The sequence below is a fragment of the Mytilus edulis genome, chromosome 10 (genome assembly GCF_963676685.1).
Source record: "Mytilus edulis chromosome 10, xbMytEdul2.2, whole genome shotgun sequence".
Taxonomy (NCBI): domain Eukaryota; kingdom Metazoa; phylum Mollusca; class Bivalvia; order Mytilida; family Mytilidae; genus Mytilus; species Mytilus edulis.
Window position 1 is genome coordinate 49,031,873 of NC_092353.1, and position 72,089 is coordinate 49,103,961.

The window sequence follows — 72,089 nt, forward strand, 5'->3', positions numbered from 1 at the left end:
TTCAGTGGTTGTCGTTTGTTGCTGTATATCATATTGTTTTGTTGATCCAGTCAAAAATTTAAAGGCAAAAACTAAAATATATTTTTATAATGATTTGAGCGGTTGGTGTTTATCCCAAAATACCTCCTCCAGATGCTGGAAAGTTGTAAAAGAAAAAAGGAATATATACATCACTACCCGTAAAGAACACAGGAGATCCATCCTGTTTTTGGTGGCGGTTGTGTTCCGCAGTCTTTAGTTTTCTGTGTTGTGCTTTGTGTACTGGTGTATGTCTTTTCGTCGTTTCTCGTTAGTTTTTTTTTGCAATTGTTTTTTGTTCGACTTCCAAATTGAGTAGTATTAATCTGGTATCTTTCGCCACTCTTTGGGCGTTTAACGTGTAAGGTCAAACGTTTGTGATAAAAGTTATTTGGGTTGCATTTAACAAACCATCTACCTACCCTTTCTTTGTTTATTATATTTGTGTAGTCATATAGTTATTCGTCATTCTTTGAACTATAATTTACAATCTTGTATTTTACAGTTACTCTTTCTTTTAACTATGTTTAAACGAAAAATTTAAGTGCAAGGACTTTGGAATAAGGATAGAAGCTACTATTTCATATTTTTTTTATTATTCTTACGCTATGTATTTCGTTGTTAATTTGTCAGACTATCATTGAGAAAATGTCGACCAAATATTTTTTTTCCATTTGATGAGTTAAGCCTTTTTCAAATGATTTTTATAGTTCGTTCTTATGTTGTACTGTCATACCACTGTCCAAGGTTAGGGGGTGGGATCCCGCTAACATGTTTAACCCCGCCACATTATTTATGTATGTGCCTGTCCCGAATCAGGAGCCTGTAATTCAGTGGTTGTCGTTTGTTTATGTGTTACATATTTGTTTTTCGTTCATTTTTTTATAAGGCCGTTATTTTTCTCGTTTGAATTGTTTTACATTGTCTTATCGGGGCATTTTATAGGGCTTTGCTCATTGTTGAAGGCCGCACGGTGACCTATAGTTGTTAATGTCTGTGTCATTTTGGTCTTCTAATAATAGTTGTCTCATTGGCAATCATACCACATCTACTTTTTTTTTATATAAAGTGATATTCCGTTTCAATCCAACGCTTTGAATGTTTACATGTTTGTATTGAAATTTTGACAATGATGGACGACGAATATATTTAGACCCTAGGAAATAATTAACGTTTTAATTATCTAGTATGTAAATTTTGCTAAAATGAAATCATTATCAATTGTTTATTTATTTTATGTTTTCGATAAAAGTTTGTAGGCAATGTGATAAAAACTGGTTTAATTGACATGTTAACATTCCTTCTAAATTAGTATATTCACATGATGCAACAGCTTTGCAATATTAAGAATACAAGATTTCACCTTCATATTATTTCAACTTTCACTGGAGATATACCAATGTATGTAGCTGAAGCTGAACCTACTCACAGTGTTAAAAGGACAAGTGATTTTAAAAATTCTAATTTAAAGTATGCATAAAAGTATGTATAAAAGACTTTTAAAACCATAAAAAAAATGGTATTTATGACCCACAATATCAATGTCGCCTTAATAGTTCATAAGCGGTCTATTGCTCCAAAAATAATAACACATCTCTAATGTATACGTGGAACTCGTATTCGTTTACAAATTAACCATTATGGTCGAGGTCACGTACCTTCACCCGCGGTAGCCCGCTGACAGGCCGGCCACGTACCTTACGCTACTATCTTACAGCGACGTAACTACGACCTCAATACGGTCATCAAGTTCCCCCCGCGACCAAACAACGCTTTTTTTACGACCATACCGCGTTTATACTACGCTGTTCAAGTTCATAGTACAATTCTTGCATGCTCATGTTGTCCGTATCACTCTCGTCTTACGACCTGACTACGTTCATACTACGACCATCTCGAGTTCTAGCTATGTTCATTGTCATTGTCACATGCAATATTTTAAAAAAGCACATCTAAAAGCTTTCTAGGTTTGGTTTTGTCTGTATGTAATTTGGACTCATGTCAATAATTTCCATCACATGAATCATGCTTGACATATCTGTATCATTCCCACTATGGTTCAATTATATATCGTAATTTCATCTTGATGGATCAGCAATACGTAGTGATTCAGGTTGGATTGGTATATCCAACATCTCTACTGTATCATCATTCGTACTAGAGGCCTCTCTGACTCTACATCTACCCCTACCATCACGTCTACGAGTTCTGAATGTTGGTGCTACATGTATTCCTGTGTTGTTTTTGAGAATTCTACGTATGAATGACAATAAGAAGGAATGAATCAGTGTTTATATAGAACACGATGTTGACGTTATTGTTGAGAGCGTAGTTAGATCGCGATAGGAACGTGGTAAGATCGTAAAATGATCTTGGTAAGCGCGTATTATAATCGCAGAGGAAGCGTGAAAAGATCGTGTTGCAATCGGATAATTCGTGGTATGGTCGTAGTGAGAACTTGATGAGCGTAGTAAGATCGTGATAATCGTAATGAGGCCGCAGATAAAGAGTTGTGAGAGAGTGGTAAAATCGTAGCGTAATCGCCGTACAAACGTACTGGTGACGTAGTAGCTACGTGAAAACAACGAAAATCTACATTGTCATGCCGTACATACTGCAATCTCACCCAAAACTGATTTTTTTAGATCGCGGTGAGCGTTGTGAAATCATGTTCTAGTGTGACTAGAGCAAATTTTGCTGATGTGCTTTGTACATGTGACTTTTCGTGTTTCTTTGGTTCATATTACGTGGCTCTGTGCTTTAAAACATCCCGTGATTTTGTTTTTTAAACTATTAAAAGGGCATTAACTTAATGTTTTATTATGACTTTGAAAATACTTTGAACTACAAAATTATTTTATCTCAATGTGTTGTTAATATCTTTCATTTTTGCTGGTGTGCTTTGCACGTGCTACTTTTTGTGTTTCTCTGTACAGATGACGTAGTTTTGTACTCTTAACATCCCACCATATGTTTTATTGTTCTATTATAATGATATTTTATATCTCTTCCTGTGAGACGTAACATTCCAACATCAAACGCGCGGAAACTCGCCAAGCAGTCATTTTGATTGATTTTGAATACACATATCAGTGGTAATGCATGTGGTTGTATAATTTTATATTTCCTTTTTTGTGCTCTTTTTTTATATATTTGTTTGCTTTGTTCTGATAGAGATTGTGACACTGTATTATGGCTGGATCCCTATTTTGACAATTTTACTTTTTATGTCTATTTTGATGACACATCGTTATAAATACTATGGAATTTGATGCGACAGTCATACAAGTAATAGGTTTAGCGCTATTAAACCAGGTTCAATCTATCAATTTCTACAGTTGAGAATGCCTGTACCAAGTCAGGAATATGACAGTTGTTCATTCGTTTGATGTGTTTTATCATTTGATTTTGCAATTTGATTAGGGACCTTCCGTTTTAAATTTTCTTCGGTGTTCAGTATTTTTGTATTTCTCTTTTTATGTAAAATCACCGCTATAAGAGTTAAATTGTCAAAAAAATAGGTTTCCTCATACTGATTCAATAAATAAATGTTTCTATTTACTTTTGCCTGAAACTAGGGAGATAAATATCAACTTCTGGCTTAAAATATATCACTTCTTGTCTTACATTATACCTTGACACAATGAATCGAAAAATATAGGTTATTATATACTATTGCCTGCAATAAGAGACATTTGGTACTTCCGGTTTAGTGAAGGTCACTTCTGGTTGATACTTTTGAAGGTCATATGTCAACCAACAGTTTGCAAAAAAACAATTGCTTTATTATTTACCAAGTTGAAGTAATAATCAATTAACCTTAAATTAAATCATTTCAAGCAGAAAAAAATACTTTAAGGTGTCAGTTGATTGTTACAGACCAATTGTATCATATCTTAATCACAATAAGGCAAACAGTTTGTAGTAGTTACATAAGTGTCCATATGTATTACAAACAAAGTTATAGTATTGGTTCTTTCAACAAAAACTCTTTCTAATTTATCAAAATCAGTTCTTTTAGCAATGAAAGACGAGCTTTAAAGATGCACTCCCAAGGAAAACAGTGATCAGGGAGATACAAAAAGAAGTATTCCAAGGCGCATTAACTGTTCAATAACATATGCCAAAAATCTAAGCGACATCTTGCGAAACAAAATTGAAAAAAAATAAAAGTAGCCAAGATGAAAATGATAAAAATCAGAAGAATATCAATAGGTCTTTTCACAGAAAAGTGTAAAGACCTTATACTAATAAATAGATCAAATACTAAAGGTCTTTACATAGAAAAGTAGAAGGCCCTTATATAAATCAGTCTATCTTAACGCGGCACAAATAAAGAGTTCAAAGATGATTCGCCATCATCCTTCATGTGAAGACAGAGCAGAAAATTTCCACTGTTGCTTCCAAATGTATTTAAAAAAGTATTTGAGATAAATATTAAATATCATATTATACAAATGAATATTCAAAGTAAGGCAAATCGTTAGACATAAACACTAGTATCTTTTTAGGATAATTTCTAAATTATGGCCTAAATAGATATAAGAAGGTGAAGTGTGAGTGTCAATGAGACAACTCTCCATTGAAGTCACAATTTGAAAGAGTAAACCATGATAGGTCAAAGTACTGTATTCAACACAGAGCCTAGGATCACCCAGGACAGCAAGCTATAAGTGGTCCAGAAAAGACTATTGAAAAATCATGCAAACGGGAAAATGAACGGTCTAATTTATATAACTATTGAGAACCACATCAACAAACGATAATTACTGAACATAAGATTCCTGGACAGGTGCAAACAAATGCAGCGGATTTAAATGTTTTAATAGGTACCACAATTTACCCTTGTCTGAAACAATAGTGTAACATCTAAACATAGAAAGACACACTATAAAATTTCAATTGACTTCTTTGATCAACACATATAGGAACACCAAACAGCGAAATTACTTGCATGCAATATTTACTTCACAAAAACTGGAGTTGATGTTTTTATGGTTCATTTAATCTATTAAATTTTCTACAGTACGCTATACATACTCCATTTCACAAATGAAGTGCGATTCGTCCAAACAGTTGTCATCATTCCATTTGCCAACTTTGCCTGCCCACTGGACAATCTCGCGACAGTTTTCACCATCAGGGTTTGCGACAACTAAATTATCCGGTGTGTTTCCGATGAAATTACTGTAGGTTATGGCTTTTCCACTTGCTAGCCAGATCCATACACCCTCAATTCTTGCATCATTTCCACCTATCCAAAAATCCCCTGTAAACAAATGCAGAAACATCATGTAAGTTTGTATATGGTTTGATTTTTTTTTCAATCAGTTTAAAGCAAATATTTATTTGATAAAAAATATATTATTTCTTAAAATGTCTTATACATGTTTATTGTTCAAAACGTAGGGGAAGAATCATATTTTCAAGTTCGATAGATTTTTTTAGACAAAGCGCAAATATCTTTTATGCCGTGGGTTATAATAAGCAACAACGCACCCTCGTGTCATCTATCAAATAAAATCTGTAGAGTCGACATATTAAATAAATACATCATTGTTGTTGTAAGGTAAGACGACTGAAATTTCTGAGAGTCAATATATTATTATGGTTGAAAAATTGAATAGCTTGTTTGCCTGTCATGTATATGCAACTGGTGTGAAGAACAGCAATACAAAACCTACATTACAAGCAAAGGCAGATGTCATATTTTTTGGGCTATTGGCATGGTTTCACAATCCATTTTAAGTTTAAAAGTCAAATGGTGGCAATTTATATTCATATTAAAATGTTCATCATTTCAGCACTGGTATTTGTTTCTCATTTCTGTTGTTGTGGGTACGGTGATCATGTTGAAAATTCAAACGACAAATTCCTCATTGGCATTCGAAAAATAGCATACATATAAAATTTTACTAGATTGGATTTGATATTCTTTTGGAAAATGCTACATTTATTTGTTTTTCCAAAGGAACAATGTTATATCATTTGCAAGTTTCCATCGAAATTTCTTCACTATACTATGTCAAAAAGTTACATTACAAAAACACTGAACTCCGAGGTAAATTTAAAACACAAGGTTCCTAATCAAATGGCAAAATCAAAATCCTAAACATATCTCACTAATAGTCAACAACTGTCATATTCCTGACTTAGCTTGGTACTGACATATAACATTGTTGATTAAAACTGGTTATACAAATTTTTCACACATTTATCTAGTCTTGCATTATGGATGTTTCTTTTCGAAAATAAACATCAAAATTGTATTGTTTCAATCTGACAATAAAAAAATTAAATAAAAAAATTATTCACATTTTTGCATGACAATGACAGCCATTTTTTAAAAATGTTGATGCCAAATGCAAATCTTGGCATGCCAGATAACATCTACGTACAATTTTGGTAGCTTTGGAGCATTAATAAACTTTCTTTGTTGTTTCTTTGACAACCGTGGCAATTTTGTAAATTTTCTAAACTAGTTCAACATCTATGCATTTTAGATAATGACATTTAAAGAGAAACGAAAGATAATAAAGGTAGATTCAAACTTTTACAACGAAAATATTCAACTGACAACGCCATGGCTAAAAAACGACAAACAGGCAAACAATAGCACACAAATCACAACATAGAAAAAAAGACTAACAACAACAACACAACCAAAAACATTGGGTGATATCGGGTTCACTGGAAGAATAACTGATCCAATTTTACTGTATCAGGTCAAAATTTAGACAAATAATGTCTCTTCAGACCCAAACCAATAGCAAAATGCTACTTGTGTTCAATCCATATGATTCTAAGTTTATTCCAGGAAAATCCACTACGGCTTAGTTCCAAAGTTGTAACTGTAATGGTAGGCAACAATATTGTATAAAATGTCATAATATTTTTGTAAAGAGTATTCATTTTAGTGATCAAAAACCAAAGCTTTTATTTTCCCCATTATTTATGTCACGATTATAACAACCATTAAAACATTCAAGGCCTAACTGCACTTTTTTCGACAAGGATGTCCAATTTCTTCGTTAGCCTTCATATTGGTGGTTGAAATCATAGCAATTAAACTAAGAGAAGATAATAATCTCAAAGGTTTAGAGGTGAAACTAGATGGTAGAAATTGCTCACTAAAAATATGCAGATGATACAACACTATTTTTTAAATTACCAAAAGATGTTAGTTTAGCAATGAATATAATTGAAACTTTTGGCAGTTTATCAGGATTACAACTAAACAGAAATAAAACAGAGGGATTTTGGTTGGGAAAACTTAAATATAGCAGAGACAAATTGGAAAACATAAATTGGAAAAAAGATAATATTAAAAGTCTTGGCTTTTACTTTGATTATAACAATCAAGACTGTCAAAAACTAAACACTGATAAACAGCTAAAAAAATGTGAAAAAATAATATCAAACTGGATGAAAAGAAATTTAACATTAATAGGTAAAATAATAGTAATAAAATCATTAATTCTTCAAATTTAACTTATATTGCATCAAACATGTACATACCAAAGAAAATAATACAAAAGTTTAAAACTCTAGTATATAATTTCATATGGAATGGGAAAAAAGATAAAGTTAAACGCGCAACTCTTTGTACAGACTATCTAGAAGGTGGGTTAAAAATGATCGACATAGACTTGTATCTCAAAGCTCTTCAATTACGTTGGATTTTAAAACTTAAACAAAAGTCTGCTGATAATTGGTCAATCATAACCCAACTTACTTAAATAAATTTGGTAAAAACCTCTTGATATTTCAAATGAACATTAAAAATGTTAATATGTCAGACAAAATAATATTTTAATCCCTTCCAGTGTTCTATCATCAATTGATTAAAACTTGGATTAAAGTTAAGGGAGGACAGAAAAATATATATCAATCATTTCTAGATATAATAAAGCAGTTTTAATTGGGCAACCATAACAAACAAACAAAAGGAAAATACTTATTGTTTACTAAATGGATCGAACATTATATTATGTATGTAAATGACATAATTGATGAAAGAGGTCAGATATCAGAAAATAAAACATTACTTAAATTAAAAGATAAATCGATTGGATAAGAGAAGTAACATTATTAAAGAAAGCTTTTCCAAAACAATGGCAGAATATTTTACAGCAAGAAAGCTCATTTAAAACAAAAGTAAATATAAAGAATACAAAAAATCTGCAAATACTACTCAATCATAATATCTATCCAGAAATGGGTAATTGTTATTTGTATGGAGAGTTGTCTCATTGGCACTCACACCACATCTTCCTATATCTAATAAAGAAATATATTCAATACTTATTTTCCCTTATAAACAAGAAAAACATATAGGTATTCTGAAGTTGGAAAGAATTTTTGAAGAAAATTTAAATATAAAATTTTAAGGCACTCTTAGTTTTATATTTAATTACCTAGATAACAACAAATTTAAAATGTTTAAATGGAAATTACTCAACTTCATCCTTCCATGCAACGACTTATTAGTACAGTGGAGTGTATTAGAAAACAATTCTTGCAATTTTTGCAAAGAAATTGACAACTATAAACATTTTTTATTACAAAGATTGAAATCTTTAAAATTTCAAAAAGGAAATCTACGACATTATAAGATTAAATGCGATAAGAAATATGGAAACCGGGAATATGTTATTAAAGACATCAGCATATTGTAACCTGTAAGTAAAGGTATAACGTTCAAATGAGTATGTTTTTAACAAATAAACACATGCTAACTTCCCTTGGCCTTGTATAAATAATATACCACGAGGTGCCAAAAAAAAAAAACCGCATAGCAAATAACCTTTTGATTTGAATTTAACATAATTGTATAAACTTACCTAGATATGTATTTACATTAGCATAGTCAAGCATGTAAGCTTAGACAAAATAAACCTCCAAATCATAAAAGAATATTAAAGTAATTCCAATACACAGGTAACCTGTGAGAAAGTAAACACACATAATAATCACAAAACGATACGGTGTAGAACCGTAATTTTTCCCGATTTGTAAGCAGACAATTTTTTGTATTAATGAATGAATCAATTTATATTAATGTTATTTAAATTATGTATTATGTTTAATTGTATTATACTAACATTTATATACTATTTTATCATATATTCTCCCGTGATGTATAATAACTGATATACAGGTATACTTAGCATAATATTGTAAGCTAGGTAAATTATTAAACAGCATTTAGTGTAATAAAGATGATTTAATTGTTTTAAAAAAAAATATCTTTAGATGCTGTTCCTCGTTAAATCAAAAAAATATCAAGATTTGTTCATAAATCCCCGAAAAATCGATGGGCCAACTAAAGTGAAATTAAAAATTAAAATGATAGGGTAAAACAAAACAGACGAATTTCATTTTTTCCCTTGGGACATTTCGGATTATTGTCATTATTCCCCTGCGGAAAGTTGACAATACGTTAACTAATAACCTCTTTTCACATTGCCCATATTTTCCCCCAATATGAATTTCAATATAAATTTACATCTTATTGACATCATATATTGCACATATTTTCATATCTTTTTCATATGAAATGATAAATTCCTGGAATGTTAAAATAATCTGTCGTTCGGCTTTGGCTGAATAAAAAAAATGGCATACTCAAATGCAAAAGTATGACGTGAATATCTTACAACGTCTAAAATTGTCACCTAGAAAATTTCATATTCACAAATCGGTTTATAAAATTATTTTTTAAATGAATTTGGAACCAAATAATCAGTCTTTCAAGGGAACTCAAATGAATAACTTTCAAATTTCTCCTTAATATCATGCTGATATAATATGTCGATATTTGATTATCGGCAGGTTTGCTGAAATAGGATATATGTTTGCCTGTTATGAGATAAAAAAAATATAATATTTACAATCAGTGTTTCGCTTTTTGGATAATCCATTTTTTATACGATTTAAAGTGTCTGTTATGAAGTCGTTTTCTGCTCCAGTCTCTACTGATGCTAATTCCGAACGGTACGCTCTACAGCAATCCTGAAAATATTTTGTTTCTTTAAATAGACATTGCGCATCAGATTTATTCGTTCATAGTGTGTTAATTTACGTTTTTTGATTGAGTTAAGCCTTCCAATTGATATTTGTAGTGTTTTTTTCTATGTTGTGATATTATACTATTGTTTCAGAAAAAGGGAGAAGGTTTGGTACCATTAAAACGTTTAATCACGCTGCAAATGTTTGCACCTGTCCTAAGTCAGGAATCTAATGTACAGTAGTTGTCGTTTGTTTATGTAATTTATACGTGCTTCTCGTTTCTCGTTTTTTTATATAGATTAGATCGTTGGTTTTCCCGTTTGAATGGTTTTACACTAGTAGTCTTGGGGCCCTTTATAGATTGTTACTCGGCGTGAGCCAAGGCTCCGTGTTGAAGGCCGTACCTTGACCTATAATGGTTTACTTTTATAAATTGTTATTTGGATGGAGAGTTGTCTTATTGGCACTCATACCACATCTTCCTATATCTATCTTTTTATAAGTTCAGAAATTACTATGTCTATTTCATGTTTTCACCCTTCTATAACTAACTATAATCGTTTGCAATGATTTTTTTGTACCAAGTCTGATGGTAGAAATAGAAAGGCATGGCCACTGTTGATAGTTGTAGACATTTCTTTTTTAATAACAGCACTATAATATAACAAAAATTACCAATTTTTGATGTAATTGTGCATTGAAAAGGAATAAGGTTTAATCAGCAAGGGGGTATGTTCAGCGGCATAATAGCCTCATAATCTATCTTTTTTAAACCACATTGTACGTATCAACATGTCTATGAAAATCTTTTATTTGAGTTATATCTCGACGTTGTTCATAAGAGTCTTTGTGTTTACTTTCACTGAAAATTAAAACAACATGTTTTCAATGTGTAGGAAAATTGAAAAAAAACACGTTATAAATGTTATGCGTCCGATGCGCTTTCCTGAATTTGCCTTCATAAGAACACTTCAAACCGAATATTGTAAAGCCAAGCATATCTATAATTTAAATAAGATATGGTTAAAACTCAGATTAATTCATTAAAAAGTCAGAATTGGATTTCAGTGTGTTTATATCTGATTCCTTGGCTGGGTTGGACTTTCTGACTGCGCAACAGTGTGTAGTATAATTGTAAAGTATGTGGAGCAGTGTGTAGTAGAATTGTAAAGTATTTGGAGCAGTGTGTAGTAGAATTGTAAAATAAGATTGTCTTTGCATCTATTCATGACTAATGGCATTACTGACAAAGTAACAGAAATTTCCAAGCACTAACAAAACATTCGCATGATCCTTATAACTAAATGTTAAAATAAATTTGCCAATAGCTAATAAGAAAAATTAAATTTTTAAAAGAGTACTTTAGTATGCAACTTACCGCTGCATCCAACCATGACTTTATCTATTGCTGAAAAAGTAGCAAGAATTTCCAAAGTGCACTCAGCCTCTTTGACATTCTGACTGTACATCAGGTATTATAACTGTAAAAAGAATACACAATGAATTACTTGCGAATGTAAAGACTCATATGTCATAAATATTATAAATTTGATATCTACATAAAGAGAAATTATATTCACAACTAAATCAGCACATATGTGAATAAAATAATGATATTATTTATTTCATGTAACTTTGATTATTTCGGCGAGACAAAAGTTAAAATGGATGCCAAATGCATGTGATAAAAGTCAAATATATACCCCCAATCAATTTCTTAAATAAAATTTAAACGGAAGGTCGTATAACAAATGGCCACATTAGAAGGCCAAACACATCAAGCAAATGGAAAACAACTGTCATATTCAAGACCTGTGCCATGCATTTCCTAATGTAGAAAATGGTGAATTAAACCTGGTTAGCTAGTCAAAACTCTCACATATATGACAGTCGCTTAAAATTATATTTTAGTTACAATAATTTGCGATTAAAACAAACAGACATACTAGTCACGAACCCTTTTATACAATGTCGCTTAGATATTTGGTTGATATCGAATTTCTTGGCAATCAGTGTCAACAAAACATCCATTGTTTCATCTATAAAAACTTATAATAGTATTATTAAATTGACCTTGGCCAGCGAAAACATTAGTTAGAGAAGTTTCGGTAATTTGAAGTCCAACTCGGGTTGACTTAAAAATAAAGATTATGTGGAAATAATTTAAAAAAACAAACTTTATCAGAATGATTTTCCAGACATATTTTACGATAAAGATAGAAGGAAAGTTTTAATACAGAAGTTAATGAAGAAAATGGACAAAAATTTGTATTCACTGGCTTTAAAATGTACTATGGAAAGCAAACTTCAAGCTTTCCAATATAAATGTTTATGGAGAGAACATCATCAATATATCTGAATTTGAAATTTATTTATCTGGCTTTTTTTGGCTTTTCTGTTTGAACAAGAGTCTGAAAAAAACCCAACTAATGTGAAAACAAAAATAAAACGACAAGATGAGGCGCACAGTTTGTTCCCATTGGTATGCTGACAATTGTTGAAAAATTCTACCTCTAAATGCATCAAATATGTTCTCAATAAGAAAGTCCAGCATTCTGATCACTTGTTCCTTGGTATGTTCAACGATTATAAACAGACTGTAAACGACGAAACAAAACAGACGTTTACTCTTAAATTGGAATTAAAGGCATATGAACAAATACTAAATATATTTTTATTTTATAAAAATGCCTATAACACTTGAAAAACAAAACCTCAGTATTAGTTATTAAGTATAAAGTTCATTGAAAAGTTGAAAATTATATGCCATTATTAAACTTTGATAAACAATTCGTGTGTTTTTCTTCGCATGCTATTATGCACTCATCATTAATAATTGGTGATAATTGGACAACCTATGTAATCCAATATTTGTCTTTAAACGTAAAAAAAAATATATGCAATTCATACCAAATAAAATAGCTACAACATATTGTAGAAAAGCCATGCTTGTACCTATGGTCTATGCAATGAAACAAATAACTATAGATAAGATAAACACTTTATTAGAACATGAGAAAATGTACATGTGTGAGTTCAACATAAATATAGAAATGAGACGGAACATTTGAGAAAAGTTCAGACATGACTTCTTGTTTCTTTTAATAACGTCAAATAAAATTATCTCTAATTTTCTTATTTCCTTGATGCTTTTCTTATATATCTGAATAAGTATTTCCTTGTTAAAAGTTTTTCGCTAACATGTTCTTATGCCTTGAAGGTTAAATACAAGTCACAGGACATAAAGTCACAAATTTGGTAGGACAAAAAGTCACAAATAATATGTTCACAATTGTTTGAATATATAAGAGAAATATCTTGAAATATTTACTTTTTAATACCTATATTCATATTAAAGGTTAGGAAATGTGTCATTATACTTGTAAAAATGAAGATTTATTTAATTTTAATCATGCAAAAGAAAGATGTCTTAGCACCATAAAGCCATTTAAGTGCCAAGCCACTTTGACATTTTGTTTTTATAACAGTTATTTGATTTACTTTGATATTTTTTTTGATAAATTTTGTTTCAAAAGTTAGATTTTATACAATTGTTCAAGAAAAATGCAAACATATTTTTTTAGAAATGAGCGTTTTTTATTCAAAGAAAATAGTCAGAAAGAATGAAATGTGACTTTTTGTCCTTTGACTTTTTGTCCGTGATTTTTTGTCTGTGACTTTTTGTCCTGTGACTTTCTGTTCTACATTCTAAGAAAACTGTTTCGTTTGATTAGATTTAAGAAGGTACATATCTGTTTAGACACTCATTTTTTATACGGAAATCTATAAAACATTTTGTTTATTATATTTAATGAAATTACTGTTAAAAACATCACTAAACATGAACATATAAATAAAAGCTGCCCATTTAATAGACATAAATGGTAAACAATAAAAGGTCATAGGAAATAATCTGTCTACAATAATTAATAGCTCTTCAAAATAGTCGAAGAACACTAGAAAAGAAAGTTCAGTGAAAATGGACATCATACTAAATTCCAAAACATATAAATGAAATAAAATTAAAAAAAAAAAAAACATACATACACGACTCAGAAACAAAAGCCAGAGGCTCCTGATTTAGGACAGGCACACAAATACCATGGGGTTAATAGGTATAGGAAGATGTGGTATTTTTTTAGCTGTTTATCAGTGTTCAATTTTTAACATTTTTCATTAGTTTTGTAAGTTTTTGTAAATTTTTACAAAATAATTTCCTCTGTTACTAATGGGCAAAGTTAATTATTTAATGAATGCCTACTATTTGATATGAATTTATTGAACAATAAAATTAATTTTAGACTCTTCACATTGAATAATCTGCGTAGCGGATTAAGTAAAATACGAAAGTCAAAAATTTATGTTATGGTTCAATAACTTCAAATAAATTATTGCCATTTATTATAAATAAATTTCTATCAAAAGTAAGGCTCAAAGAACTTTTTATATTATTTATATTAACAATAACAACGAACAAAATGACCTGGGATTCAGTAAGACTAATATATATATAAGATAGCTGCATAGTTTGATGAAAATCCAAGTTGATTTGAAAAAGTTATGAAAAAAATTAAAGTGTACTATCTCTATTTTGTCCGAATTGCAAATCCTAGCTTTTTTTACCAAGATTATTTTAATTCTTAAATTTTACAGCACTACAACAAATAACAAAATGACCTGAGATTCAGTAAGCTTAATATATATCTAAGATAGCTGCATAGTTTGATGAAAATCCAAGTTGATTTGAAAAAGTTATGAAAAAAATTAAAGTGTACTTTATATAAAAAAGAAGATGTGGTATGATTGACAATGAGACAACTATCCACAAAAGACCAAAATGACACAGACTTTAACAACTAAAGGTCACCGTACGGCCTTCAACAATGAGCAAAGCCCATACCGCATAGTCAGCTATAAAAGGCCCCGATAAGACAATGTAAAACAATTCAAACGAGAAAACTAACGGCCTTATTTATGTAAAAAAAAATGAACGAAACACAAATATGTAACACATAAACAAACGACAACCACTGAATTACAGGCTCCTGACTTGGGACAGGCACATACATTAATAATGTGGCGGGGTTAAACATGTTAGCGGGATCCAAACCCTCCCCCTAACCTGGGACAGTGGTATAATAGTACAACATAACAACGAACTGTAAAAATCAGTTGAAAAAGTCTTAACTCATCAGATCTCTATTTTATCCTAATTGCAAATCCTAGCTTTTTTTACCAAGATTAATTCAATTCTTAAATTTTACAGCACTACAACAAAAAACAAAATGACCTGGGATTCAGTAAGAATAATATATATCATAATAACGAATACTGCTACGTTGAACTATAGGAAAACTTCAAACAACTTTTTTTTCTCAAACTAACCCCTTAAGTAATACCTAATCATGCTTTTCTCGAAAATCATAAAGGCATATACCCGTTAAACTTGCATTACGGGTATATGCCATCCAATCTAATTGAACATAAACACACGCCATGTACTTGATAGAAACACACACACGTGTTTATAGTAAACATGACCGTTACAACGTCATGTTACCAATAACTTTAATAAATATATCACTAGCTTTGGTTTCCTATACTTGTCTGCTTCATGTTCAATTTTAGTAACGAATACTGTAAGTTTAACTCGCTAAGTGCAAATCATGCCTTTTATGCCTTTTAACAGAAGAATGAAACCATTTATTCGACATGATAATAGCTGACAACATATAACTGATGTTATTTCAAAGAATAATTTATATTCAGTGTTTTCTGTAAAGTGTACCATTCGGAACTCGCACTAGTGGAGACTCGTGCAGAAAATAGATTCATAATAGCCAGATATATTACATATTTCAGCCAACCTATCGATAATTCGGCAAGCATGTCTATGATTCAATATATATTAAACTGAAAAATGACAAGATTTTAAGCAGACATTTTAACATTTAAGTCATATGAATCTAGCTTACACCAGTCCAGTAGTCAACACCAAAATGAATATCAATAACATGAATAATGTGGTCATTTTTATAAATTTTCTGTTTACAAAACTTTTAATTTTTAGAAAAACTAAGGATTTGCTTATCCCAGGAATAGATTACCAAAGCCGTATTTGGCACAACTTTTTGGAATTTTTTATTCTCAATGCTGTTCAATTTTGTACTTGTTTTGCTTTATAAATATTTTGATATGAGCGTCACTGATGAGTCTTATGTAGACGAAAAGCGCGTCTGGCATACTAAATTATAATCCTGGTACCTTATATAACTATTTACATAATAATCCTTGGTTTCAAAAATTATATAACAAACACCTTTTGATATTCCATAATATGTAGTTTGCAGGTGGAAAATGTAAACAAGAATGATTTTGCCACGGTAACTTGGAAATAATTTAACATGTGTGCCTATGATAAAACAAATTAAAGTAGCTTCTGTTTTAATTCACCAACTTCTGTTTTGTCTGTTCGAAAATAGGTCGTGTTTTATATTATGGCATTCTTCTCAGTTCTACATATTTCAAATGATCTTCGATATAAAAATACAAAGATTCTTATTATAGCCCAATGCAAAACATATTGATCGACCAATAACCTGTAGGAAGCAAAAATAGCAAATAGTTAACAAAGGTACCAGGCTTAAAATTAGAAACGCCAGAGTGCGTTTCGTCTACATAAGACTCATCAGTGACGCTCAGATCAAAATAGTTATAAAGCCATAAAGATCTCCAATGCAAATTAAAACGGAAAGTCCTTTATCAAATGGCAAAATCAAAAATTCAAAAACATCAAACTAATAGAAACCAAACTAAAGTCATATTCCTATCTGGGTACATGAATAACCTCATTTAGAAAATGATCGATTAAACTTCTGGTAGTATTGCTAGCTTATCTTTTCACTTGTATGACAGAAGATACAATTATTTTTCGTTTAGTGAATATGCATATAACGGTTTACTTTTGTATTTTGTGACTTTGATGGAGTGTTGTTTCATTGTCACTCATACCACATCTTCTGATATATATTTGTCATTTTAATAAAGAATTTATTTTCATTAAAATCATTAATGTTTTTAAAATGACTTCCTGGAGCATATTCCATAAGACAGAAGGAATCGGAGCACATTTGTTTTTGCAAAAGATTGTTCGTATTGCTCTGTTTTTTAGTCTCTTACATGAGTCATAGCGCTTGATACCCTATATTCCTGACGCATAATCCATAACTGACCGTCTTGTCATATATCTTTAATTGTAATTCGAAGTACGCATTTCCCATATGCAAGAATTTGCATGTTACCGATCCTATTGATTTGTAAGCTTTTACTGACAGCTCATTATTAGAAACCTTAACGTCGATGTTTTCGGATAGAGTAAGGACTGCACATTTTTGTCAATATAATGACATTGTTTGCGCCTGTCCTTACAAGGAAAATGTTGACTAGCTATGAAACTAGGTTAATGCACATTTTCTACACAAGAAAATATCTGTGCTAAGTAAGGAATATGACAGTTGATTCCAATGCGTTTAATCTGGTTTAGCATTTGATTTTTGACTTTCTGTTTTGACTTTTTCTATTATCTTTTAATGTTTCCCATATCTATTGTGTTAGGATATATTTGACTATTCAAGTTGTAATATTGTAGTAATTTAAATCATTGTTTAACCTAACTGAAGTAGATGGTACCAAATTTGTATTCACCTATCCTAAGTCAGGAGCTTGTTGTTCGGTGCTTGTAGTTTGGTATTGTGGTTCATAATTGTTTATTATTTCTCATATTTTACATAGATGAGCCCGTTGAGTTTTCCCTGTCATTTTTATACATTGTGACTTGGACAAAGAATTATCTAATAGGCACTCATACCTCATTTATTTATTCATATTTTGTTTAAGTAAACTGATATTTATAGTACGTTCTTATCTTGTAATGTCCTGGGTGAGGGGAGTGTAACTGCACCAAAAATTAGTTTAACCCCGCCCAATTATGTATGGGCCTATCCAAAGTCAGGAGCCTCTAATTCAGTGGTTGTCGTTTGTTGTTGTATATAATATTTGTTTTGTTGATCCAGTCAAAACATTTAAAGGCAAAAACTAAAAAATATTTTTTTTTATGATCTATTGGTGTTTATCCCAAAATACCTCCTCCAGATGTTGGAAATCTGTAAAAAGAAAAAAAAAGAAATGTACACGTCACTTCCCTTAAAGAACACATGTTTTTGGTAGAGGTTGTGTTCTTCAGTCTTCAGTTTTCTGTGTTGTGTTTTGTGTACTGGTGTGTACTGGTGTGTGTCTTCTCGTCGTTTCTCGTTGGGTTTTTTTTGCAATTGTTTTGTTATTTCATTTTCATCTCAGGGGGGAAAAAGTCCTATAAGTCCACAAAAACGGGTGAGCTGATATTGTTATGTATGATTTATATAACTTATTAAATTTTCTACAGGTATAAAACCAATAATTCGTAGCCCCATTGCTTTCCATGTTAAATTCTGCAATTTTAAGCATTGGTGGCTACTTTGATTTAAGTTCAAATATAGTGGCAGTCATTTCTTGTCAAAACTATACCTTATCTTGACTTGTGCTGAAAAATTCAACATACCTTTAAAGGGATATTAGAGCGTACTAGTTCCAGGAAGTTATAAAGTACAAAACAGGTATTTCTGATCTAAATAACAGGGCAAATGAGCCCTCCTTTTATAATTGTATATATTTTTAGATTATTCAAAAGAATCTTTCATCAAGGGTTCCTCAATGATCCCTGGTCCCCAAGCTTTCGTTTGATACCAAACTACCGAAATATTTCGTCTATTGAGAAAAACACAGTTAAAGGTAAAAACTATTTTGTTTATAATATGTATTACTTTCTTGTATGTTCTTTCCGAACGGGGCTGATAGTGGTTCTATACTGCAGTACGCTATACATACTCCATTTCACAGATAAAGTGCGATTCGTCCAAACAGTTGTCATCATTTTATTTGCCCACACTGGTAGCTGTCCACTGGACAATCTCGAGACAGTTTTCTTCATCAGGGTTTGCGACAACTGAATTATCCGGTGTGTTTCCGATGAAATTACTATAGGTTATTGCTTTTCCACTGGCTGCCCAGACCCATACACCCTCAATTACTGCATCTGTTCCACCTATCCAAAAGTCAGCTGTAAAAAATGCGGAAACATCATGGTTTATGTGGTTTGAATTTATTTATCAATCAGTTTAAAGCAAATCAATATTTGATTGAAAATATATTTTTACTTTAAATGTGTAAAACATGTTTTTCATTTAGTATTCAAAACACAGGGGAAGAATTGTATTTTAAAGTTATTTCCCGAAAAAGCGCATCTATCTTATTTGCAGTATGTTATTATCAGCAACCATGCACCCTCATATCATAAATCACATCAAAGTAAGGTTGACATATTTAAAAGAAAATAAAATCATTATTTTAGACGACCTAATTTTCTGAGAGAAAATATATAATATATAACACACAGCTGAGAGGGTGATAGAGCAGCTTATCACCCCGAGAAAACACTGTCAACTGCAGCGGAGCCAAAATCAGATTAATAAATGACATAAACCTTATCATTTTATAACAAATATTTAATTATTAACTAACTTCGTCGACGTTACTATAAGGGGGGAATGAGATTGCTTATATTACAAGGTTGAGTAATAGGCCTGATCCTTGTTTCCCTCATTACCATGAATGGTTAAAACGAGTTCAGTGTTTGATTCCAGAAAAATTAGATTGAGGGAAAATGACTTTATTACACCGACAAACATTCTAGTGATACAATGAAAACAATCAAAATGCATAGATTTGCCGTCAATATCTAAAATCGGCAAAAATTGTCATCTAGCAAATTATATATTGACACATCGGTTTAAAAATTGTTTTGAGCCAAGTAATCATGTTTGCAAGGGCATTCAAATGACTATACATTCAAATGTCTCTGAAGATTTTAATTATCGGCAGTTATGTCGAAATATGTATTTGATTTTTGACAGGTTTACTGAAATATGAAATATGTTTGCCTGGTATGAGAAAATAAAATATAATATTTACGATTAGAGTCTCGCATTTTTTATACGATTTATAGTGTCTGCTATGAAGTCGTTTTCTGCTCCGGTTTCTACTGATGCTAGGTCCGAATGGTACGCTCTACAGAAACTCTGAAAAAATTACGATTCTTTAAATAGACATAGTTTTGATACTGTTGTCAGGTCATTAAAGATTGCATATTTTGGCTTTAATATTTATTCAATTATAGGGTCTTTGCATCGGAACTATACACATTTATTTAAAAACCATTTGTTGGCATGATACGGGTTATGTTCTTCCCATATATTTCATGATGGTATTATACTAAACCCCTAACGGGAGGGATTGTGCCTGACATTCAGATGATGAACATAATCTTTCAATCAGTTTAATTGAGGTCTGGAGCTGGCATGTCAATAACTGGTAGTAGCTTTAGTTATTTATGTATTGTTGTCATTTTGTTTATTTTCTTTTGTTACCTCTTCTGGCATCGAACTCGGACTTCTCTCGAGCTGAATTTTCTTGTGCGTATTGTTATGTGTTTACTTTTCTACATTGGCTAAAGGTATAGGGGGAGGGTTGAGATCTCAAAAAAAACATGTTAACCCCCGCCGCATTTTTGCGCCTGTCCCAAGTCAGGAGCCTCTGGCCTTTGTTAGTCTTGTATGATTTTTAATTTTAGTCTCTTGTGTATAATTTGGAGTTTAGTATGATGTCCATTATCACTGAACTAGTATATATTTGTTATGGGGCCAGCTGAAGGACGCATCTGGGTGCGGGAGTTTCTCGCTGCATTGAAGACCTATTAGTGACCTTCTGCTGTTGTCTAGTCTATGGTCGGGTTGTTGTCTCTTTGACACATTCCCCATTTTCATTTTCAATTTTATCTGTAAATATGATCAGATGTTACTATTATGTCTATTCCATGTTTTCATCTTTCTATTACTAACGCATCGTTTGCAATGATTTTTTTGTACCAAGTATGATGGTAGAAATCAAAAAGTATGACCACTTTTGATATTTAAAGACAAAAAACATTTTTAAAATTATAGGACAAATATAAAATAAATTGAAATACCAATTTTTGATATAATTGAGCATTGAAAAGGAATAAGGTTTAATCATCAAGATGAATATGTTGGGCGGCATGATAGCCTCGTATTCTAATTTATAAAAAAACAATTGTATCAACATGTCTATGACACTCTTCTTTTTAGTTAAATCTCGACGTTGTTCATTCGAGTCTTTGCATTTACTTTCGCTGAAAATTAAAACACCCTGTTTTTAATGTGTAGGAAAAATGAAAACAACACGTTATAAATTTAATGCGTCTGATGTGCTTTCCTGAATGAAAACAACACGTTATAAATTTAATGCGTCTGATGTGCTTTCCTGAATGAAAACAACACGTTATAAATTTAATGCGTCTGATGTGCTTTCCTGAATGAAAACAACACGTTATAAATTTAATGCGTCTGGTGTGCTTTCCTGAATGAAAACAACACGTTATAAATTTAATGCGTCTGATGTGCTTTCCTGAATGAAAACAACACGTTATAAATTTAATGTGTCTGATGTGCTTTCCTGAATGAAAACAACACGTTATAAATTTAATGCGTCTGATGTGCTTTCCTGAATGAAAACAACACGTTATAAATTTAATGCGTCTGATGCGCTTTCCTGAATTTGCCTTCATAAGAGCACTTCAATGTGGTTATGGACTTTCCGATTAGATTTTCCTCTGAGTTTAGTATTTTTGTGATTTTTATTTTTTTCAAACCGAATATCTTAAAGCCAAGCATATCTTTAATATAAACAAGATATGGTTAATACTCAGATTAATTCATTACAAAGTAGGAATTAGATTTCAGTGTGATTATATCTGATTCCTTGGCTGGGTTGGACAATAATTTTGGTCTCGTTCGATTATATTATTTTTCAACGTTTTAATTAGTTTAATATTTAAAAAAAAACATCGAATATCACTGAAGATATATCAAAAGTACCAGGATTATAATTTAGTACGCCAGACTCGCGTTTCGTCTACATAATCAATAATCGGCATTTTCATCAGGTGTAGTAAAATTGCTAAATAAGATTCCTTTGCATCTATTTATGAATTTCCAAGCATTGATAGAATATTAATTCACATGATGCTTATAAGTATCATTAATTTTTCTTTTCAAGTATGCAACTTACCGCTGCATCCAACCTTGACTTATGTCTAGAACTGAAAAAGTAGCAAGAATTTCCAAAGTGCACCCAGCCTCTTTGACATTCTGACTTCGCAGCAGATATTATAACTGTAAAAAGAATACAAAAATGAATATACTGGCAAATGTAAAGACCCATCTCATGATTATTATAAATTTGATATCCAGATGTAAAGAGAAATTATATATACAACTTAATCAGCACATATGTGAATAAAATAATGATATTTTTTTATTTCATGTAACTTTGATTCTTTTCGTCGAGACAAAAGTTAAAATGAATGCCAAATGCATGTGATAAAAGTCAAATATATACCCCCAATCAATTTCTTAAATAAAATTCAAGCGGACGGTCGTATAACAAATGGCCACATTAGAAGGCCAAACACATCAAGCAAATGGAAAACAACTGTCATATTCAAGACCTCTGCCATGCATTTCCTAATGTAGAAAATAGTGAACTAAACTGGTTAGCTAGTCAAAACTCTCACATAAATGACAGTCGCTTAAAATTCTATTTTAGTTACAATAATTTGCGATTAAAACAAACAGACATACTAGTTACGAACCTTCTTATACAATGTCGCTTAGATTTTTGGTTGATATCGAATTTCTTGGCGCACAGTTTGTTCCCATTGGTATGCTGACAATTGTTGAAAAATTCTACCTCTAAATGCATCAAATATGTTCTCAATAAGAAAGTCCAGCATTCTAATCACTTGTTCCTTGATGTGGTATGTTCAACGATTATAAACAGACTGTTAACGACGAAACAAAACAGACGTTTACTCTTAAATTTGAATTAAAGGCATATGAACAAATACTAAATATATTTTTATTTTATACAAATGTCAATAACACTTGAAAAACAAAACCTCAGTATTAGTTATTATGTATAAAGTTCATTGAAAAGTTGAAAATTACATGCCATTATTAAACTTTGATAAACAATTCGTGTGTTTTTCTTCGTATGATATTATGCACTCATCATTAATAATTGGTGATAATTGGACAAAATATGTAATCCAATATTTGTCTTTAAACGTAGAAAAAAATATATGCAATACATACCAAATAAAATAGCTACAACATACTGTAGAAACGCCATGCTTGTACTTATGGTCTATGCAATGAAACAAATAACTATAGATAAGATAAACACTTTATTAGAACATGTAGAAAATGTACATGTGTAAGTTCAACATAAATATAGAAATGAGACGGAACATTTGAGAAAAGTTCAGATATGACTTCTTGTTACTTTTAATAACGTCCAATAAAATTATCTCTAATTTTCTTATTTCCTTGGTGCTTATCTTATATATCTGAATAAGTATTTCCTTGTTAAAAGTGTTTCGTTAAAATGTTCTTATGCCTTGAAGGTTAGTCTGGTGGTTCAGTCAATCAATATTATTAGAACTATGCCATATTCGTTTCTGACAAACATTTTTATTGTTTAAAATGTGTAGTTTCGATGTTATGGCTGAAATATGAATATAATTATAAATATAAATCCTTAGTTTTGAAGAATACATAAATCTGTACCTTGGGCATAGGTTGTTGCTATTTTGTAGGACTTTCATCCGCTAAATAATTTTGAGCTAATATAGTGTCGCAACCAAAATTATCGATTAACTACTCTGTTATTGGCTAAATATGATGAGAACTGCCTATGCAATATTAAGTGTCAACTCGACCAATGCAAAATAACTCGGCCATAAATTATTTTTTTCCGTATCGAAAGAGTTCTGATCCATTCAATACAGGATTTTTGTCGAGTCTGCGAATTTTGACGCAAGACGCTTGCCAGAGGGGTAGTGATCCGGCGTCGGCGGCGAATACGGTGGCGGCGGCGTTAGCTAGCTTCTTAAAAGCTTTATAATTTAGAGGGTGGAAGACCTGGATGTCTTATAATTTAGTACTTGAACACTTACTGTAACGCAACGTAATCTCAATGGTTGTTTTTGTAATTTAGGTAAACAGTACATAGTCGGGACTTTCAAGTGCCAAGAAAATGCTTTAAACTGCGTAATGGAAGTGAAATGTTTCTTTACAATTTGACTCTTTGCTGCGCTCACTCGGCAAATGATTCTTTTTGTGGCTCGCAAATGTTACTTTACGATATAAATGTGTAGAAAAAATGACAATCTATACTTATTTGTCAGAACTTCCACTCTAATGTCAGAATTATTGGAATAACCTCTTGATACTTTGGATTCGATAAATCATTGGGGAGTACATTTAATTACTTGTACTAGTACCCGGCACACACTTTTCTAAGAAGCATGCTCCATATGTTCCGTATATGTTTAAATCTAAAGTTCCATCTGATTTACGTTGATTTATGTTCAACTCACTGAAGTATGATATTTAATGCAGTGTTTATCTTATCTATAGTGATTTGTGTCATTGTAAAGATCATTGGGACAAACATGGCGTTTCTACATTATGTTGTGTTTATTCTGTTTGGTATGTATTTGATTTATATTTTTCTCTTCTATAAAAGACCAATGTTGGACAACGTTGGACAAATATAATCTGTTCCATTATCACTTATGGCAATGGTTAAAGTATAAAATCGTACGACATATCCAACTATCTCGGTCGTCACATGACTTTTAAACTTATGCTGTATATCATTAATAGCCGATTGGTTATCAATTAAAGTGAATGGGTACATATATTAAACGGTCATAACTTTTTTGTTATAATGTCTATTTTATCTCCCAACCCCGCGTTTTACAGTAAACACATTTTTACAATGTTTTAAGTTTTAGTTAGATATATGATTTCGTGCTTCGAAATAAGTTTGAAATTTGAGTTGACATAACTATACTGCCTCCGTTGACTTCTTCGTTAAAACTCGATAAAATTGCAATGGAACATTTTTTTCGAAACTTATTTATTGTTACTTATATCCTCCCAACCCCTAAAAAGATCGACAACATATTCATATAAATGAAATAGAAAACCATATCAGTTTAGGTATCGAACATTTTGCTTCAAAATTTGATTGAATAGTTCATATTTTGGCATTCGTTAGCAATATTTTCAAAATGGCGGCCACTGCTGGAAGGTTATAACGACACAAAAATGCCGGTATCCATTTAAGTATAAATCAAAAAGTATTATTTCAAATATTTATCGGAGTGTGTCTTTTTGTACTTAAGAAATTTCTTTTTTCACATGTTCTTTAATATATTTATTAGAAACATTCTCTTGAACTAAAAATAAAGATTTATATGCATGAACCATGTAGTTTACATTGATAGCTTGGGCCGACATGTGAATATATATTTTTAAAGATTTGTACGATGAAAATCGAAAAAATCTTAGATGCATGTCTTTTCAATGATTGTTTTACCTTAAAGTCGCATAGAATTAAACATTGTTTCTCTCTGTTAAAGGGAATACCTGCTTTTTGTTTTGATAAAATAATTTTCCAACATAGACGATGTTCGACACTTATTTTGCCAATGCAAATGATTTAATAAGATTTAACTGTTTATATTGCAATTACATATGACACGTTATTGTTACTTGTATGATAATCAAAGATATAGCTAGATTGTGGAGATACTAATTAAGTCATCAACGTGACCACAGAAAACAAACATGGAAACATGTTCCAATCACGATGTTTTGACAGACCTATATATATATTTGTATTAATTGTACGATTGTTTATGAAAACATATTATAATAATATTTATATTAACAAAACAAAACCTCGAATGGATGGTAACAAAGATGAAATATCTATAATATTTTTTTAAATCATCACACGAGTAACTAGTACATTTTACATAATCCTAATTAAACCAGTCACATGCAGAGTCATCGAACGTTATTATGACTGGAATAGTTGCATATGAGAAAGGACACGCAAATTGTTTATCAAAGTTACAAAATGGCTTGCAACGTTTATCTTTTCGAAAAAAAACATAATATTATAATTAGTATGAAGATAAAGTAAAAATCACAAAAATACTGAACTCTGAGGAAAATTCAAAACGGAAAGTCCCTAATCAAATGGCAAAATCAAATGATAAAACACATCAAACGAATGGACAACAACTGTAATATTCCTACTTAGGATTTTCTAAGCCTAGGCACAGATCACCTGAGCCGTTTTTGGCACAACTTTTTGGAATTCTGGGTTCTCAATGCTCTTCGAATTTGCATCTGTTTGGCTTTCTAATTTTGTTTACCTGAGCGTCAGTGATAAGTCTTATGTAGACGAAACGCGCGTCTGGTGTATTAAATAATAAGCCTGGTACCTTTGATACCTATTTGACATGGGTTGGCGGTTTTGAAGCGGGGAACTTACAGTTCTCATCAATGCAATTTAGCTACTGGAACTGATCTTGACCGATTTTTCTCCGCTTCAACCCCCCCCCCCCCCAACACTCTGTAGCAAACGTGTTGCGTTCTACACAGAGATCTATTTCAATTTAAGTTTCAAACAAAATTAGCAAAATTTAATAAAAAAATAATTGAAGTTAATGTAATCCTTGTATTTACACATTAACTGATTTAATTGTTAATCTATAATTCAATAACGCGCAGTGCGGGTTACTTTACAGTGTGCAAAACATTTGTTATGTTGGTTCTAATAGACAAAAAAAATTACAAGCATTCCTAATAATTTTATTTTATATTTTCAAGGAGCAATCATGAAAAAAATATTGATGACATCACGGTCACATGGCAAAATTTTTGTATAGAAGCTATTAATCAAAATTATTTCAGCCAACCAGATGATGTGTTAAATTCAACATAAAATTATATATATTCAATTCATGGTATTCCTTAAATTAGTATTTACATTTGTCATAACGTTGTTTTTTTTGTTTTTTTTTTGTAATCATTGAATAGTTTTGATATCTGATGCACAGTCAGAATGTCAAAGAGGCTGGTTTCACTTTGGAAATTCCTGCTACTTTATAAGTAATAGCCATAAGTCATGGGCGAATGCAGCGGTAAGTTGAACCCTTTTTTAAGATGCAATGATAGTTTTTGATGTGGTTCGTATTGCTTATTATTTCGTTTTCTGTTGTTTGTAAGTGTTTTGGACTATTCTTTTTTTACCTGGCGAAGACAGTATACATGTACTATCGACTTATGAGTTATAATCTTCCTTTGACATTTTTTGCCTCTATTTTATACTTAAAATACATTGAAAAACTAAAACATTAAATGACTGTAGAAAATGATTGAACGATGTCGAACGAATGTAAGGATTTACAGGAAAACGCACGAAAGTCGTCAAAACATGAATTCATAAACAAACGATGGTCAGGATTTGTATAATGTCAATATATTCATAAATGAAAGGTAAATAATCAATCTAATTCATCCAAAACTGTCTATATATCATAAAAACAAAGATGTGGTATGCTTGTCAGTGAGACAACTCTCCACAACAGACCAAATGACACAAAAATTTACAACTATAGGTCATCGTGTGGCCTTTGGCCTTTAACAATGAACAGAGACCATACCGCATAGTTAGCCATAAAAGGCCCCGAAATGACAAAGTTTAAACGATTCGAACGAGAAAACTAACGGTCTTATTTTTGGTACAAAAAATGAACGAAAAACGAATATGTAACTCATCAACAAACGACAAACACTGGATTACAGGCTAAGTATGATATTGAATATCGTTTAAAATGTCACCTATTCAATTGTCATTTTTGACGTCAATATGAATTGTGTTTTCAATTAGAGAGCAGCAAACATTTCCCTTTATATAGAAAAAACGACATCATATATTTTAATAACAGAAGAAAGAAGACGTGACATCCACATGATAGTTGCTGAAACTAAAAGCATTTTACATATGTCTATTCAAAGCATCATTATATTTTCAGAGTTTCTGTAGAGCGTATCATTCGGAACTCGCATCAGTAGAGACTGGAGCAGAAAACGACTTCATAACAGATACCATAACACGTATAAAGAATGGATTCACAAAACAGCGAAGACTTGAACGTACATTTTAAACATAATTTTATTTTTTTGTAATATATAAAGTTATGTTTTACTACAATGACGCACAATGTCTAGACAAATAAACACCATTGGTTTATGTATTGTATTTACCGATGGATTCATATTTGACTGTAAGCGAAATAATATCAAAAAGTGATATCACAAAAAATACTGAAATCAAATGAAAATTGGATTTGACCTTCTTTTATAGTTAGCTTAACCTCTCACTTTTATGACAGTCGTATCAAATTCCATTATATTTAAAAACGATATGATTATAAAACAAACAAATAGGTGAAAATGTCAACATAGGGATACAGCAGTAGGCTTTGTGTTATAGTTTAAACATATTTATTCATCATCAATACAAATATATCATCATACAAAATACACAATAATAATAGGATTCGGAAACAAGCAATATATAGCTTATATTAATCCGTTTCCTTGAAATACCAACTCAAGTTAACTATTACATAAATATAGCATGCAATGTTACTATGATATGGAACAAGTATAAACTAAGTAACTATATAACAAAAAAGAAAGGAGAAAAAAAAATCATTTCAAAATAATGAAAATAAAAAAAGTAAAAAAAAGAAAGAAGAAAACTACACCGAAATACTACACACATGTTTAGATGAAATGCAACTTAGTGAGAATAGTGAATAACAATTTAACTTGTAAATCTCTTGCACTTTAGTAGGAATTTTTGTACTTTTCCAAAAATATCTTTATTTTGGTCTAAATTTAGAGCTTATGACCCAAATAAAAGTAAATTCGTGTTTAGTGTGACTGGATAATTAATTGAGAAAATAATGTCATTACGCAATTCGTCATATTTTTTACAATGCAATAAGAAATGAGCTGTAGACTCGATCAAACCACACGAGCAGTTTGAAGAATCTACTAGATTTCGCTTGAACAAATGTTCATTTAGAGAACTACTATTCATCCTTAATCTGGCATGTAATACTTGACCCATTCTTGTTCCAGTGTAGTAAAAATTTGGGCATTTATTATTTGGGTTTTTTATACGACTTTTAAAAATGCTTAAAGACGTAGAATTTCTCGTTTGGTCTGGTAACTTATTCCACAATTTAATAGACGAAGGAAGGAAATAATCGGAGTATAGATTGGTTCTTGTACGAATTTCCGAAGTATTTTGAGTCTGACGAGTGAAATGGTTATGTAAATTAACTATTTGATTTGGTACCAAGTTTTGTAAATAATATGGAGTTTCCTTATTCACCATTTTATAAACATAGTGAGCTTGTGTTTTTCCCTTCTTTCTGAAAGTGTTTCCCAACCCGTTTTCTTATAAAGCATCTGTATCGAAGTTAATTTATTCCCACCTGTTACAATTCTCATAGCTTCAATTTGAACATTTTCCACTTTATTTATCAAGTATTGTGTTTGATTATCCCAAATGACATCCCCGTACTCTAATATTGGTCGAATGTATGAAAAATACATTTTTTCTAAAGTGAACCTATTCAGTACAAAACGCATCTTCCTAAGGATATTTATTCTATTGTATGCACGTTTAACTATATATTCAATGTGAATATTCCATAATCCATTATTTGAAAAAATAATACCTAAATGTTTATGAGTAGAAACTTCTTGAAGATCAGTGTCATTCATTTTTAAGATCGGATGACTAGGTTTTATTGATTTTCTTGAAATAATCATGGTTTCTGTTTTTTGTGAGTTAAAGTTTACAAGCCACTTAGAGGACCACATATGAATTTTTTTCAGATCTCCATTAAGAATTTCAGCAGTATTTTCAGGGGTGTCTACTGTCAAATAAATACTAGTGTCGTCTGCAAATAATTTGATAGTAGCTTTAATATCAGATACTATATCATTAATAAAGATAAGAAAAAGTAGCGGACCTAAAATTGAGCCCTGTGGGACACCTGCATTTATCTGTCTCCATGTTGAATTGCTTCCATTTAAGACCACCCGTTGACTCCTCTCAGATAGATAATCACAAAACCAATTAAGTAAATTTCCAGAAATTCCATATTGTTTAAGTTTTGATAATAGCCCTTTATGCCAAACCCGATCAAAAGCTTTGCTGATGTCACAAAAAACCACCCTAATCTCTTTTCCGTTATCTAAAGCTCTACCAAAGTAGTTAGAAATATCTATAAGTTGATTTATGGCAGAATCGCCTTTTGTAAAACCCGATTGATTAGGGGTGATTATCCTATTTTCAATAAGAAAGTTGTGTACATGTTTATAGACACATCGCTCCATGCACTTTGATAATATACTTAACAGCGAGATTGGTCTGTAATTTTTTACTTCATTACAATTATTACTCTTAAAAACAGGAGTTACATTTGCTTTTTTCCAATCTGCCGGAAATATAGCTTTAGATAAAGATAAATTAAATAGTTTACAAAGTGGAAATTTTAGCTGTGATACAGCCTCTTTTAATAAAATTGGACTTATCAAGTCTGGACCTGAGGCCTTATTTGGATTTAAAATCTTTAAAACATCTTCGACCTCACTATCTTTAAGTGTAATGTCACTTAGTATATAGTCTGGAACAGTTAAGTCAGGAATAACAGCTTCGGTATCATCTATGTTTGTCTGCATGGCAAAAAAGTTATTAAATTCATTCGCTTTATCGATATCATTAAAAATCAAGTTATCATTCTTAAGCAGGGGAGGAATATCCGAGTGAGTAGGTTTGATACCAGAAATTTGGTTACAAGTTTTCCACCAAGTTCTTGCCGATAGGTTACTATTTGACAATTTTTGTATAAGATTATTTTGATATTGTTCGCGAGCTTGTCTTATTGAAGTGGTCACTTTATTTCTATTTTGTCTAAATTTATTCCAATCGGCGGGTCGGTTAAACCGCTTAGCTTTCGAGTGTAAACGGTTTTTCTTTCTTATGAGTTTTCTTAAATCGTTATTTAACCAAGCAGGGTCAGATTTACGAATAGTTACGATTCTATTGGGTATGGAAATTTCAGCTGCATCAAGGATACGATTTGAAATTTCTGAATTAATTTTATCAACATCATTTAGAGCAAATATTCTATCCCAGTTGGTTTTGGTCAATATGCGTCTATATTCATTAAAATCACCTTGCTTATATAACCATATTTTTCTTTTAAAAGACAAACAAGCAGGTTTTTGTGCATTAATAAACCCCATAACTGGACAGTGATATCTTATTTGGTCTAAAAGTGGTGGCCCGACTCCACAATACGGTACAAAATCGGAATTATCAGTTATAATTATGTCAATTAGCGAAGACGATTGTTCCGTAAAATGAGTTGGATCTTCAATAAGTTGTTCTAGACTGTAATTTGTACAAATATTATGTATTTTAGAATTAGCCCCATTTAGCAAGTTATCGTTAAAATCTCCCGTTACAATAATTCGGTCACATTTTACATCATTTACGGCAGACTCAATTGAACTTTCAATTTTTGTCCATATTTCATTATTACTTTTAGGTGGCACGTAGAAGGTTCCGTACAATACATTTTTGTTATTTATTTTTAGCTGAATCCATATAACCTCAACACCGGGCACTTCCAAATCATCACGTCTCTTCGAATGAATATTTTCTTTAACATATACTATTACCCCTCTCCCACTTTTCATGGGACCCCTATCTTTCCTGAATGGTTTCTGGTAGTTTAAAAGTTCAACTGAGTCTGACGAGTTATTACCGTTCAACCAAGTTTCAGTAAATGACAGTATATCAAAATCTTCGTACTCAGCAAGAATCAGATCAAGTTTTGGAAGTAAGCTTTGCACATTTAAATGTAAAAAGGAAATTGAAGTTGAAAACATTTCACGTATACTGTTACTCTCTGATACACTTTCGAAGCTAATATTATGATCGTCATTATCATCAGATAGCGGATGAGGGCCAGGATTAGTTTCTATTCCGCCCATAATAAGAAGTAATTGAAGAAAAAGTAACACAAATATAATTTGAACAACGTTATCCGAAGACTGATCTCTATCCCCTAAACAATGCGATTGACTATCATTTTCGATAAAACCGAAAGGTGAACAATTTTTTATGCATTTGTTTAAAACAGACAATTCAAGAGAAAACCAAATCATTGTGATAACTCTAAAAGTGTTAACCTTTTCTTTTGAAAAATACAACAAGTAGAAAAGATACACCTCATACGTATTACAAAATAGATTATTTGTTTTACCACATATGTTATGTACAAAAAGACCAACTCTCATTCTATATTGATCGATTCCAATACCCATTATGTAACACCAGACTGGTCAACTAAGTAGTGAGAGTGGTCATACAAAAATACAAGAAGATAACAATACAAGTCTACACTGTCTATAAATAAACATTCAATAGAATTCAAAACATTCAAAACAGTTTGCATTTCATCGGTGTACAAAAATAAGCAATAAAAAAAGGAACTTAACTTATATACAAAAATTATGTTCCTGACCAGATCAAGGAACATACAACTGGGACGAGGAGGATTTAAAACAAACTTTTTTTATACTATCATGACTGGAAAATATTTTAATATAAAGGTCATTCGTTTGTGAACTATTGTGAACTGTTTTTTTTTACACAACCGTTAGGTCGTGATTGTACGCATGAATAAATATTTATACGATGTTAACAGTAAAGTTATAATTATTACTCTCTTAGATGTTTGTTAGATGTAACAACATTTTTATACATTTTTGTTGAGAATATAGATTGTAGCGAATTCATATTTAATATTATAAAACAAATAGCAGAATTATCATTTACCGATAACTTTATATTTTTTTTTTGTTATTATAATTTAAATGTTTATACATTTCTATTTGTAAATTTGAAGTTTTAAATATAAATACACAAGGCAAATTTATAAAAGAAAGCAAAAATATAATTTACCCTTTTTGATAGTAGGGTTTCCCTTAGTTTAACGATATACATTTTACGCAAATAACATTATGACACAATTTTTTAGGCATTAGTGTCTATTTTGCGAAGCTACTATCGTCTTACAGTTTGTACATGTGAATGGTATCAGTGTCTAAGATCCATCTTGTCGGTCATCTGAGGTGGCTGATTGATTGATAGAAGAAGATACTGACTGAGCATAAGTACGGTATTTGGGACCCTTGGTACTCTCTTTGTTGTGGTGTCTTTCTTTAGAGTTCATTTCGAGTCTATGCAGGAAGTCAAAGACGCCCGGAATACAAAAATTGGCACAAAACTGATCAAATGAGTCCTGAGTGTTTACTACATGTATTTGTTCTTGGTTGTCCTTCACCATAATTTTGCCATCGTTTGTCCATGTGTCCTTTATAATATGCTCTATTTTTAATTGTCGGACCTTGTAAGCAATGTTGTTTCTTGTTTTAGTTAAGTCCTCGTTTAGTTTAACATACTTCATATCCCGTCTATTTTTCAGTAGCTTTTTGCATCGAAGTATGCGTTTTTTGACTTGAGGATCTTTAAGTCTTACAATAATTTGCCTAGGTGTTTTGGATTGAACATGATTCTCATTTTCACTGCTGTTAATTGTGAGCGGCGCCGAACCAATTCTATGCGATCTTATAATGTCTCCAGGTTGCAGCTCTCTGTCAATCGATTTTATTAAGGTTGTTACCAGCTCGGTAGTTTTGTCCGATGTTTCCGTATTGCCACCATCAGGAATGCCATTGATTCTCATTAAATCACGACGACCATACTGCTCGAGAGAATCAAGATCGTCTCGCAATTTTTGATTTTCATTCGAAAGTGTATTTATCTCTTGTTTATATTGGTCTATGGTTGCTTTGATGGTATAATCAATTTCGGAATGTAGCATATTTTTTAGTTCCAGAGCAATTCTAGTTACATCGGATTGAGATAAAGTACATGTGATTGGCTGAGAGGTAGACTTCGAGGGTGGTAGGTGGTCAAAAGAGCTCAGTCCAGCTTTTATAGGAGCATGCCTTATAACGGACGGATCTACATTTATAGACGGAGATTTTGATGTTTCTGGAGAAGTTTGCGATGACATTATAAACCTATTTGTAGATTCTTGTACTGGTGGTGACGGCTTGCTGTCTCTACGCAGCCTGTGTTTATTAATATCAGGTGTAGACATTGACATTGATAATAGTAGTATTAATCAATGAAAATATTTAATGTTATGTTTACAATGTTTACATTGTTATAAATGACAGGTGACCGTAATTGTTTATGTTTATGTTTATGGTTGAATTACCTCGATAAGAAGAACTCACTGTATATAACGTATACAAACTGCCCACTGGAATACACTAACTTCACATCAGTTCATATCACAAATATCACATTTTGAAGATAGCCAATGTCTTTGTAACGTTCCACGTTACATTAAAGTTCGATATCACACATCCTCCAGAGTAGGGAAAGTGTTTAAATGGTCATAATTTTGTGTTATAATCTTAAACACTATCAAATGTTATTGTAAGCGAAATGATGCAAAATCAAAAACAGACTAACAGTAGAAATATTTCTTATGCTAAGAGATAAATGCCAATTCATATAATACGTATTTCAGAATGTGGTGATAAACTAGATAACTGTTTCAACTACGACGACAATGAATGTGTAGGCAAATATGCACCTTGGGCAAAGATAAATTGTGCTTACAGATGTGGTTATTGTCCAGGTAACAAATAATTATTGCCGATCATTATAACTATGTGATTGGTTTATATATGCTTGTTTGATATTCATTATTAGATTCAATGACTTTATTCTATTTTCTTCTTAAAGGTTTTAAATTGTGAAAAATAAATAAACATTTTTACAGTTTCCAATTTCATCATTATCAAACACAAACATTTAGTTCATGCAATCATCTACTGTTTTAGCTTTTAGTTTATGTCATATTTTAAATACTTGACCCCTATCTTTACAATATATATCTATAATAATAAAATAACGAGGTCGAATTTGTTAGCCGACATTGGGTAAAAACGACAAATCAAAGAATTCAACTTGATATATAGCTAATATAGGACAATGGTGTTGTTTAACAATTACATAATTCCATACCCATTTGTTTTCCACATAATTAATATTGCCAATAATTAACAAGTTCCTGGTCGAATCCAATACCGATACTAATTGTATATACAGTACAGCCTGTGACATTCTCATAATTATGTCCACCCACTTGCATGGTCAACATCCAATGGTGGCCATTTATTGAGGTATTCAATCTTGAGATGTTGGCCATTTATTGGGGTCATAAAACATAGGTTGATGTTTTATCTAATAATGTTACCTGTTGTAATCAGTCAGGGTTGAAGTTTTCAACTTGTATGTTTCTTTAAAATTTACCTGTACAGGTAACTTAGGTTTCTTTAAAATTGACATTTCACCTTTTTTTGAAAATGTAGAATAAGACATTGTTTTAGTCTTTGTTAATTAATATTATTTTTAGTTTTTTCTGTCTTTTGAATTTATTCAAATTTATTTTTTTATTTGTTTTTATTCATTTTTGTATGATTTTGTTTCTTGTTCTTTAAATATCTTGAGTTCTTAGCAAGGATTTGTATATCCTTGTTCTTAGTAAGAATCTTGAGAAGCAAAAAGACAAAAATCTCAAAGATAAAGTTATTGACTAGCATTTGAAAGACAACAGACTTTAATTTAATTTTTTTCATTGTATTTAATTGTTTATTTGCATTATTTAATGAATTATCATTAATAAAAACTAATAATCAAGCAAATGATATGTTTAAAGAAACCATGAAGGAAGTAATTTTTAGCAAGCCTGTTTCTTAACAAATAAAATGATCAGACAATATCAATCCTCTTATAATAAATTTTTATAACATCTATTATTATTCAGGAAAACTACAAATATCATTATACAGTTTTAATAGGAAAAAACTATTTTTGTCTATCTTTTTTTTTTTAAATCTGAAATCAGGAGTTAACATAATGGGCATGTTGAAGAGACTTATTTTCCAAAAAAATATTTAAAGAAAAAAACTGTTTTGCTTTGCCTTTTTGAAACAAATGTGAACTTCTTAAATATGACATTTTCAGTTTGGCTAACATCTGTCAGTTAAAAGCCAAAATTTGACAAAATACACTTATATAGATGGTTACACTTTTATGGTCTATTAATTAAATCATTTTTTCTGTGTACATTTATATTATTGGAAGTGCTGGACTGATAGGATACATATTCTTGGTATACATTTGCAAATATTTCCCTAAACCCAGGCCTTTTAGATAAAGTTAATAATTTCAGGGACTTGAATGAATTAAAACTTTAAAACCCTTGATGAAAAATAAATTTAAAGAAAAATATAAGAACATTTTTGAAAATAGATTTAAGAATAAAAACTTTGGTAAAAACTGTATACTCCATTTACTCAAATGTGTCACATAGAGAGTTAGTGGTCATAATTTAGAAATAGAAAATAGTGGACAATATGAAATTCCTAGAAAATATAGAATATGTAAACTGTGACACTTGCTTGACAATGAAGACCACTCCTTCCTCAATTGTAAAATTAACAAAACAACTTGAGATAATCTATTTGAAAATTGTTTACCTTCTCATAATATTGTCTCTTACCCAAGAACAAAAAGTGAAAGAAATGCTAAACCTTTATTACATGAATATGTTGAAAATATTGGCTCCCTTATAAAATAGTCATTATTAGAACAGAGGGCAGAAACCAAAAAAAAATCCATGTGTTTTAATTTCTTATAGAATTGTTAATTCTTTGCATTATAATTGTTTTTTTGTTTGTTTGTTTTTTTTTGTCACAAACTAAATACCATATGTTTATATGACAATACAAATATTATCAAATTTTGTTGAATTAATGAATATTTTGAATATATTTATTCAATAGAGAAATAAGGAATTGCTTAAATTTTATTTAGAATAAGTTCTAAAGACAATTTTTAATATTTGTAAAACAGTATTGAATGCAGATAAGTCTATCAACTATGATTTAAGTATAAATCATTTTGATTTAAGAAAATTAATTTGAGAAACAACTTTTCAATAGAAAAAGGCAGGCATTGGGAAAGTTTGCATTATATTAGAAGATGATATTCATTTATTCTTCACTTACCATATAGTACATGTAAAAAATAACTTAAATTGATTAAAAAGGTATAATGTCAAAACAAATAGTCATGAGTCAAATTAAAAAAAAAATCAGCTATTTATTCAACTAGTTATATTATTTCATTTTATTTTTTAATTTTCTTGTCATAATCACAGTAATTAAATTTCACAAACACATACATGTATATTTTACCTGAGACACATGACCTGTAAGTTGTATAATTTTAACACTTCAATGCAGTCAAGATTTCCCTTTATCGTTGACTAGTTTTTGAGTAATACCTTGTGTATTGATTAAGCCACAGGGGGTATAATGATGGACATATAGGGCCACCATGGTGGACATAATTTTTAGGGCCACCATGAATAAGATAATGTCACAGGTAGTACTGTACACCTGTTACCTATAACCTTATTTGTACGTTCCGCATCTAACAGACGCACCACAAAACGATGGATTTTGATTTGGTATATACATGATATAAACGGGTCATAATCAAAGGGATGACACTGCTAAATTCAATCACTGTCACATTGTTTCCTATTGTAGTATTTAAATCAGCTTTATAAGATGACAATACGAATACTAAAAATTTAGACTTAAAATAAGGCCTATATGTACAGTTTCCAATTTGTTAGCCGGCATGACGTAAAAACGGCGAATCAAAGAATTCAACTTTATCTTGACTAATATAGGACAATGCTGTTGGTTAAAAACTCCTCCATTCCAGGCCCTTTTGTTTTCCAAATACTTAATATTATTGCATAGAAATATAATATTTCCAACAGAAAGTAACCAAAAATTGGCGTGCAATAAATTATAATATTGCACTAGTGCAATAAAGCTTCAAAATTCATGACGTCATCAACGACAAAATTTTAGTTTAAATCAAGTTTTACTTTCAAATATTATATAACTATACAATAAAAGGGTTATTGCATGAACATTGGGTAATATTGTCCCTCGTAGAACATATATTGCACTCGCAAGCTCGTGCAATAGAAAATTCTACTCGGGAAAATATTCCTTAATATTTATGCAATAACCCTATATTACTAATAATTGGTAAGATTCAGTTTGACGGGTGCAAACAGAAAGATTTTGAAAGCAGAGAAAACTGTCCATCTAATAATCAGCAAGACTTTTTCAGATGACAATACCAATACTAAAAATCCACATAGTTATATATTTTAATTCAGTCACAGGTGTGTTCTAGTATATATATATATAGAGTGAAAGAGAAAGAGAGACAGTTGTCACTGGTTCAGACGTACTTATAAACATAATTATTTCTGTGACTTTATCTTGCATTAATTTGTAGGATCCTTTACAATAGATATTTTAGCTGATCTGTAACAATTCCATCTTCATGCATTATATATCATGTACTGTATTACGACGCTGGATTAAAACTAACGAGGATAGGTAACACCCAGTCGTCAAAAGCTTTATTATATGTGAAGCCCAGGTGGTCGAGTGGTCTAGCGCATTGGATACAGTGCAGGCGATTTAGTGTCACGATATCTCAGTAGCATGAGTTCTAATCACGGCGAGGGAAGAATAAACAAATTGCGAAAGCAAATTGACAGATCTGACATTGTTGAGCTGATGTTTAGCCGAATTACATATACAGAATGTACACAGCTATGTATTACCATCACTCCTGGTGATCCGATAGATAAATCTGTTGTAAAGTTGTCACTGGTTCAGACGTACTTACGAATATAATTATTTCTGTGACTGTATCTTGCATTAATTTGTAGGATCCTTTACAATAGATATTCTATCTGATCTGTAACAATTCCATCTTCATGCCTTATATATTATGTCGTGTATTACGACGCTAGATTAAAACTGACGAGGAAAGGTAACACCCGAACACCGAAAGCTTTATTATATGTGAAGCCCAGGTGGTCGAGTGGTCTAGCGCATTGGATACAGTACAGTTGATTTGGTGTCACGATATCTCAGTAGCATGAGTTCGAATCCCGGGGAGAGAAGAACAAACAATATGCGAAAGCAAATTTACAGATCTAACATTGTTGGGCTGATGTTTTGACGAATTGTATAAATATATATATTTATAGGAAGTAAAAATAGTTGACCATGCATGGATTTTTTGTTTTGTCTTTGATGTCGAACGTAATATTTTTGTTTGTGTTGCAGGAAACTTTCCACCTTGTGAGGACAAAATAGATTACTGTAAACAACTTGTTAGTGATGCCTGTTCCGACAATCAATATAGTGGATTTGTTCGTTTGAATTGTAGAAAGACTTGCAATAAATGCACAGGTGTGTTAGAGAATGAAGAATATATTCTCCACTATTTTTTTTATACCACCTAACAGACAAACTAAAACAAATTTGAGTTTTAAAAGACATTGATTACATTTGGAGGACATGTTAAATACTTGTTGTTCGTGTAATATATACATTCAGTCATCTGCTAGTTTCGAATATATATTAAATGTATTTATTTGTGAAAGCGGGTAAAATCAAAGTACCCAAAATTTTTGAGTTTGATATATATACTATACAAAAAAAATTGCACTTATGTACTTTTGATATAACTCTTTCTTCAATTATATATGCCTGCCATATGCTTTTTGATACAAAATAAGCTCTCATTATGCTGAATTAGAATATTGTTTAGTTCCAGCCTTAACTTTTGTTAACAACAACAGCACACTGGTACCGTCAACAGGTATGTAATTTTGCAATCCATAATTATACCAGTATTAAGTTGTTGAATATTCATAAAAACAATGTAAAGGTTAACGTAATAGTACCAGAGAATATGAAAGGTGAAAGTATTAAGAAGATAACTTCAATCCTTGAAAATTAAATTTCCGATTAACATATTCAGCGTTGTAGCCATGCCTATTATTAACTACAAACAAACAATGTTAATTCATGAACAATTATGTACTAACATAAAGATATAAATAAGATGACTAAACAAAGACAACAATAAATATTTGATGCAAAATTTGTTTTGTTTAACAGTTGTTTGGTTGTTTGGTTGTTCCCATTGAAATTTCTCTCAGTTAACTAGTTGTGCTTGAAATGACTTGTTATTTTTTGTTTAATCGTTCTCGATCTTGTCGGCAATTGTTTACTCTATTTTACTTTCATTTTTGTTTGTTTGAAAGCCCCTTTGTATTTTGTCTTGATTTGTAGCTGATGGATTGAAACGATTGAATATAGGTTATTAATTACAGTCTCTTTCTAAATATATCCCAACTTGTAAACAATTATATTCAAATTCTTCATATAAAAACAAATGGTTTTACCTTATACATGTTATACTTGGTAATATCTATATTCATATTGACATCTATGGGATATCCTGGAGACTATGCTGAAGTGGGGATGAAAAAACATCCCAACAAAATAAATTTCATATGGCGAAATTTATTTATATGCTACCACAACAAGGAATGGTGGGTGTAAGATCTTCAAGAAAGAAAGAAAAATCCTAAAATTTTGTTTTAACTTATTGACTGTAATGTTCGTTTTGTAACTCACTCTTCAACTTTCAAATGTTTCACTGGTGAATGATTTGTTACAAATAAAGGCAACAGTAGTATACCGCTGTTCAAAACTCCTAAATCCATGGACAAAAAATAAATTCGGGGTAACAAACTAAAACTGAGGGAAACGCTTAAGATATAATATGAGAACAGCGACACAACATAAAAATGTAACACACACAGAAACAGACTAAGCATTAGACAAAATCCGATGAGAATAACAAATATAACATCAAAACAAAATACACGAATTTGGGATAGAAAAGTACCGTGACATGTCTTATAGTAATTAATGTGAATTCACACTCAAGCACAAGAGAAAACAAACGACACAACGGAAACACAACGTTAAAATGTAACACACACAGAAACGAACTATAACATAACAATAACCATATTTCAGGATTGTTACAGAACATTTTTAAAGAAAAAAATGGTTGGTGTTTTTGTGGCATGCCAAACCTCGCACTTTAATGGCAATGTTAAATATAACATTAAAATGACAACATATTATTACAGAGTTACAATACAAATAAATAGGAAAACATCGGCAAAATCGGCTTTAGAATTAAATCTGACCTGTATGCTTTATTGTGAAAATGTACTTGGCAAAACTTTTAGGAATTTTAGTCTTCAATGCTCTTCAACTTCGTACTTTATTTGGTCTTTTTAACTTTTTTGGATTCGAGAGTCACTGATGAGTCTTTTGTAGACGAAACGCACGTTTGGCATAAATACAAAATTTGATCCTGGTATCTATGATGAGTTTATTTATCCTTCCAGAATTGAGCCAAACAAAGACAAATGCACTAAATACAGCAGAACAGACTAATGTAACGGGTATTGTATATTACTGTATGTAACAAATTAGTTAAAAAAAAAGTGTCAGTGCATACCTTTAATTTCGTAACAAAGCGCCGAAGATATATATAAAACTTTTTTAAAAATCAAAAAGGAAATAAAAGGGATAAAATCTGCTCAGTTAATGTAGGTTATATATATCAAAAGACCATTTCTGTTATGTGTTTACGTTAAATTATATGGAATGCAAATAACTAAATAGCGTTGATAATTTATCAAATCCATACGATATTTTATGAGAAGAATATATAAAGTTTGATAAATAGTCAATCAAAACAACAGTTTCTTTGTATTATTCGTAATACGAACAAGGTATATATTCAGCCATATTTCAGGATGTGTGGATACAAAGGACAACTGCTGGAACTATGATGACAGCAAATGTTTGGGCATCTATTCACCTTGGGCCAAACTTAACTGCCCTTATAGATGTGGCTATTGTCCTGGTAAGTTCATATTTACAATCTGTATCATGAAGTCCGACCAACTCATAACATTATATTTCTGTTGTTTTATGTGAAATACCATTAAAAAAGATTTACAATTGCTGTTATTGCGTAGCACTTGTAAAAGGAAGGCAACTGCTAAACTAGACAATGCAGCAAATATATACTTGTCTTGCTTTATAATGTTCACCTTTTCAATTATGTAGACTGTTTTTCAGAAATTTATATAAATTTATAAATTATATATCAGTATGTATCATACATATATGACGGTGTGACACCTATTTACTTTCAACACATAATGCTGACTTCACAAAGTTTATTATAATATCTAATCAGATCTTATTTTCAGTTTGTTTGTTTTTTTCAAATGAAAAACAATCTGCCCGAAATGTTGTCAAGAGTGCTTCCTTGCTTGTCAAGAACTGTCTTCATTTTTTTCTTCATTAAGCTGGTTATGTTTCTATTAACTTATAACATTATATTATCTTTGTCCCCTACTGTGTTTTTACTAAAAAAAAAAACCTTATTAGTTCTGTATTTGCACTGTAGTTAACAGAGGATTTGATTTCAACATATCTAGTATTTTTAGTAACTTAGTGGTTTGAATCTTTAAAGCTTCATATTTAGGTAGAAAAACAACCTATGTTTTCTTTTAAAATATAGACGGTAGAAATTTAATTTTTAATCAGAAAAAAATTAGAGACCTTTGTATTGAATTTGCATATGCCAGAACATGTTTACAACCAAATGGTTAAAGCGCCATTAAGGACTTGAAGGAATGACGTGGGGTCATTTAAGATGCTCTGTCATCCTTTTTTTTTTAAATCTTCACGGCAGTCATTTGATTTTAATTTACACGAATTTCTGAATATCGAATGATTATTTTGTTGTTTAATTAATACACTCCTATTATAAGACTTGTTCCTATGTTTTGGTGATTTCCTAACCTGTTGATTAAACTTATTTATTCAACGTATGGTTCTTTTGAGCTCAGCTTATCATTGGTCTAATTTCGATCATTACGTCAAATTGTCTTGCTTTCGTCTGAATTTCTTATTGTGACGTCTTGACAAAAGACGACCACACCTGATGACGTCACATATAGAAAGAACACATGTTTTTAGAAGAAAAATAAGTTTGCCTGCATACTGTATAAAATCATTGGAGAAACTGACTCCACGACCAAAAATCGTGTAATACGATATTTATCCACTCTCGACAAGCATCGTATTTTAAATTTGAAAGCTTAACTGTCTCGAGTGGATAAATATCGTATCACACTTGATACAGTGTAAGAATCCATATGTGTATAGACAAAGATATGAAAAAGACTTATACCATAAGAAGTGTCTCGAGACCACTGTAATATGCGAGATGTAAGCACTCATGACAATATGGGTAACTGATGGACGAGGCATCACAATTATAACTGAACCGAGACAGAATGGCATCCAGTGGTTTTTTACAACTATTCAAATTAATAAATTACAAATGAATTACCTGAATTGCGACATCAAAACAGTCTGATTTTACTATTGTGTAATTCATAGAAAATGTTTTGTTCCTTGCAAACCTTCGTCTCTCTTCAGATAAACCCCCGTGTGTAGACAAAATACCTAATTGTGATGAATATCCAGCTAATGTTTGTACCTATTCTGGTTGGTGTAGGATAAACTGTAGAAAATACTGTAATAAATGTGATGGTATGTATTACATGTCAAGGGATGAAAAATAAATCTGGTGTACGTGCGAGTATATGTAAAATTTAGAGGGACTAGGAAAACATCTGATAAATGTGAAGTTACGTTTAAAATGAAAAGGGGGCGAGGAATACATACATCATGTTAATATGAGGTTATATTGAGAATGGAAATGAGGAATATGTAAAAGAGACAACAACCAGACCAAAGAGCTGATAACAGCCGAAGGCCAGCAATGGGTTTTCAATACGTCAAGAAAATCCCGCACACGGCGACGTGCTCCATAGTGTGTATAACATCTAAAAAGATTACAACAAAAGACAAGACGATAGAGAGGCCACTTATATATATATATAATGTGACGGGTTTTAAAGTGTTGCCGTACGTCAATCCATTCCATAACCTACATGTACTACATTGGTTTAATATTACACCATACATATTAAAGTCAGTGGAATAAGAAACTATTCAAATCGATACATAGCTCACTGTAAAACTAACAAAAACATCAAAGACACAAAGTATATATTTGAAGGTACTTGCAGTTACTTTCAGATAGTTCAAAGCAAATAACAACTAAATCGATAAGCATGTATAAAAAAGATTGAGATATTTATCAGTACACATCCAACATCCAAGAGATTTATTTTAAAGACGTCCTTAACCGTCAAGGAAAAAAATATGACAAATTGCAATACCAAAAACATATACGTGCGAATGATTGTATGATCGTGAATGGACATATGAATGATATAAATTCGTGGATGTTATTGAAGTTATCACATAATACCTTTATATTGAATCTATTTGTTTCGAATACTCATATTTAATACATTCATGCCGCTCAATTAACATGACTATGATTATACCACATTTAATACAATTTATTTTACACACTGGGGTTGTTCTACCTGTTTAACTAATTGATAATTTATGTATTTTGGGACCTTTGTAAAAACGATTTTTTATTTTAAGTTTTCTTCATTTCATACATGAATAACAGATAGATCATTTAAAATTGAAATTGTGTTTTCTCAGTCTAATTTGTATTGTTATAACAATATTTACTACAGTAGTTAACTCTAATAAACGGGGTATACAGAAAAAATTGGCCTTGTTGAATCGTCTAATAATATAATCTCTATTTTATATAGTGCCTTACCATGCTAATATAACAGAGTCACATAAACCATTAACACTCCACACAAAGAGTCCACTCAGACTAAATACCACGTCGCTTCCCATGTTATCTAATGGTGATGGTAAGCATATCAAATTTTATGAATGTAGGTTTATAACTGATATCTTAAATTTTACATAAGAGTGTATAAATTTTAGTTTTGAATGCTGGAGCTATGAGTTGCTTGAAGTGGTAAAGATGAGAAATTGAACAGACAATGTTGTAAAGGTAGTTTTAACACTATTTTTTTAAAATATATAAATCATACCCCCACCCCACTTTGTTTTAAGTTTAGGTCGTTCCCTAAAGAAGAAAAAAATCACTTTGTCGTTACTTTTGTTTATATATCATCCTTTCTTGTGTATAACATGATACACGCATTATATTTATTTACCAATCCAAACGATCTCCAAACAATTCAGTAAATCTACCTATTATCATAAAAATCCCGTTTATCACCGACACAAATGGTTCCTGACTTTGACGCGTTCGAAGCGACGTTAATCGAGCAATATTTGAGAAGGCTACAATTTCGAATTCCTTTCTAGAACTTAGGTGTGTACATGAATATGGTAGTTTATTCTATCAATTATAAAAAAAAGTTTCAGATTTTGAAGAAGAAAAAAAACGAAAGATAAAAAAGCTAAATGCAAAACATCTTTTTAAAATTGATGTTTCAAAAGATACGAGGCTAGGTAAACTTGAAATTAAAAACTACTAAATATAGTGATCATGCTTTTATCAGTTGGCAGTCGTGCGTTCTTTTACATTTGCGTATAAAGATATGATATATTCAAACAGCCATAAAGTAAAAGATCAGTAATACCACAGAGATTATATTGACGCAAAATATCCAGAAAAAAGTATTGAAATTATCCTTGAAATGGTAAATTCTGCGCAGTCTAAACTCCGTGGTACACGGTGTGTCCGATTGGTACGCGTCAACGTCCAAATTCATTAGTATCAGTGTTAAAGGGGTACGAAATATAAATATGAATATACCGGCAGACATAAGCAATTGTAGAATGACAGATGTTTTTAGGTATCTTTGAAGTCATGTCATACATTTAAAAAATAAGTATATTATTGTTTTATTTGTATTAAAATAGTGGGTTCAGTCAACGACAAGGATTAACTAAATGGTTTCATTGTTTCTCTGTTTTTGTTTACATTAAATTTTGTACTTTATTTATATTTTTCATAAATAAATACATAAACTATGGTTGATTAGCCCCTGCCTATCAAATCCCAGTTAAGAGTTAAATTGAACTCGCATGCCTTATTCATATTAGTTGAATTATTTACTGGCAAGCCAATAATACATCAACGATGTTTTTAAGCTAACGTTGACAAAAGTGTACGTAAAATGACTCTTAGAACAGAAATATTATTTGCTGATTCCGCTTTTGATAATTTCCAATCCCCACAAATATCCTGTTTGATTTTTTGTTACAGGCATATTCAATTCGGTCAGTTGAAAACAAAACTACTACAACACAGATGATTTAAGCTTCGCAATTGTGAACTTTCCATTTTATGTAGAATTGCCGATATCGCCTGAAATCGTTGTATATATCTCCAAGTTGACATGATATTTCATGGATTGTATTTACTATCATGATTTTTTTTGAAAGGAAATTGCTTATCATAAGCAAGCTTTTAAACAAAAAGTTTCAAGTGATGTAATCATCCATCCGTAAATTTTACGAATGCCATCAGAATTTTGTTAACAGGGTGAAAAATACTTCATATTAAGATGACCTGTAAGAAAGTTGCGTCATAAAAATTGAAAGTAAACAATTGAAAAAAATAAAATGATATTTTATGTCATACAAATGTGTAACTCGTGTATGAACTTTCTTCACAGAGCAGAGATCATATTTAGTTTCTTATTAAAAAAAAAAATGCACGAAAATTTTTAGTTCGTCCTTGTCTTTCATTTCCTACGCTTTATATTATTGTTGCATTCAAAATTCTTTTTCATAAAACTGAGAAAACAAAAACCATAAAAATAACACGATATTACCCTTATATTGAAGGTTTCTGGATAGGCGGAACAGATGAAGTAATTGAGGGTGTATGGGTTTGGGCAGCTAGTGGAAAACCCTTGACGTACAGCAATTTTTACAAATCTGTCCTAAACATAGACAAAAATGCAAACCCAAATGGTGAAAACTGTCTCGAGATAGTCCAGTGGACAGGAAACGTTGGAAAATGGAACGATAACAACTGTTCAGAAGAATCGCACTTTATTTGTGAAATGGAGTATGTATACCAAACGAAAAAAAAACTTAAACAAATATTTAAAATTTCAAATTTGCCTATTGTTCATATTTTACAAAATATGATATAATACCTGCTGAATGCCTGATGGAATAACTAGAAATTGACCATCAAAGATTGGTTGACATCATGTATACATTATGAAAATTACCACGACTACTTTATCGTTGTGTTAATTTAAGTCAAAATAGTTCATTCTTAATACAATCTAATTAAATATATGTCTTCGTCTTTTAGAGAGTATAATTAAATCACTTCAGACTTATGAGTGGTGATTTAATTCATGACCTTTTCTACAAGAATATGTTTGCTAGAGGCAAACATACATAGTTTTGACTTATAGAACGCAGTTGTAGTGAAATCATTGACCCATATCTAGGGAGAAAAGTTTGTCACTATTATTATCCGACATTACTGTATTCATTTATTTATTTTACGGCGCCTGTTTTGTACTACCTTTGACTACCGCTTAACATTATTTTTCATACTTACCATGCTTACCTTGCATTCATTTCGATGAAAACTTGATGCTGAAGTAAGAATATCTTCATTATCAAATAGAAATCAGAATAAATGGTATGATCGATAATAAGACAAGTCTTCATCAGAGACCAAATGACGTTCAAGTTAACATCTGCAGGCAACCGAACGGAATATTCCCTAAACGATTGAAATCCACTGAGTTTTGACAGGAAGGTGTACAAAGGCTTTTGAAAATGGGATAAAACATGAAACACTGAAGCATCAATTAGGCGATTTAGATATATATCACACATGAAAGGGAAGTAATTTTTTGAAAGAATGAAGTTCTTACGTTTAATAGATTTTTGTTAAGTTTTCTGATGAATGGTTGAAGTAGTAACTTTAAATATAAAGAAGAATTTGACAATTACGTTTTCCTGTGTGCATTAACTTTTGAATTGTCTTTTACACCTTTGCTTTGCAGATGCTAGATAAAACTTCGCGCGATAAAATCTTTTAAAATTTAAATTTAAAGTTAAGAATGTTAAGATTGATTGATTGTTGATTGCTAAATCCGAATCAGCATAAAATAGTTATAATATCGCGGCGAAGGAGAATTAAGATACAGGAAAATTCGAAACAACGGTTTAGGCATTTACGATTCAAGAGTAATTTCCCATTAGTTTTCTTATTTCGTGAGTTTCTAGATAATAATACATATATACTGCGACATGTTGTTGAACACCTTTACATTATGTCATGGAATTACAGGCAAAGGTTTATTTAAATGGTTCTGCCGCTTAGCGTTCAAGAGTGTATCATAGTTTTTCCGTTCCTTTGAAACTTTTTATAGTCAACATGCAGAACATTTGATCTTAACTACTCCTCGGTTTGTAATCAAATATGACGTCAAATTGTCTTGCTTTCATCTGAGTTTAATATCATTCTTTTATCTGAGTTTAATATCATGCTTTCATCTGAGTTTAATATCATGCTTTCAACTGAGTTTGATATCATGCTTTCTTCTGAGTTTAATATCATGCTTTCATCTGAGTTTAATATCATGCTTTCATCTCAGTTTGATATCATGCTTTCATCTGAGTTTAATATCATGCTTTCATCTAAGTTTGATATTATGCTTTCTTCTGAGTTTAAAAGCATGCTTTCATGAAAAAGGTGAATCAGTTTGTTGACGTCAAGAATAATTAGAAAATCCTATTGCAAGAGGCGATAAGATATAAGTATGACGTCATGAACATAGAAACCATCCATATGTTAAAAAAACGAGCACATATGATGAAGCAGAACTGTGGAGGGTATTAGATTAAAAACCATGATAAAGAGTACAATGTCTCTTTTGTATTATCCAATTAAAATCTGCAAACGAACCTTAGAACGCCATTTAGATCGATCCAAAACTAAGCTTTCAATAAACAAGCGAAAAATTATGTAACGAACGCTAGATGTTATACATGAAAAAACAAAGCAGAATATAATATTTTGAATGTTTTTTTTTTTTTACAGATATCCAGCGTCAGTATCAGGCATTTTTGGATAACCTTCGGCCGATAGAATCACAATAAAATATTTGCTATATTACTGCCTGAAAATGGTTCGATGGATAAGTTAGAGTTGGTGTTTAACTTTTAGTTGAAAACATAACAAGCATATTTTGACGTGAACGTGTTGTAATGGAATTAGTATGGACCTTGCTTTTTACAAGATCAAAATGCTGATTTTTCATGTGTTTTTACCCTTAGTAACATGAGATAAGAGGAAAACAACGAAACAACAGAAACAAACTTTAAGATAACAACTGCCATTTTTCTGACTTGGTACAGGAAATTTTAAGAACAAATGGTGGTTTAAACCTGGTTTAGTGGCTACCAAAACCTCGCGCTTTTATGGCATGCCAGCATACCAGGTTACATTCTTATGCCGAACAGTCTTTGCTCTAACAACTACATTCCGCGTACAAAGAGTATTAAAAAAAGCAAATACCGGTTGTTAGTTAAATGTTTGAACAGGTGGTGAGTTAAATTAACGATAGCCTCTCTTCAATGTGAGCTGCAGCATAACAAACTGGAGATTATAAAAACTAAGTTTGACCAATACTAGTAATTAGTGTCATTTAAATCATCCTCCCTGTCAAGTTATGTTGCAATTGTTTTTCTGATTTTGGCAGTGTACAAAAACAATTCTATCAAAAAAACCAAACCACGCTTCTTTTTTTCAAATAGACAATTCTACAAGATCTTTAACCTTTCAGTTTTGCAGGTTGGATTTTTTCGAATAAGCCACTCTTCAAACAATTTAAAAAAGAAAGCATAAATTTGAAATCAAGCGATACTAACGGTGACTGACGCAAAATGTTGACTAAGTAGATTAAAATAAAATAGGCAAAAAGAAAGAAAGAATCAAAACGCAGGACTGAGTAGTGTATGAAATGAACATTGATAGGATATGGAGATGGGTATAGCTTCAGGGAGGAAAATACTTTGTTTGATATCATATAGCAATATTTTTAAAATTCTATTTCTGAAACCGTGCATTTAAAAAAGAAATAAGTTTTAGTTTTCTCATTTGGTTGCTTTACATATGTCATTTTGGAACGCTTTTAAGCTTACTATGAGGTATGATGTTTGCTCATTGTTAAAGTCTGTACGCAGACCTATACATGTTTTAGTTTTAAACCTCAAAATCATTTGGTATCAGGTGAAAAGTTGTCTTGTTGGAAATATAACCAAATTTTGTTTTATGATTGTTTGCCTGTTCGTATGTTGGTCGTTATAAATACAAGAACGACTAAACAAAATTAAACAACATATATACAATCGAAAACTTTTGCTTTAATGGAGCAAAAAAAACTTTTCAATTAGTATAAAATTATAACAGCACAATGTTTTTAATATTTTAATTAATTGTTTTGAGACAGCCCCCGTCATTAAAACTGTCTAACTATGACTCGTAGTAGGAGTCGGAGTCAGACAGTTATTGTCAATCTCAATTAGCCATCGATAATTGTCAAAACCTCCGTTGAATGTTACAAAACTTGGACAGACGCTTCATCATAACAACAAAAATAGCATATGAGGAAAATGTTTGATTGATTTAATATTGCGTATTTAAATGATAAATAGACTAAATTTAAGGTTATCAACATTAAATTCTCAGTGACATCAGCAATCGCAGATGACTAAAATAGTAACAACAGCATAGTTCGGGATTGATCTCATGTTTTTTAAAAGTTAATATAAACGTTACGTTTGATTAAGTTCCCCTTTTAAAAGATAGAGGGACTTTATAATCTTGTATCTAACATTTCAATAAAAAGATTTGTACTTTATTGCTGAATGACTGCAGCTAGCTTGGTTTCAATTCATGATTTACATAAATATATAAAGTATTTTGTTGATTTTAAAACTAAATACACTGCACACATATGAGCGACCGTTGAAAAGATTTGTTTCTTTTTAAACTAAATTTTTTTATCAATGACTGCAATCTTAATAATTTGTCATGGTCCAGACATTGTTAAGGTATAGACGTTTGCACAAAGTTATAATAAACGAAGTAAAAGATGAAACAGTTGATAGATGTAAAATATTGTTAAGTGTCGTGCTATTGATTAAAGATTGAGACAGATCTCTTTGTTTTACTTATTCCCCAGGAATTAATGCGACAAATAACACTCTGGTCACATTTTGTCAGTTGTGGAACTGACCCCTTTCTGTGATTAGCAATACACAACATACGAATAAACTTATTTTTCTTCTTTCTGACATTTGCAGATAATTTGACTTTTTTTGCTTATAATTGAGGCTCCCACAGGGTACCCCCCTCAGGTCGCAAGGTCGCTTTTAAATTCGTCGAGAGGTCGTTTTTAAGGGAATGTACAGGTCGCAGGTCGTTTTTCCCAACACAGAGAACGGAAGTCAGTCGGAGGTCGTTTTTTCCTAATTTTACAGGTCGCAGGTCGTTTTTAGAAGGCCCTCAGGTCGGAAGTCGCCTCTAAAAAGGGTAGAGGTCGCAGGTCGCTTTTGACCCTGCGGGAGCCTCATAATTGTTTTCATTGTTGAGGAACAATGAACATCATACACATAATTTAATCTGAACTTTATGGTGAATATAAATACATAGAAAAAATCATCTTTGGCGACTTCTATCTTCCATGGTAATTAATATAAAATATCTACCAAATATACTTAAGGTGAATTTGGATATCCTTTTGAGATCCACTTTATTCATATAACTCATAGCGTTTCTACGTATTTATACATTATAAACTTTCAAATGATTAGATAAACACTTTGAACTAACGAAATTTATAAATTTGTATTTTCATCTACCAACGCTCTTATATAAATATAATATCAGCAGTCCAGTAGTCTTGTCAGCAGTTCTGAGTTGACATTAACTATCATTGATATGGTCATAATTATAAATTAACTGTTTACAAAACTTTGAATTTTTGAAATACTAAGGTTTTTTCACCTCCGGAATAGATTAACTTAGCTGTATTTGGCAAATCGTCTGGAATTTTGGTCCTCAATGCTCTTCAACCTCGTACTTTATTTGTCCTTTTTACCTTTTTAAGATTCGAGCGTCTCTGATGAGTCTTTTGTAGAAAAAACGCGCACATGGCGAAAATAAAAAACTTCAAACTTGTATCCATGATGAGTTTATTTAAAAACAGACATGTACGACCTCCCTTGAAACACCTAGCCACCAAAACACCAAAAGTTATGGATGTAAACTACCTCCTTCAAAAGTCCGTATCGTGAGCCATAAAGAAACGGTTTACTATTCAATACAGAAAAAATATCAACAAAGTTACAAAACAACAATGACAGACAATAGTTAACGAGAATTAAATACTACAAGTTCATTGCTTATGAAAGGTAGTAGTACATAAATAATGTGTCATGTGAAACATTTTCTAACATTTGATAATTGTGTAACAATACAACATTAATACAAGCAGTAAAAATGTGTTAAAAAGGACTCAACTGGTCATATAATACCTAAAACAAACAAAACAAAAAAGGCACAAAAGATTTAAGACTATACTAGCAATAACTTTTTTAGTCGAACTTCGACTGATAAATTGACCTAATTGATGGTCAAAATAATATTTTGAAACTTCATCCTGTTCAAAATGAGTCATGAAGTAGACGACTTTCCATGGTTCACCCAAGCACGATAAACACGTCTTGTTGTCAAGTTTGCAATGCTTATTAACAGACCTTGAAAACTACAACAAACTACAAACAAATATTCCATGAATTCAGTTTGAACGATGGCCCCTATAAGTCCAGTTGTCCATAGCATACCAGTTACGACACTAATTCGAGCAAACACTGGAATGTGCTTAAAAGAATTAGATTGTCTTACATGTTTCTGTTCAAATGACTGTTTTGCAATGAATCCTGCAATACAAATGAAACATGTAACGTTAATAAAAACTGATAAGCCAATCGGAATGGAAACAAAGATCAAGTTAGCAGGATAGCCGGTAGGAAAGCAAATAGACCCACTGTAATCAAGGTTAAATTCTGAAACCTTCCCCAAATCAATTACAACTGCTGGTGCAACAATCATGATCGGTATGAAAAGACCAAGAAATGATAATTTACGTTTTTTGTTTTGCGTCTCCCTGTTTGCGTATGAAATGTTTGTAGACATTTGTGTTATAGTGTAACACATATCGATTAATGCAATGGATTTTAAGGAAAAAACAAGCAACCAAAGATAATGCAGGATGACACCAACACCGTAACATACTAAATAATAGTCATTAGCACCTACTCCTATCAAGAATGCTACGTCTGCACATAACAAGGCAACTGACAAATTTTCCACATTTGAACCAGGGATACTTATGTGCATTCCCAACCTTCTGTGCACAATTACTGAAACAGTTAAGGCAATAACAGAAATTCCCATACCAGTATATGTGATAACCTTCATGCTAACATCCATCGCGTTAGAAGTTGTTGTTGATCTTTGGGGGAAGTCAATGCATGTAATCTCTTTTACAGTAAGTTCTTGGTCTCTATTTCCATCGATTATATTACATACAATAACAGTTTTGTCACATAACCTCGAAGTGAAGTTGCCTTTTATATCAAAATTCAAGTTTTCTGTCTTTGTCTCGATTTCCTGTTCGTTCAATTTCTTTTTAGGGTATACTAGAGTTGAAAGACTACTATCCTCTACTATATTTACCTCCGCAAGTCCGTTTGAATCATTGATTGTTATTGACCAAACAGCATTCTTGTATTTAGTTTCAAAATCTAGCATAGCGTTTGCAGTTAGTTTTTTCTGAATTCGAGCATTCATGTGAATTTGGTTGATAACATACGAAGTGTAGTTGTTTTTTCCCGTTCCATTGACACCATTAATATTGTAATACCTAATTTGCACTGCTTTTATCTCTGCATGAATCGACCATGACATAATCTGGACTAATTGCTCCACCACGCTCCATGTAATAAAAGTAGAGGAAATAAGCGAAAATATTTTGTTTGTTTCATAGTTCACATAGAGTTCGTTGTCGATACATAAGCCATTTACCTATTAAAACGAAAAAAAAGTGCTTGAAAATAACAAAACAACACAAAGCAGAAATATTTGAATACATCCTTTTTATACATAATATGTCTCCCTGTTATAAAAACTCATCAAAGATACAAGACTCATAATTTGTACGCAAGGCGAGCATAATTTAATTTTGTATCTACACCAGACTCATCAGTAGCGCTCGAATCTATTCAATCTAGCAATTATATGAAAACTAAGGATTTTCTTATCCCAGGAATAGATTACCTTAACCGTTTACGTATTTGGCACAATTTTCTGGAATTTTGGGTCCTCAATGCTCTTCACTTTGGTACTTGTTTAGCTTTATAACTATTTTGATCTGAGCGTAATAAATGAGTCCTATGTAGACGAAACGCGCATCTGGTAACTCAAATCATAACTCTGTAATATTTGATAAGTTTTTTTAGTTCCTTTTGGTCATGAAGATCTTTTAGATTACCAGTATTAATAAATTCTGGGCATCACATTTTTTTGGTTTTAGCGTTCCTAGTGCAGTCAGACGCACCAAATTGATATATTTTTTTTTCATTTTCACTATTTTAATTGTGTGTAATTATTCTTAAACATATGTTGCAAAAGCCTCATACCATGGCGTTTGGCAATTATGGGCGGCCAAAGAGAGGCGAAAAATACAAAATGGATATTAATTATCAATCTTGGTATTACAGTTTGGGCGAAGACCAATTGCTACAATAAGTTCTGATGAAAGGGTAGTTGATATAAGAGTTAAACCTCAAAAGTACACTTTTCCAGAGGAAGTTTATATCGGTTTAATTAACATATAAAATTGAGAATGGAAGTGGCGGATTAAGAGGGTTTTGCAGGGGGTCCGGGCCCACCCTTTTGTGGGGAAACTTTAATTGACCAAATAGGGAATCACTGAAGCATGACTGGAGTGATTAACAAATGGGAAAGCATGATAAATAAAAAAAAATATCTTAGCTCTTTTAATTCACTTATTTGTCACGTGCTCCATGTTTATATCATTAACAGGAAGCTTCATACAAAAATTTATGATAAAAGAGATGATTTTTCATTTTGAATCGTTAATTATCCATTTTTAGATGGTGACATTCCCTTATCACCATCTTATGGTGTTTATATATCTCCACTTGTAGAATTCGCTCGTGTATGTAACAACGTATCAGATTTTAGCGAGAGAAATTTATGTACTAATGAAAATTATTACACCAGGGTTTTAGATATCACAAACTAGTCAAAACATTAACTAAACTTTATCATCGGTATAAGGAAATCATTCGTAAATATAACTCAACATGCAGACATCTTATACGTTCAGGTATTTCACAACCAATCTTTTATGGTAATATTCTTTACAAAGCACAAACATGTCAGTATTCACCTCAGAAGCTAACAAAACCTTTAAATAGACTTATTAAGAAGATATATAGTTACGATACTTTTGTCAGGTCATTTAAGATTGCATATTTTGGCTTTAGTATTGATTCACTAATAGGGTCTTTGCATCAGAATTAACACATTAATTCTAAAACCAGTTGTTGGCGTGACACGGGTTATGTTTTTCTCATATAGTTCATGATGGTATAATACTAAATCCGTAATAGGAGGGATTATGCCTGATATTCATATGATGAAGACATAATCTTTCAATCAGTTTAATTGAGGTCTGGAGCTGGCATGTCAGTAACTGCAGTTGTTTTCTATGTTATATTGTCAGTTTGTTTATTTGCTTTTGTTTCATATTCCGAAATCTGACTCGGACATCTCTGAAACTGAATTTTACTCTGCGTATTGTTGTGCGTTTTTTTTTTTTTTTTACATTGGCTTGAGTTAAAGGGGTAGGGCTGAGATCTCAAAAGCATGTTTAACTCCGCAGCAGTTTGCGCCTATCCCAGGTCAAGAGGCCTCTGGCCTTTGTTATTCTTGTATGATTTTTAATTTTAGTTTCTTGTGTATAATTCGGAGTTTAGTATTAAGTCCATTATCACTGAACTAGTATACATATTGTTTAGGGGCCAGCTGAAGGACACCTCCGGGTGAAGGAGTTTCTCGCTGCATTGAGAAAATTCAAGAGAGAGCACTAAGGTTTATCTATGAAGATCATTCAGCAAGTAATGAAGATCTACTCTGCAAATCAAAATTACTATCTTTAAAAATAAGAAGAATGCGATCTTTGGCGATTGAAGTTTTCAAAATTATAAATAAAGATTATCCTGTGTATCTCCATGATTTGATTCACTTAGAGGAAAACACTAAGTCTTACACTTTCAGATACCAGAATGCAGCAGATCTACCACAACTGCATATGGCCTACAATCGTTCTGGTATGCGGGTGCTAGGCTTTGTAATGAGCTGCCAGATGAGCTTCGTAAGCAATCATCTTTAAATCATTTCAGGAACTTGATAAATTCTTGGTATGGCAGCTCATGCCATTGCTTTGCCTGCAAAACTAGTTAATTTCTATTCATTATTTTTTGGTTTGTTGTTTTATTTTTAGCATGGCAAATTCATTTTGTTATCTTTACTATAGTGCTGCTGCTGCTTTGTGCTAATTTTAGAAACTTTATGTGCTTTTTATGTGCAAACCATTTTATTTGTGCTTTTGTGTTTTTATCTCATAATTGCATGTATCAGTATGTGTTTAACTTATAAGATGCTTAAAGAACTTTTGTGCTGCATGTTTATATACTGATATGAACTCTTGCTTTATATGTTTTATGTTGTGTGCATGACTCGATATGTATGTTTTGTTTTACTTGTTGTTATGTCGGTTTTAAAAGCTCTTCAAAGCTTATGTTTGTAATTACTTGCTTAAACCGACTCTAATTAAAGCTTTATGTCTAATGTCTTATTGAAGACCCATTGGTGGCCTTCGGCTGTTGTCTGCTTTATGGTCGGGTTGTTGTCTCTTTGATACATTCCCCATTTCTATTCTCAATTTGATATGATTACTTTTTTTGTACCTGTATAATCGATAGATTTTATCACTGGCAACTTTTCTGTAAGTAGTAAGTATCGACCTGGCTCATCATATGTCGATGATGTTGGATTACTAGGTTTCCAGACATTTATGAGAACAAGCAGGATATTGTGATTTCCATCGATTCAGCTCAATTAATATGTAAACCTGTCATTGTAAAACGTTATAAAGATAGTCTGTCAATGTCAGCAGAGTTTGTAGATGAAAGCCAAAGCCAGAAGACATGAAAAGATACTGGTCGCGGCGAACGCTTCAATGAGACGTCACCTGAAATATGTCAGCAGAGTTTGTAGATGAAAGCCAAAGCCAGAAGACATGAAAAGATACTGGTCGCGGCGAACGTTTCAATGAGACATTATCTGGAATATTGGGTACTCTTCGACCAAGTAGATTTGAAAAGCCATGTTGGAAGCGTTGTCCATGCATGCACCAAGCACTAAAATATCTGAACCCCACTGCTTTTCTTGATGTTAGGTCGAGGGTCTATTTTACCAATATATTTGACAATTGGAATAGATCTCAACTTCAAGAAACAGTCTTGACCAAAACATATTGAAAAGCTAAGTGATCGATTAAAGGCATCTTATGAATTCACTTTTACGGTAAGCAAACATTTTATAAACAAAGACAGGCAAACTATGGTATTACTGGCTTATAAGTAGAAATACGTCCATATGGTGTAGTAAGACAGTCAATCCAAAAGATACCATTTTGTGATTGACCACCTTCCAATAAAAAAAAACCAGAGCAACAACCTTTGCAAAGCAAATAAAGCAGAAATGGTCAGAAAACAAAAAATTTTGATATGTTCCATTGAAAAGAAGAATACGCTTTGCACTTTATCCACCAACAAGCACCAATGAATGTTTCAGAGTCTGATAAATCAATATATTTTTATATAAAAAGGAGATGTGGTATGATTATTCATGAGACAAATATCAACAAAAGTTATAATTAAATAGATTTCATTAATTATGAGCCACCTTACGGAAACAATGAGAAACACATACCGCATATAGTCGGCTATAAAAGACATATAAAGGACATGAATGAATGTGTGGCGACCAAAATAGTTGAATTTTAATATTCTTGCAGATGAAGAAACTTCGTCCAGCAGTGTAAATATTCGATATTACGGGAGCTTGACGATAAAAGGGACTCTCCTCCTCTTGCTGAAAATGCAGGAGCTTCAGAACCTGATACACTTCACTATAAAGAAAAACAGGTAGTTGAACAGACCGCTAAAACAGAAAAACAGGAAGTTACAGTTGATAATGACAGTTAAGATTGAAATCGAATTCTTCTGAGGCGTTTTGATTGTAATTTAAAATTATTTGCAACTTGTCTATTCGGAAATTTATTTTGCCTTGAACGACATGGTTATGAATTATTTGAAGTGTAAACCCATCTGGAGGTATCACTGAAAATGCATAATGATCAATACATTAGAAATACGTAGCTGGTTATACTGCTAAATACATTTGTATTTGGTTCCACTTTTGGGTTCACATAGCACACAATGTGTATTATACAGAACTTTATTGTGATTTTTTGCAAGGAATTGGCACCATTATACTAAAGGATATTTTATTGTTTAATTATTAAATTAAAGTTATTATTGTTATGTTATGGTTTTTAGAATTGCTTTAAAAAAAAGACTAATTGCTCCCTAGATGGACTAAATTAAGGCGATAGTAGTTTGCCGGTTTTAAAGCTATACTAGCCTTGAAGTCCTGTTACATTTGAACTGAAGTCCATCTTTGACTTCCTATTATTTCTGTGAAAAAGTTTTTTTTAAAACACGAAAAAACGAAACAAAACGAAATGAATAAAACTTGTCATAAAAAAACATACATTAAAAACAGAGAAGAACCGGATATTTCTATCCCTGTATATGCCATCATATGCTTTACATTTAATGATATCAGACATTGTATTCTTTTAGGTTTACATGGGGTGATTTTAATAAGTATATTACCTACCTCATTTTCACATCGATGATTTCTTCGTTTAAAAGGGAACATCACTGACAGTGGAAACAGAGAATGCATCTCTTCAAAAGGTACTATGATATCCTTATACTTGCCGAGACATTCAAAATAATGGTTTGTCGGTAGGCAAAACTGATTCCGATAAACGGGATTTCTGATAGGAAAGTTATGAGGTCCTATGTCAATAACAGGATTCAGTTTATAGTCCAAACAATAGTCGTCTCTATCCTCTGGTGGTTGATCGATCATTAAGCAAAATCTAATATCGATATTTTCTGGTGGTATTAACTGTGTTTTTATCTTATGCTTCCATGGATCTGTTAATAAATCGATTAGCTTACCAATAGTGGTAGAATTGATTTGTTCCAAGAAAAAATCTTGAGGAATTGCTGAAATATTTAAGGCAAATGGTTTGTAGGAGTCCACATTATAACATGCAGCACAGAAACGATTTTGAAAAACTAAATTGGTCTCACTTGCAACCCATGGCCCCGCTTCAAGTAAATCGTCTGTACGACACTTCTTATCAATAGCAGTATCTCTTAAATGTTTAGGACAACTGTTAATAACAAATATTCCGTAATATTCACGCTTGTCATTTGATTGTATAACATCTGAGATACATTCAAACTGAGGATCACCGGTATCATTCACATCAATAATATTAGCGTCAATACAGCAATCTTTGTAACGATTACATATTTCATCACAGTGACAAATTGGAATTTGCATATCTGAAATATATTCGCACGTACCATACATTGAGCAAGAGTCAGAGAGGACATCCACTTTGCCGTTTGTCTCAGAAGAGGTGGTATCAAGAGAGGTAACAATATGTGTCTGGTCTTGCATTGCGTCAGTATAACCTAATAAATTGGAGTATTGTTCAGTCGATTCAAGTGTTCCATCATTTGAGTCCTGACAACCAACGAAAGCGAACTGACTTAAAGAGACTATTATTGAAAATTTTAGACATGATTCTAAAAGAAACATCTTGCAGACAATCATTGTTATATCTACATTAATTAGAAAAAAAACTGTTTCACATCTAGAAGCATCTCATTATAATTACTTCAGTGTCTGCTGCTCTATCAATATATGTTTCTGTTGTAGATTGTCTTTGAATGTTTTAAATCTGAAAAATTAAAAAAAAAATCATATTTTCTCTTGTATTATTTTTCACCCATCGTAAAACCAATTTGTATAGTAGTAAACCTTCATGAAAAGAATGAAATTTTGCTGTTGATTTTGAAAGTTGTGTATTACTTGTAGAGTTTGAGAGGCAGCTAAATTTTTAGTCCGATGATTGTTTTCTCTAATTAACCGCAATTACTTGATGTCTACCTTTTTGTCTTTCTTGTAGATGTCAACAGTCTCCAATTTAATGGTATTTGCGAAACTTCAACCACGATATCAATAATTTAGACGTGATTCTAAAAGAAAGTTTAGTCATTGTTCTATTTATATTTATCATTTCTGCAACGACTTATTGGTACTAATTGATAACCTGTTGAGCTCTGTTCTAAGATCTTCGAATTTATCCAATTTAGTCCGAAATTTCTTATCGTTCATTTGAATTTTGATTGTAAGGAGTCTGGAAAATATAACGTACCTGTGAAAAACGTTTATTTGTTGTTACAAGATGGCCGCAGAAAGAAATCAAATGGTGTTAAATAAAATTGAAAATTGGACAATAAACAGTTAACTACAACTACAACAGTTTAACATGATAGCTTGTAACGTGTTTTTTTTTTTGTTTTTTTTTTTTAATATTCTCGGTATTTACTGTTAGTTTTAACTATTCTATTACTATTTTCAGTTTGAAAGCGTGTCACGAGTAAAATAGGCAATAAAGAATAAACGATCAGGTTTCACTTGATTTTTGATAAAAGTTTTTACGTAATTGTCTGTTGAGGTAATTTTTTGTTGAAATGTCCATATTTTATCGAGCTGGCTATGTAAAATATTAACTTTCAAGTATTTAAAAATCTATATGATTGTAATAAATGTTATTTATTTCTTTATTGAAACTCGACGAATTGTGGAAAAATAAGTATTGTAAATGTAAAACTATTTACAAAAACATTTTGATAATTAATCAGAACCACACAAAAACCAGCAACCTACTGAAGAAGAGAGGGTCCGAGACCACATTAGTGCATTTCTTTTATAACATAAATGAAAATAAAAAAAATCCCACCTGCGTTTTCTCATGCCCGCGTCACACTGTCCAGATTTTTATATACGATGGATACCCGAAGGCGAAAATTGTAAGTTCGTACGAAGTTGGTCCCGATCTTGTTAAAATACCAAAAAAGTGACCGAAGCAAGTACGATGAATAACGAAGTCTATACTATGGTGCCGAAATAATATACGATAGCAAAAGATGGACATACGAAGGTTAACCGAAGACGGGTATTTAAGCTTCATATCTCAGCCGAAGCCTACACGATGGATCACGAAGGCTACACGATGGATTACAAAGGCTACACGATGGATTACGATGATGGCGCGATGGCCATACGATGTCTAAAAGACGTCGTGTACAGCTTACGATGCATTTAAATTATATGCCGAAGGCATCACGCGTTTTAAATTGTTTGATCAATATTTAATATATATTTTAAATTGTACATTTAATTTCTGGTTTAATCATAAGACGGAAGACCGTGGGCTTGAAGGGTAAAACTTGACTCTGATCTTTAAGGTAAGGTAATGGGTTCGTTGATCCCTTTTATTCAAAAAGAGCTCTTTCCATGAGAATATTATAATAATATAGACAAAAGGAAGGATGTGGGAAAGCAACAAATGCGGCAAAATATGACATATAGAAAACAAAATGGTTATGGAGTAAACATTCGTGTGACAACAACTCAGACGATATATAAAAAATCAGAATAATGAAGAAAAAGTTGGTTTCCCTATATACGTGTACAGTTGGGTGCAGACCAAGCATTACATGTAAACGGGCCTAAAAAGTTGACGCGGCGTTTACTCGCGTGCACTTCATGTAAAAGCCGCGTTAACTCTGCGTTAACTACGAAATTTTAGTAGACATAAATAGTAAACGGGCGTTTACTTTCGCGTTTACCTCCGCGTTAACGCGAAAACCGCGTGTCTTCTAATTTTGTAAAGAGTAAACGGGCGTTTACTTTCTCGTTTCGTCGCGTTAACGCGAAAAAGGCGTATCTTCTATTTTTGTAAAAAAAAAGTAAACGCCCGTTTACTGTTTGTAGTAAACGCGCGTTAACGTAGATTGTACTCGTATCCTTGATACACTGACCTAATATATCACATGATAAGGTACATCAAAATATCCATCTGTCCATTTTCGATCAACATATTGACGATTGCATTTAATGAAATGACACTTCTTTAATTAATTTATTGAAATTTTTTTTTTAAATATGCCAGTTTAATTGTGAGTCGATATTTGTACATGTAAATTTTGAACAGAAAAATAGAAAATCCGCTGTTGAAAGTTTTTGGAACTGACTTTTTTTGCAATTAATAAATGTTTATATTTCTAATAAAAAGTATTTTTGATTGTTAAGGTTCAAAACACATATACGTAAAATATTAAGTCATTTCAACAACGTAAATAAATGTACAAATGCATCCGACAATTATTTTATAATATACACAATTAGTTAACGCGAAAAGTAAACGCGCGTTTACTCTCAAGTGCATGTAAAAATACAATTAAGAAATCTGTAGTAAACGCCCGTTTACTTTTATGTGCACGTAAAATTAAACTAGTGAAATCTGAAGTAAACGGCCGTTTACTACTGACTAAACGGACACAGAGTAAACGCGCGTTTACTCGAGTAGACATTATAAATTTCAATTTTGACCGCGTTAACGTAAATGAAGTAAACGGGCGTTTACTAGTAAACGCGAAATTTAAAGTCAACTAACGAAATATGTGCACGCCGCGTTAACTTGCGTTTACTTTATGTAATGCTTGGTCTGCACCCAACTGTATCTACAGTGTTGGTGTACGAGGCGCGTTTATGATTTTCATCATGTTACTTGGAATGAAAAATTGACAAAAAATAATATTTTACTTGTAAAAGTAAATCCTGAGCCTGTAATAGCTGCTCTTCTTGTTCCATTTGAATTAATAGAAACAACGACGTTCGGCTCTGAAACTTACTGTTCTGTACAGGTATTTTCCTCCGATATTTATCGGAGCACTCCCACTTGGGATAAATGGGTTACTGCTTAATCAAATATTCAAACAGATATTTAGAGTTTGATGGGGCGCTTAAGTGGTTAAAAACTTTATATATAGTTTAGACTGTGAATTTTAGAAACAAGTTCTTAAAATTATGTGGTATCAATTCAGTCATTGCACGCCTGTCCGGCAAAATTAAATTTTATTTCGTAGCAGATACGTTAGATATTGACCTTATACTGAAATACTTTGAGCTACACATTCCCTTGACGCTCTCAGCAATTTTACACGTCAAGAGCTTTTCCTTCCGGGGAAGCGCATCAATTCAACATGAAAAGGGTGGGGGATTACTCGGTTAAAAATTACCCACCCCATTCGTATATTAATGCATAAAATGTTCAGCCCACTCATATATGGGGGTGGTTCTGAGCACGGAAACACCAGAAATCAGGCGCAGATGCAGGATTTAATGTTACGGTGGTGCACAAAATATTGTTCTGCGGAGCATGTTGCAATATTTTGGAGTAAAGTAGCAAAAATTTACGTGCCGTCATCATTTCTACTTTGTCTACAAGTATTATGGTCTGCTAAGCAAAAAGTATACCTTATAGGGTGGGGGCTACTTCGGTTTTCGGTTAAAAATGGGTACAGAAGTGCGGCTGGAATGTGACCCCCCATTCATATATTAATGCATAAAATTGTTAGCCCACTCAGATATGGGGATATTTCTGAGCACGAAAACACCTGAAATCAGATGTGGATTGATCTTACATTGGAACACTTCGTGATACACATTACATTGACGCTCACGGCAATTTAACAGATTTTTACACGTCAAGAGCTTGTCCTTCCGGGGAACCGCAGCAATTAAACATGAAAAGCGTGAAGGGATTACTTCGGTTTTCGGTTTAAAATTGGTACAGATTTTATTCATGTCATATTGAGTGGTGGTATTTTGTCTGTGACACGCTTCAAAAAGATTAAGGATCTTAATAACGCCGTACATCAAAGCTATATAACTTCAAATTATGAACCAAAGTATATTTCGCGGGTTTTTTATAATAGTGATTTATAATCTAATGTAGGTTTTTCAAAAAATATAAAGGATACAATTGCCAAAACAGTAAGTTTATATTGTCTTTTCCATACAAAGTTAAACAACGGTATGCGTTTATTGCAACCAATTATTAAAAAATTTCTATAAAATAAGGCTTACCTTTAATTCCTTCAAAAATTGACCAGACTGTGAAGAGTGTCTTCTTTTATATCTGTTTTAGATAATGTATGCATCAATAGTAAGTAAAGTAAGTAAGTAAATTGTTTATTATATCGACGTGTGTAAATCAGGATAAATATATGAATTTTTACAAAATATAATTACATATATAATACACCAGCCCACATGGACTAATAAGTCAATAGGTGGACATAACTGATAATTGTATAATATAGTAACTGTGGAAAACAAATTAGTATATTTCTTTACACCCCTTTCATCTCTATGCTATATTGAATTGGCTATGATACAATGGGAAGAAACACCTACTCAATAATATATCCTTTTGTTATTGAATATATCATTTGATCAAAGTAATCATTTGATATAAATTACCAAAATGTCAGAATCGCCATTGTTGACTTGATTTGTATATCACTACAATAAATAACAAACACTGACTGTGTTTGAATATTGAATTGTCATTGCAACATTTAATAAAACGTCATTCAAAAAACAACAACATCAGTACACAACCAAATTATTTGTCAATCAATAAAATCTTGATGAAGATTGAACTAATCACTGTTTCACAGCTGGGCGCTCCGCAGCTGATGTACTGACGGGTGGTCCATTTAGCAATATTTCAGAACTAGCAGCTGGGCTATCCATAGTCTGCATAGAATTAAGTAAATTTTGCCAAAATTATCATTCGGGAAGTAAAGAATGATAATTCGCCACCAAATTTATCAATGACATTTCAAGAATATCAAAAGCTATAAGCAATTTTTAACAACATTTCAAACAATCAAACAATTTAAAGATAATATGTATCTAACATGCATACAGCAACTAAATTGAACAAAATGCCATGTATTTTCATTGAGTATCAACATGAATTATGTTTATGGTAAATATCATTTCCAATAAATGATAAATGTACTCTGTCAGCAGAATATAGAGCTGGATCACGGTCGTCAAAATCTGGATATTTAATCATGTTTTCTTAATGTTTAATTTTAAAAGACCTCAACTCCTGTTTAATCTTTTTCTTATAACTTCAATTGCATGGACATCATTTGAGTAACACCATGAACGCCGGGGAAGAATGATTGACCTTAAAAATGAGCATTTTGTGAGCAAAAGTGCTGTTGTAAATTTAATGTGGTAAAGGAGAGCACCATATGGTATATTTCCGATATCATTTTAAGCACAATGTTATATTTACGCTATTGGAATTTTGCTGCACAAATTGATTAAGCTGTAAACGGTACCAAAAACAACATCCCATTTCATACCAGACTTAAAATTGAGAATGAAAATTGGGAATATGTCAGAGTCAACAACCCGTTCAAAGAGCAGACATCAGCAGAAGGCCACCAACGGATCTTCAACGCAGAGAGAAAATCCTGCACCTGGAGGTGGTCCTCAGCTGGCCCCTAAATAACATTGTGTACTATTTCAGTGAAAATGGACGTCACACTAAACTCCAAAACATATAAATGAACTAAAATTAAAAAACATACACGGCTAACAAAGGCCAGAGGCTCCTGACTAAAGCCGACGGGGTTTAACATGATTTTGTGAGATCTCAACCCCACCCTTATAGCTCTAGCCAATGTAAAATAAAGAAAAAGTCCGATGCCGATGTCAGAATAGGTAACAAAAGAAACTCAATGACAATGATACATTAATTAACAAAGGACTACTAGCAGTAACTGCCATGCCAGCTCCAGAGCTCAATTAAACTGAATGAACGATTATGTCTTCTTCATATAAAACTCAAATACAATCCTTCGCGTTAGGGGTTTAGTAACATACCATCATAAAATATATAAAAAGAACATAACCCGTATCGGTTTATTCCTTGAATGCCAACATCCTTTGATCTACCGACAATTTACCTGTAAAATTATGTTGGCGTTCCAGGAATAGGTGTAAGTAATTATCACAACAAAAATGCATGCTTATCAAAACAATCATACTAATTCACAGATAGGTAAATTACAGGTAGCTAAATCTAGTTGTGTTTGTCAAGTTGTTGAAAATCATTTTTTGCTGTTGCTGCTTGAACAAATATGGATTCTCTTAAAATGAAACTTTGAAAAGTATTGCACCACAAAGTCAACATGTGCATATTGTCAGGAATTCCATTTTGTACAAATTCTACATTAGACTCTTTGGACTTTGATGTTTCTTTTCAATATTTCTATAGTTGTATGTGCTGTAATATCCTCCCATATTACTTGATCGAATTTCTTGAAACTTTGTATCTCGTGTTAGATTACTATGTTTTATTTTGTCCAGTTGTTCAGAATATTTTTCTTGGTTATAATATTACACCCTTTTTTATTGTAAGTTCATATTTACTATTAACTAAATTAATTAATTAAATTGATATGGAATTAAACGAATCTCTAATATTCCTTTTTAAGTTTGAAATAATTGAATATAACTAAAATGTCATTAATATTTCTAATATGTCTTAAGTTAATAAACATTTCCATTTCCAAAATATCTTTTTTTTAATAAAAAGTAATAAAAATGTTTTAATTTTCTTTATTTCTTTAAAATTAATAATTATTTCAACCCCCAAAATCTACTATTTTTCTTATTAAAAAGTGATAAATTGTTGCAATTTTATCAAGTTCACTAATTATTTTTAACAGTTTTATACTTATAAATACATTTTAATAGTTATAAAAAAACCTATTATATAAACATCTATTGAAATATTTTTGTTGGCGTTTAAGGAATAGGTAACAAATAAAATGTTGGCATTCGAGGAAGACACTTAAACTATGGGGTCACCAAAGGTTCTCAACACCTTAATAAAGTAATTCGAAAAATTAATCAAGAATTGAATGCTTCTTTTTGTAATTTCATTGGGGTGTAAAAGCGTTGACCGAAGTACATTTTGTATGAAGCGCGGAAGCGCTTCATTCTAAAAATGTGCGCACGGTCAACGCTTTTACAACCCTATGAAGTTACAAAAAGAAGCATTCAATTCTTGATTAATTTTTCGAATTACTTTATTAAGGTGTTGAGAACCTTTGGTGACCCCATAGTTTAAGTGTCTTTAAAAAGTACATAGTGAGCAGTGGTCGTTACAAACAAACGTTCACCTAAATTGTCCCAGTCAATGGGCTAATTTAATGTGCCAATCATTGGCCATAGCCACACTGTTTTGAATTTCATTCTATTTTCATGGAATATTTTTAGTTGTAGCCGTTTTGAAATTTCAATGTAGCATATACTGTTTTAACATTCAGTTGATTAGGGTATAGAATTTTTCAACTCATTCAGTTTAAAAATGCTATTTCATAATATTTGTTTACAACTCATTTTACTTACAATAACAAAGTTACCGTTGCTATGGCAACAGAAACATACCTAAAATAATCAAATCATAGATAAGCGCTTTCAGAAAGCTTGGGTGTTCAAATGTTGGACGATGTATTTTTCTTTAACTTCTTTAAAGACCTCTTGGTCAATATATTTCCGATTTTCAATATAAACATCATAAATCCTTCAGGTCATAGACCTTAGTTTTTTCTCGAAAACATTGGAATTAACAAAACCACAGTTATTTAATTTCATAAGGTCAAATAGAAAAAAACTAATTTTTCCTTATAGAATTGTTTAAAATTAAAGGAGAAAATTGTTTTTCATGAAAAGTTCAGAAACATCAAATCAAAATGTCAGTAATAGACCTTATTTCCATGAAGAGAAAAAAATGTCCTATAAAATTCTGTATAATTATTTGAAAATGATTATTCTCTCTAAATATTTTAGATACTCTTGGAGAAACTTAATTTTTGGAAAGGAGAATTTTTAAATTTCAAGTCTTAGATATTGCCGTTGTTTTTTTAATTATACTTTCTAAAATATTATGCTTATGGTGACTTGAGAAACACCGATATCACTCAGATTACAATTCTACCTTGACAGGTAAGTTTGTATCTAGCCTATAAAATACTTATTTAGCCTTGAGAATTGAAAGGTCAGTTTATCCCATTCATACAAAAGAAGTTGGTAAAATTGGCTTCATGCCATTTACCTTGTCCAAAATTAAGGTCACTTTATTGTTATTGTGATATTGTTAAAGTACAAAAGAACCCTATATTCTGACCAATGCTTAAACTTTGTGCATCTTGATTCAATTGTTCAAAATATGTTAATGTTGAAATTTAGGGGTTACTTTCGGCCTTTTTTTTACGTGTTAGTTTTCTTTTCAGATATAAAAAAACTATCGGCTTTATAGAAATAGACTCTGCTTGCAGGTTCTCTTGTTTTTTGTTTACACCAAATTCTAAAGGATTATAATTTAGTTGCAAAATATTCTAAACGAGAGCTGAATTTTTTTTTATCTTTTAATGTGAATTGAAGGTTAAATAATTATAATGTGAATTAGAATAAAGAAAACATCTTGGTCCCAAAAAAAATCATCAATCAGGATATGAAATTCCAAATATTAATTTATTATACTAAAATCAATTCATATAGAATAAACTTTTAAGATTTTATTGATTCCTTTTAAATTGAAATCTCAAGCCACTGTTTTGCAGGTTTAGATCATGCCCCAACAGAAAACCAATAAATATGACAGTACAATGTACTCTAAGCACAAACACATAAGGTCAGTGTGAAATAGACATCTAGGGCAGGAGCAAACTGTCAGTTATACCAAACCAGTTTGACTAGATCTCTAGTTTAAAACCAGTTTGACTTGATGTGTAGATTATAATGGTGTGGCCTATATTTTGACAAGGTAAATAACATGAGGACCTGGATGGGTTTTTTAATATCTGTATTCTTTAAAGTTTTAGGGCATTTTCTTTTAATAGCCTTGAAATAACTCTCATTCTGTAAAATTCTCATGAAAATGATTTTACTATTTAGTCTTTCTGTTACAAGATTATTTATCAATTATGTTCATTGATCATGATTATATTATCAGTATGCCTTACAGTTACCTAAGTTACCTTTTTATTATGCACAGTTATTCCTTATACTTTTGCACTGCAGTTAATTATTCTCTATTCTTTATTTTGATGTTCATTTTCTCTATTCTCTATTATTTTTTGTTGCTATTACATGTATTCTCTATTCTGTAAACCCCATTCTGACCCTCATAGGTAAACTTCTTTTGTATGCATGGGATAAACTGACCTTTCAATTCTCAAGGCTAAATAAGTATTTTATAGGCTAGATACAAACTTACCTGTCAAGGTAGAATTGTAATCTGAGTGGTATTGGTGTTTCTCAAGTCACCATAAACCAAGATTATTTTTCTAAGATGCCCAGAAGATATGCTCAGAAAAAGAATCAGATCTACCTTTAACAGTATACCAATTCGAAAAAAAATTATCTGTTTGTTTATCAATTGATTTGTTATAGTGTCGTTATCTATCTGAATTCTCACTTAGAACTTTCATAGGATCCCGTTTAATGTGGACACCTACACTGGACATAGAATTTACGATTTGTCTAATGCTTTGTCCGTTGCTATGTGTGTTACATTTGAATGTTGTGTCGTTGTTCTCCTCTTATATTTTATGCGTTTCCCTCAGATTTAGTTTGTTTCCCCGATTTTTTTTTTGTCCATAGATTTACGATTTTTGAACAGCGGTATACTACTGTTGCCTTTATGTATACAGTATTTTTATCAAAGAATCTTGTAAAATATTTATTAATTCTGCATTATGTGACAAATTATTCTTCATTTTCTGCAGTCCACAGTTTTATGTTAGCAAGAAATGGATATAATATAAATACTCAAGTCACAAGCTATAAAGAACATACACTGTCATTATGCTTTATCATGAACATATGTTTTAATGAGTTATGTACCTATTTAATTTGTTAAATCTTACAATTAATTGCAAATAGTCATATGAAAAACATGTATATGAAGAAATATGTTGAACTAGTAATTCAACAAATTAGAAAACATGAAGTATTGTCTAAGAGATTCGAAAAAAACCACAAAAACTGCAACTTGATACGGTTGGCCGCTGACAAAATATGAGGTCATTCTGACATGTATACTAGTTTTTGAGGAGAAAAAAAATGTTAAGAAAATATTATTTGACAAACGGACGGTCATACGAACGGATTAGGTGACTAACAAATAATCCGCACTAATATATTGGAGAAATGTTACGAATTATTATCATACATAAAATACACATTGGGTCACACATCTTATAACCCATATTGAAAAATTAGCTGCTTTGTACAGCGACTTTCTTATGATTTCTTACGGTTTAAAATATATAAGAGAATTCAGTCATTTTAACCCGTGCATTGAACTACCTTTCTGTAAGTTTTAAAGAACATGGATTGTTTTTTTTTCTTTTTTCGTATGACCAGAAAAAAATATGATTTTATTAGATATTTTTAATTTTATGAAAATAGATAACTTACTACTGATTGTTCATCATTGCACATGTAGAAGAAACAGTTTTCAAATACATCTTCACGATTTTCTCTTTTGAATGTACTAAATTAATTTTGATTTTTGTCTGTTTTTGCATTGATATTCATTCCCTTACAGTCAAATGTCACAATAGAGAATATGAAACAACCGGTAAATGCATACAACTGAAAACGCTTTTGGTATATTTTACAAAACGATCTAAGACAGCATAAAACCTACTTTTTGTGAGTTGAAACACAGGAACAGCGTAGATAACAGCAATTCTTGATGGTGGTTATAACATTTGTGAAGTGGTTTTTGTAGACGTTCTTTCTTATTACCCTGCTGCAGCAATTTCCGCGTCAGGAGCACAGCCATGTTCAGTAATTAGTATAATGTTAACAAAAACTCGCATAACGTATGAATTGAGACGTGTAATCACCATAACATTGGACATATTATATATTTGTGCTTAAACGTTAGAAATTACCAAATTGAATGTAAACGATCAACTCGTCAGGTTTGAAGCATATTCTATTTTCAGTTGTCTTTCTATGTCAATATAAAGAAAAACATCTAAATATGGTTCACTGTTACATGCAAGCACTGATTGAAATGCTGGTTATTTAGTGGTAAGACACCATCAATATGTATATATAAAGTAAAATAAAAGAATTTGAAAGGTCATGTGTGCTTTTTTTAAGAATGGTTTATTGATTTCTGCTACGAAAAAAAAAGAAGAATCCACATCTGATTGAGACCAAGGGTTTAGTACACTTCATCAAATTACGGGTTTTTTCTGGAGATTGAATGGCATTAAGAATTTTCGAACGATCTTGCTGTACTGGATGCACCAGTCGGTTTCCCTATGGCAACACAA

The 72,089-nt window shown here is 31.5% G+C and overlaps 2 protein-coding genes and 2 long non-coding RNA genes across 4 annotated transcripts; 1 reads left to right on the forward strand and 3 right to left on the reverse strand.

Annotated features, from left to right (window-relative positions):
• Window positions 1–5,007: 5,007 nt before the first annotated feature.
• Window positions 5,008–11,511, reverse strand: LOC139492465 (uncharacterized). Its single transcript, XR_011656850.1, has 3 exons — window positions 11,408–11,511; window positions 9,912–10,032; window positions 5,008–5,287 (listed from the first exon to the last, which is right to left on the reverse strand). It is a non-coding gene; the product is annotated as an uncharacterized lncRNA (long non-coding RNA).
• An 8,596-nt stretch (window positions 11,512–20,107) lies between these two features.
• On the reverse strand, window positions 20,108–23,415 carry LOC139492466 (uncharacterized). The gene is made up of 3 exons (XR_011656851.1): window positions 23,355–23,415; window positions 22,270–22,373; window positions 20,108–20,201 (listed from the first exon to the last, which is right to left on the reverse strand). It is a non-coding gene; the product is annotated as an uncharacterized lncRNA (long non-coding RNA).
• A 1,260-nt stretch (window positions 23,416–24,675) lies between these two features.
• On the forward strand, window positions 24,676–49,437 carry LOC139492467 (uncharacterized). The gene is made up of 12 exons (XM_071280646.1): window positions 24,676–24,752; window positions 27,162–27,265; window positions 28,160–28,280; window positions 34,826–34,936; window positions 39,537–39,662; window positions 40,024–40,074; window positions 41,687–41,743; window positions 42,100–42,210; window positions 43,803–43,916; window positions 45,068–45,175; window positions 47,133–47,358; window positions 49,363–49,437. The coding sequence occupies exons 1-12, from the start codon at window positions 24,716–24,718 to the stop codon at window positions 49,394–49,396; spliced, it is 1,200 nt and encodes a 399-aa protein (XP_071136747.1). The 5' UTR covers window positions 24,676–24,715; the 3' UTR covers window positions 49,397–49,437.
• A 3,200-nt stretch (window positions 49,438–52,637) lies between these two features.
• On the reverse strand, window positions 52,638–54,141 carry LOC139492799 (adhesion G protein-coupled receptor E2-like). Its single transcript, XM_071280954.1, has one exon. It carries the CDS (start codon window positions 54,139–54,141, stop codon window positions 53,002–53,004), a length of 1,140 nt encoding a protein of 379 aa, XP_071137055.1. The 3' UTR covers window positions 52,638–53,001.
• Window positions 54,142–72,089: the final 17,948 nt, after the last annotated feature.

Bases quoted from the DNA above. Each gene is read 5' to 3' on its own strand.
- LOC139492799 (XM_071280954.1), bottom strand. From the start codon at position 54,141: ATGCTAGATTTTGAAACTAAATACAAGAATGCTGTTTGGTCAATAACA.
- LOC139492467 (XM_071280646.1), top strand. From the start codon at position 24,716: ATGGCGTTTCTACATTATGTTGTGTTTATTCTGTTTG. The intron at 27,266-28,159 runs GTAAGTTGAACC...TTATATTTTCAG, and splicing joins AGTCATGGGCGAATGCAGCG to AGTTTCTGTAGAGCGTATCA. The intron at 28,281-34,825 runs GTACATTTTAAA...TACGTATTTCAG, and splicing joins AAAACAGCGAAGACTTGAAC to AATGTGGTGATAAACTAGAT.